At 34.5% G+C, this 72,089-nt stretch overlaps 5 protein-coding genes and 1 non-coding gene across 8 annotated transcripts in view; 4 read left to right on the top strand and 2 right to left on the bottom strand.

Moving 5' to 3' along the window:
• The window catches only part of LOC104892364 (uncharacterized), a 10,188-nt gene extending 4,117 nt beyond the window's left edge, over window positions 1-6,071 (top strand). For 2 of the 3 annotated variants that reach the window (XM_048645126.2, XM_010678277.4), the window contains 8 exons: window positions 294-1,311; window positions 1,425-1,479; window positions 1,571-1,652; window positions 1,790-1,870; window positions 3,132-3,236; window positions 3,612-3,661; window positions 3,785-3,932; window positions 5,613-6,071. In XM_048645126.2, the coding sequence (XP_048501083.1) occupies window positions 294-1,311; window positions 1,425-1,479; window positions 1,571-1,652; window positions 1,790-1,870; window positions 3,132-3,236; window positions 3,612-3,661; window positions 3,785-3,932; window positions 5,613-5,693 (1,620 nt within the window). In that variant the 3' untranslated portion in view covers window positions 5,694-6,071. The remainder of the gene's footprint in view (window positions 1-293; window positions 1,312-1,424; window positions 1,480-1,570; window positions 1,653-1,789; window positions 1,871-3,131; window positions 3,237-3,611; window positions 3,662-3,784; window positions 3,933-5,612) is intronic. The other variant, XM_010678278.4, reaches the window with a different exon arrangement.
• Window positions 6,072-15,521: 9,450 nt separating this feature from the next.
• Window positions 15,522-22,646, top strand: LOC104892363 (homeobox protein HD1). The gene is made up of 5 exons (XM_010678276.4): window positions 15,522-16,502; window positions 16,671-16,791; window positions 20,349-20,542; window positions 20,644-20,775; window positions 22,131-22,646. Exons 1-5 carry the CDS (start codon window positions 16,143-16,145, stop codon window positions 22,269-22,271), a joined length of 948 nt encoding a protein of 315 aa, XP_010676578.1. The 5' UTR covers window positions 15,522-16,142; the 3' UTR covers window positions 22,272-22,646.
• Window positions 22,647-37,111: 14,465 nt separating this feature from the next.
• On the top strand, window positions 37,112-42,500 carry LOC104892362 (phospholipase D beta 1). Its single transcript, XM_010678275.4, has 10 exons — window positions 37,112-38,773; window positions 39,060-39,176; window positions 39,356-39,550; window positions 39,804-40,052; window positions 40,143-40,211; window positions 40,305-40,452; window positions 40,618-40,766; window positions 41,297-41,473; window positions 41,584-41,781; window positions 41,974-42,500. Exons 1-10 carry the CDS (start codon window positions 37,829-37,831, stop codon window positions 42,265-42,267), a joined length of 2,541 nt encoding a protein of 846 aa, XP_010676577.2. The 5' UTR covers window positions 37,112-37,828; the 3' UTR covers window positions 42,268-42,500.
• Window positions 42,501-53,866: 11,366 nt separating this feature from the next.
• LOC104892361 (bifunctional dTDP-4-dehydrorhamnose 3,5-epimerase/dTDP-4-dehydrorhamnose reductase) lies at window positions 53,867-58,889 on the top strand. The gene is made up of 2 exons (XM_010678274.4): window positions 53,867-54,479; window positions 58,153-58,889. The coding sequence occupies exons 1-2, from the start codon at window positions 54,027-54,029 to the stop codon at window positions 58,609-58,611; spliced, it is 912 nt and encodes a 303-aa protein (XP_010676576.2). The 5' UTR covers window positions 53,867-54,026; the 3' UTR covers window positions 58,612-58,889.
• Window positions 58,890-60,757: 1,868 nt separating this feature from the next.
• Window positions 60,758-60,831, bottom strand: TRNAR-UCG (transfer RNA arginine (anticodon UCG)). Its single transcript has one exon. It is a non-coding gene; the product is annotated as a tRNA-Arg (tRNA).
• A 2,522-nt stretch (window positions 60,832-63,353) lies between these two features.
• On the bottom strand, window positions 63,354-68,544 carry LOC104892360 (hydroxymethylglutaryl-CoA synthase). The gene is made up of 12 exons (XM_010678273.4): window positions 68,249-68,544; window positions 67,234-67,340; window positions 66,724-66,856; window positions 65,976-66,119; window positions 65,652-65,810; window positions 65,430-65,503; window positions 65,256-65,331; window positions 65,114-65,169; window positions 64,914-65,001; window positions 64,342-64,482; window positions 64,100-64,249; window positions 63,354-63,872 (listed from the first exon to the last, which is right to left on the bottom strand). Exons 1-12 carry the CDS (start codon window positions 68,318-68,320, stop codon window positions 63,639-63,641), a joined length of 1,434 nt encoding a protein of 477 aa, XP_010676575.2. The 5' UTR covers window positions 68,321-68,544; the 3' UTR covers window positions 63,354-63,638.
• Window positions 68,545-72,089: the final 3,545 nt, after the last annotated feature.

The raw sequence follows: 72,089 nt of genomic DNA, 5'->3' as shown, positions 1-72,089 counted from the left end.
TGTATATTCTATTGTGTTTGTGTGTGCGGATGAGACCTTGTCGCAACATTTTGTCAAGTTTATCCTTTTCAATTGCTTGGAGATTTTTATTTAATTTATATTTATTTCAAAGACTCTGTTCTCACTCTACTGATTGTAACTTATGATCTTTGTTAAGATTGCTGAAGGGAATGTGTTTTAATTAAAGTTTGATTTTACAGAAGTTAGATGATGCTGTTTGAGGTTTATGAAGCTTTTATATACCTTCTTCACACGTTCACTTCGGCATAATATCTTTGTGCATATTTTGCTAGGATCGTGAGACTGCTGATGCAATTGATTCAAAATCTTACAACACTGTTATGGGTGATCTTGTTTCGTTGGAAACATGGAAGATGGAAAATGAAGGCAAGGATAAATCTGATGAAGATTGCATTGACTTTGCAGCGGCAACTACTGCAACCTTGGGGGTTCCTTCACCTAGTCTTTCCAGGGGTAAATCTTTCGAAGAGTCCCCACGTTCCATTTCTGATCAACATACACTAAAAAAAGGAGATGCTGAGGAAGAGGCTCAGCTTTTGGAGGTGTTAAAATTATCTGTGAATGATTTACCATCTAGAGAAGCAATCTCTGCAGGTGATGTGCTGATGCCTTCTGATGTGAATGTGCATGTGTTGAACTCGATTCCTGTTAATTCTGTACATGTATCAGAAGAACTTGGCAGTTCTGGGCCTCTAATTGTGGAGCCTTCTGTATCAGGCAGTCACAATGTGCATGGAAATTCTGACAGGAATATACCTTTATCTGAAGAGCAGGCTGCTTCTCCCACCTTGGCGGATGATACTCATGAGAGGGAAAATCACAGTGATCAGTTAATTAGTGTTCAACTTGGAGAAGTTCCCTTGTCAAACGATTTGGCAAAATGCACTAGTGACACACCAATTCTTAATGAAGCTACACCTTCCTCTCCAGCAAAAGATACAGTACATGATCAAGAAGTTGAAAACTTCTCTACTCCTGTCATGAATTCCACTGGAGGGTTGTATAAACAAAATGTAGAAGAAAATTCTGGTGTTGCTGCAGGTCATGCTGATTCTGAGTCTTCTAGTGGCGGAAAGCCCAGCATTGAAGCAGTTGAATCCTTTACGTCAAGTCTTGATGGTAGTGAACCTATATATGAAGGGGAGGAGTGTATACTGGATCCAGGGAAAACAGTTTGTGGAGATCGAGAACCTGTCTACGAAGGTGAGATGGTTTTGGCTGAACAGGCTGATAAAGGAATCAAAGATACTTATGATGCGAGCTCAAAGGAGGAAATCTCACCTAGACAGGGTACATTAGATTCCGTATTCCGCAAGTTTCCGATTTTTTCCCCTGATTTGTGCTATATGTGTGGTTTTTTTTATATCCTATTTCTTTTGAATATGTCCTTTTTCTATTTCAAGGGGAACTTATCAGCAACTTCCTGAAAAGCAATGCCAGTCAGTTGACCTTTTACGGGTATGACGCATTACTGTTATTTTGGTTTGTTGGGTTCTTTTAACTCTCCTGGTAGTAAATTTCTCTTCTTTTTTTTTTTCCCTTTATACAGCTTATTTTGCTTGCTAGAGGGTCTCAAGGAGCGAGAACTTTGTGTTTTCTTTCGAAATAATCACTTCAGCACGATGTTTAAGGTATGCATCTAATACCAAGAGTCTAAGACTGAGTTGTATATTTTTGCAATTCAGAACTGTCATTTGCTACCTGGTATGACTTTGCCTGGGCTTTCTTCTTCTATTTGATTAATGCACTTCGCTGTTGTTTGTTGCAGCTGGAAGGCGAGCTCTATCTTTTAGCTACTGATCAGGGATACATGAATCAGCCCGACCTAGTATGGGAAAAGTTGAATGAGGTAATATTATGCTATACATTCTGTTGATTGTCTTTGTTGTCATCGTTAAGTAAACTCTGTGCTCTATGCTCTTTCTTATTGATCAAACCTTAGAGAAATTGTAGATAGACCTGTTTTGCTTTTTTTCTGGTGGCAAGTTTTAAGTTGAACTTTGAAAGGGAGGATCTGCATTGGCTTTTAGGGAGGGAAAGGATAGGGATTCCTTTCCATCTTTTTAAGATTTGATTGCATACTATTAATCCAATGCTTATTATTCCTTCCGTTTTATAATCTATGCACTGTACTTTGCCTTTTTATATACTCCATTTTGACCTTCATTGGTGGTTTCTAGATAAGGATAAACATGGTCATGTAGGATTTTGTTAGATTCGTCTCAATATAAATCTTTAATAATGAACTATGCTATACTTTTTCCTTATTGATAATTAAAGATATTAATGGGAGAAGTTCTGGGTTTGCAAGTGTGAAAGTAGTCAAACCATGTAGAGTATAGGACAAGGCCATGAAAATAGTCAAATTCTGTAGAAAAAAGTACTCCTACATAGGTAGTAAAAGGCTGAGAGCTTATTCCGTTGTTATTGGTGCCATAAGTAGCCTGACATGCAATTACTACTGGCATATTTTCTTGCAAATAACTGTTCATTAGAATGTTAGATATTAAGGCTAACAACTGGCTCTACTTAACGAACAAGCAACAAGTAAGAAGCAGAGGATAACTGAAATCTTTGGGAAGTGTTTGCTGATTGATCTGCAAAAAAGGGAATCTTATGCGCTGCTAAATTTCTCTTCCTTCACAGTTTTAACGAAAAGGAACTCCCTTGATTACCACGGATCAGATTTTTTAATCAAGGCTCGAAAGATATTTTCTAATGCTGTAAACATCACATATGTGTGCAATGATGGATATGATATTTTGAAGAGATGAAACTTCAGGAATACCTGAGGATATTATATATGCTAAATGAAAGCTGAATGTATCTTTGACTACTGATTTGCTGAAGATGTTTTCTGTTAATGTACATAAGACAAGATTTAGAATTTAATGCTGGTTACAGGTAACTCCTGTTCTGGAGTAGGAAGTTAGGAACTGTTTACTTTTTCATGGTAAAAACATGAAAAAGGTAACTCCTGTTATGGAGTAAGAAGTTAGGAACTGTTTACTTTTACAAGTCACCTTATTTTTTCCTTTCTCCCAACTCTCATCCTCTCCCTTTTCTTTTACCTAAGTGTAACTCAAGCTCATGCCTACCAAACTCTGCAGGTCAACGGAGATACACTGTTTATGACTAGTAATTTCAAGGAATTCAGGCTGGAAAGCAGTTCCAATGGTACATGGGATCAGCAGAATGCTGTAGCTAATACTGCTGTATGTCCCTCTTTCTATTTCTTTTTTGCCTCATTATGTGCACACATGGTCGTGTTATGCATGTTTACGACTAAATGTTCTTTCGTGATCTCTATGTGCTTTTGTCTGTTGGCTGGCTTGCATGTTGATGTTCTTGTAGAAGCCTTTTGTATGAATTTAATTTGAATGGTGTTGACAATGATCATCTCAGTACTGGCAATGTTCTCGACTTCTCGGTCTAATATTCCGATTTTCTGATTTATAATAATGGTGCATAGGCGTTTCTTGAAAGTCTCGAAAATCCGAATAGCATAGTTCTCTCAGAAGAGTCTATCAGCTGAGTGATTCTGTTAAGTGTGTACTGGTTTCTTGTGTGCTAACTCATTGTTTTCTCAGGATTACCTGGCTAGCATTGATAGCTCTGCAGCGGATGGCTCAAACATGAAGTAATCTTTTTCAACTATATAATACCCTTTTGTTTCTCTTAAAGGCTTTTGTGCTGTAAGATTTCTTCCATCATCTGGACTGCTCTGGCTGGATTAATGATATATTGCTGTGCATTGTAACAGTTCTGATCTACAATTGGCGATAGCTCTGCAGCAGCAGGAGTTTGACCAACAACAGCAGCAGCAACAGCAGCAACAACAGCAGCAGCAGCGGAACCCCCCTCAGCAAGTCTCTGGTATTGGCAATTCAGGGCTTGTTACAGGTCCTCAGGTGAGATGGAACTTTCATGATCATCATGAAAACTAAGAAGCTGATTGTTCTTCTTTATCTTTTATATTGGTGCTTAGTGGAGTGGCAAACCATGTGCTTGTCTCTGCAATGTAATCATAGTCTATTTTTGGGACTCTTCTTATGGCTGAGTAACACTGCATTATTAGATGATTGTGTCTTCTTTTTAGACTCACAATGTGAAGCTTTCAGGTCTGATGTTGAAAACGTAAAGGTTTGGTCACCCCTCCCCCTTCTGTGTGCTGTTTTTATTTCTTCTTTCTTATATATCGGAAGGGAGAGGGGGGGGGGGGTGTGTTCCGGTTTGGCTTAGAATCTCTGGTTAAGACAAGGATGAATTCTAGATGAATGCAGTAGTTATAGATGTGTAACTAACGGTCAAAACTTGACTCATGAAACTACCAATTATTCTGGTAAATTCTAGATAAATTCAGTAGTTGTAAATGTGTAACTTACGGAGTAGTTATAAATGTGTAATTTACGGTTGAAACTGGACTCATATGAAACTATTAATTAATCTTGTAAAGTGTTCAGTTGTGTTGTTTCCCGAATGCATTTGATACTATTAATTATCTAGATATAGAGAAGATAAGAGATGGAAAAAGTACGTATAATTCTGCATTATTGAACATACCTAATATGGTTCTTTACCATGGTAATAGTGGGTTTATGTCCTACCATGATAGTATAATATTTCCAAAAAATTTTAAGTGATCATAATAAACATGAATCTTAATTAAGATAGTATGAAAAGTACTTGTAATAACTAAGCATATGTAATCTTTCACATAATATATAGTTTTCAATCAATAGACAATAGTTATAGTGATAAATAACTTACTTTCATTTTCTTACAACTGCTTTTTTTTTTCCAGCAAAGAAACTTTTCTTTTTATTATTTTACAAAATTCTGAACTCGTGTATAAATGGGCCACAGTTCTGGTTAGCATTTATTTTTGACTTTTTTTTTTAGTTGTGTACTGAATTCAGGTTGAAGTTGTATGATTATCTTCATAGTTGTGAGTTGATTTTAGTAGCTCTTGATCTTATCTGAACTTATTGGAAGTTGGAACCCGTGTGATTGTCTACACTTTTTAGAACTTACTTGAACTTGTATGTTTTGTGAATTGTAGCGTCATAAGCAATAACCTAAAGGTTTTGGATAAATTTTTCTTTTTGGCTATCGGTACACTATCACTAATACCAAAAGCAAAGTTACAACAACTTAAACAACAAAACAACCATACCAAAATCTAAGGGATGAGAATAGCACCATTACTTCCTAATTCCCACCTTTTAGGAAGGATTGCAAAAGGAAGCCCGTCATGTGCTACTCTTAGAACTACAAAACTTTATTGCATGAGCTAAGGACATGAGCTACAAAATAGGAACTGCAAAAGAAGTGTTGATATTGGGGTGAATTTAATGCATAGAGAATTAGTCGTGACGTGGATTTTGTTTTTTGAAGTATTTATTTTTTTGATTCAAAATTGTTGATTAATTTGTATGAGTGGTGATCAAACCTTTGACTTGTTTATTTCATCTTAGATTTTATTTTTGTGATTTAAGAAATTCTTTCACTTTGACTTGTGAGAACTGATACATGCAGATCCCATGATATTTCCACTGTGATTGAGTTATTTGACATTTGTGGTGATATAGGTTTCTAGAAGCAGCGCGAGAGCAACATCATCGACTCCAAGGCAAGATCAAAAATCGAAAGATAAGTGTAAAATCATGTGAAATTTTGTGGTGGGGAGTTTGTCAAATTACAATAAGTGTAAAGTTTGTGTTTGTAACTTGTTTATAGCATCTCATGCTCTAATACTACAAATTCCCCACCTGGATTGATTTTGGATCATGAATATCTGCTTTTGGATTGTAAATAATGATGGTATAATATCGCCAGTTCGCCATAGGTCTTGCAATGTGAATCATATACTTTTGTAATCTCTAGTTTCCATTTCTTGAGGTCTCATGTATGGGTCATTGGCTGCTTTTCAGCACGATTTTGGAGGTTTTTTTAGATTGGATTTTAGTTTCTGTAATCTAATTTCTTTTTGTCACGCTAGATTGTATATGAATGTTAAGCCAACACTTAATTGTTGAAGATTTCTTATCTGGGTTCGGATTGAAAATACAGGTTTTTTTGTCCCTTTCGGACAAAAGCTGAAGAAGTCATATTGCAATGTAAATTCCTGCTGAAATTTCCAGATAGCTAAGAATGCAATACTTCCCAAGTATGCAATAGCATACTGCATACATATTTGTTTTGTGTATTTGCTACATTTAACTATTGTTGTTGCATTGGATCTAGGAAACATAGAAAGAACTTGGCCCCTATAGTTGGCGGTATGGAATTATGGATTATGAAACTAGTTTAGTTGACAATTGAATACAACTTTCTGGTCATGTAGTGATTTTTATACTACCTTTTAACCCATAAAATCTATACAATATAAACTCCGGTTTTTTTTTTTATCTTTATTTTTTTTTTTGCTTATTGCTCATTTGCATCATTGCATGTACTGACCAAGTTAAGATTGGCCTATTGGTAAGAAAATGACCTTCCAACTTCAAGATTGGGGGTTTGATCCCCACTAGTATTTTGGGAGATGATTTTCCCTTACCATTCGCACTCTCAAAGTGTTTGCCCGCAAATTCGGGCCAGGTTAACCTGCGAGAGGTTACGATTTGTCAGGACCTTTCATCTTATCATAGGGTCTCCCGTGGGGGTGTTAAAAAAAAATTCATTACATGTACCATACACATAGGTGTATAATATATATTGTATTTATGTTGAGGGTTAAAAAACTAACAATAAAATAAGGAATCTTGATAATTACTTAATCGTAAATAGGTCTTGGAATGGGAACAATGCTTAGCTTGCTTAAGTGGCTAACTACTAACCAAAGGTGTACAAATTTCCACTCCTTTCTGGCGGTGTAAGTTATTCGGATAAAAATCGAAATTAAATCGAATCCAATCCGAATTATTAATTCAAATCAGATTCGAACTGTATTTGGATTGGATTCAGATTGAGATTTTTCAAAAAAGGATTTTTGGATCGAATTGAGGGTAAATAGATTCGAAAATTCAATATAATCGAATAGTAATATGCTTTGTATTTGATTGGACTTAAGTGCTTAACTGATTTATTTTTAAAAAATTACCCGGGGCTTAAGTGCTAATGCTGTATTCTGTCTTATTGGAACGTCATGTATTCTGTTACATGCTGTCGTAATAAATTATGATCTATGAGTTTGTTATTAGTTTATTAATGGACTATTGTGTTTGTAATGAATTATAATTGTAAATCTATTGGTTTGTCGTCAGCTTGTCGCGCCTAATTTATTTAACAAAATAACAACAATTTTAAAAATTCGTACTTTCAGATAAGATCCAATATAGAGTTTGAAAATTCAGATTGGATTGGATACGACTTAAAATCTAATTGGTTTGGATTCGAATTGGAAAATTGAAATCAGATTATGTTCGAATCGAATTAGCTTAGGCCCAAATCCAAACCTTACATAACTTTCACCCCTACTTTTACCTAAGTGGTCGAGGCGGAAACTTGAAAGGAAGTTATTTGTGATAAGAAGTGGGGTAGTAAAAGTTCTTAAATTTGTTGAATATGTATAGAAGAACCAAGGGAGGTGAGATAGAGATTAGGAAAGAGAAAAAAGAATAAATTGTCATAACTAGATGTCAAACTTGCAAGTAATAGAGAAGTTTCTAAATAAGCAAACATTGCTAATATATAAAAAAAAGTATATATGTGTGTTTGGTTGACATGATGAAATAATAGGAAATGAAAATTCATGTAAGGTAGAAAACTTCGAAGTTGTTTGATGACATATATATAGAAAGTAGCTTATCTAGTTCTCATAAAATGGGAGAATTAAGGGATGCAAATAAGAAGATAAAATGAAAATATTAAGCAATAAATAAACATTAATTACATTAATTGATGCGTGATTATGTAATGAATTCCTAAATTTATAGGACATCCGTACCATAATATAGTACTTCCTCCGTTTTTAAATAAGTGCAACATTTGCATAGTGTTTACTATTCACAGTTTAAACTTTAATTAGCTTTGGTGATTTACATTTTAGGAAAAACATAGTCATGTGGGATCTTGTTAGATTCGTCTGAATGTGAATTTTTTTAATATCAACTTTTTATAATTTTTACTTATTGATAATTGAAGATATTAATGGTTAAAATAATGCATTGGCAAACGTGCAAACAAAAAATGTTGCACTTATTTAGAAACGGAGGAAGTATTTGTTTTTTTATACGGTATTCAAGACGTAATTTTGACCTTTAATATCTTCAATTTCGTATTAATAGAAAATATAAAAAGTTGATATGATGAAAGTAAATGTTGAGACAAATCTAACAAAATTACACATGAGTAGGTTTTTTTTGTATATAATAATGAGAATATTTCGTCAAAAATCTTAAAGTTTGACCCGTAAAAGATGAAGTACCACTGTATTATAAAATGGAGAGAGTAGTATTTTAAAAAGTAAATTTAATGCTTATCTTCAACCCTAAAGACTGGATATATCGAAACAATAAATTTTATATTTTCAGGTTTAACACCCAATCAAACAACTGTTTATACTTCCCACCCATATAAAATTCTCTTGACATTGGAACTTCCTAGTAAACTACAGATTCTGTAATCTATAGTCTATACTGTAGCATACACTCGAAATAAAATTAGGACGGATATCGTATTTAACAAGGCGTTTTTCTTGGGGGGTCAGATTTAAAGCAATATGTACGTCGTTGTGGGCCTTGTGGCGACATCTACAAATCTACAATGACTTTATAATTTTGTCCACTTGCACAAGCACAATGCACAACCCCTCAAAATTTCCCCCTCTTATCATAAGAAGAGCTTCCAGGTGGTCCAGCAGAACTCCAGATTATCTGAATTTTCATAGGCCTCGACCTTTATCACATTAACAAATGAACCTTCGAAATTCGTATTCTTTCATCGCAAAAATCCTATTTTTTATATTTGGGTATTCATTTAAATAATTATAACACTTCTCAAATGCTTTTGGGTGAGAAAAAGAGGACAAAATCCAAGATACAACACTTTTCAATATCACCATGGTATTCATTAAATAATTACAACATTTCTCAATATGATCATGGTTTATAAATAGGATTTTTTTAACCATCTTTCCAAAACAATCCCACCTTTCATAAATTTAAGAATAATCTCACCCTTGGGGTGTGTTTATTAAAAATGGACCCTTACCTATTGGTAACCTGTAAAGGTAGGTTTCCTATTTTCCCTTTCCTCTGCTTCTTTTCCTCCATAACCACCACCACCTAGCCATCCCACCCCTGCATCCCCACCCCCACAACAGACTGCAGTCCCCCCAATCCCCCCACGCAGCCAACCCCCACCCCATCTTTCGACTCTGCCCACCCTATCGCCCCTCCCTCTTTTCCTGTTGCCCTTTCCCCCTCTCCTCTCCCTTCGTCTTTGCTCACCCTAGGGATGGAAATGGATCGGATTCGGGGCGGGTGGAACATCACCCGCATCCACCACCCGCAATTGTTTACTCCACCCGTATCCATCCATCCGTCATCCATCGGGTGAAACGGGTGGATCGGGTGCTAAACGGGTGATGATATTTAATATATTTTTAAAAGAAATTAGTGACATAATATAAAATAATTATATCAAAAACATAAAATATAAGTAATTTACATGTAAAATTTAATAATTGGGTAATGAGTTGGGTGTTAAACGGGTGATGGATCGGGTGACGGATGAAAAAATTCTCACCCACCACCCACTTTCCATCCATTTAAATTCGGATTTTCATCCATTTAAAATACCGGGTTAAGCGGGTGATGGATCATCCATCACCCATTTCCATCCTTAGCTCACCCCCTCTGCCTCCCACGTTGCCAAACCCAAGCGCCCCCCTTCGCATCTCCCCTTAACGCGCAGTCCATCCCCCGCAACCCCCCCCCCTCCACGGTAGACCTCCACCCCTCTTCTTCTTCCTCTTACTCCCTTCTTCCTCTTTCTTCCTACACTGAAAATTTTAAAAAAATATTGTTCTTTGGGAGGAGGGATGGTCCTAGTGACAGGTGTAGAGGAGGAGGAAGGGCGTGAAGCAAAGGGGGAAGGGGGAGGGGGTGGGCAAAGATGAAGTGAGAGGAGAAGAGGAAGGGACGACGAGGGTAGGGGCGAAGGGGGGGGGGGTGACGGGGACAGGGAAGAAGGGGGAAGGGGTGGTGGCGGTGGGCAGAGACGAAGGGTGGGGTGGTGGGGGTGGATGCATGCCTGCGGGGGTTGGGGGCTGGCATGAAAAAGTTAACAAGTCTTTTTTACCAGTCAAACAGGCCATAGGTTAAAATGGCCTATTTTGAGCATACACACCCCAAAGGTGGGATTATTCTCAAGTTTATGAAAATGGGTCTGTTTTGGGAGGATTGCTCAAAGTTGGGATTATTCGCATAAAAAAATCCTCATAAATATTATATTTGCTTACTTACCCACTATTAACTTTATGAGATGCTAGTTAAACAAAACAAATTTATAGGTTATTCAAGACAAAGGGCTTATTCGCCAAAAGTAGTTGTAACAGCAATGGTCAACTGTTGTACTAACTGTTAGCTATCATATATTGAGACTCTTCGATAGAAGTAGCTGCTGTGGTAGCTGTTAGCTATAGATGTAGCTGTCAACTTTCAAATATTAGTTGTTACAATAATTTGATTGTGAAAATAACTTTTATGATAATTAGTGTTTGGTAAAACTAGCTTTTAGTTTAAAAACTGAGCCAAAACATCCTGATTCAATATAAATTCATGAGGAAGCGGTATCTCGATTGCTGAAATCAAGAAATACCGATAAAGAGACCACTCCTCAATTGCTCATCGAGGTTGGCCCTCGCGCGTATGGATGAGGTGTTATGTCCACCCCATAGCTTCTCTTCATAGTAAATAAAACATTGAATTTAGAGTAGCCCGCTATGGCTGGGTAAGCATATTGGAGCAATATAACAAAAATAAATTATATTAAATCTTCAAAAGTTACTACAAAAGTTATCTCTACCACAAAGGTTAATATTTATAGTTTTACCAAAACACTAGTTTAAACACTAAAAGCTACTCCAAACACTACTTTTCACCATTTATTAGAGTATTGACTTAGTCCGTTCACTAATGATCTTGAATGAGAAAACTATTATGAGCGAAGGCGGGCACTATGGAATAGTTGTGCTTTGATATTTTTGTATTTGTTTTAGGGTTTTTCTTTGTTTATATCTTGTATTTTTTTTGAAATTTATGGAACTGTTAGTGTTAACGTGAGACCGCTGATGTCATGCTAACATCTCGCACATGCATCAAACCAAAGTAGAATTAGTTAAACGCTTGCACCTATTAGTTATGCTAGCCTTAAATTGCTTCTCGATGAATTAGTTAAGCGCTGGAGTATATTAGTTAGTCGCTGGAGTATATTAGTAAAGTGCTGGAGTATATTAGTTAGGGCCTGTTCTCTTCGGCATAAAACAGCCGAACTGAACTGAACTGAACTTATTGGAGCTGAACTGTACTGAACTGAATTGAATTAAATTAAAATAAAATAAATTGAATTAAATTGAATGTAATAAATATATAAATAATATTTTAAACAATAATAATATGAATATTAAATAATAAATATAATGATAAGTAATATTAATGAATAATAATAATAATACTCCCTCCGTTTTTTTAGATGTAACATATTGACTTTGGGCACTATTCATCCAATACACTTTGACCACTAATTGTTATTTATACATAAGAAAAAATATAGTCATGTGGGATCTTGTTTGATTCGTCACGGTATACACTTTCCAAATATTTTTTTTTTAATAATTTTCACTTTTATACAATTGGAGATATTATCGGTCAAAGTTGTGCCTCGACAAATGTGAAAAGTCGAATGTTACATCTAAAAAAAACCGGAGGGAGTAGTATTTTAGTTATTTTTAAATGATAGTTATAAATAAATAATATTAATAATCATAAATTAATAATAATAATAATTAATGATAATAATGATAATTAATAATAATTATTTTATATTATTTGTATTAATATATTAATACTTGATGATGATATATAACAACAATAATATCTAAGAAGTAAATTAACATTACTATTTTAATAATTAGATTTAATAATATAAAAATATTTAGTAATAATAATGATTGGGTTGGACCGCGAAAATTACATCATAAACCGTCTTGACGCGATTTGATTGGTTTATGGGCTAAAAAAAGTGGGTTTATTTGTGCTTTGACCTAAACCATGTTCCTCCTAATAATAATAGTAATAATAATGAGTAAAGCTATAATAAACAAAATAATATCTGGAAACAACAACAACAACAACAATAATAATAATAATAATAATAATAATAATAATAATAATAATAATAATAATAATAATAATAATAATAATAATAATAATAGTAATAATAATAATAATAATACTTAATAGTAATGATATATATTTAAATAATACTAATACTAATAATAATAATAATAATAATAATAATATATAATAATAATAATAATAATAATAATAATAATAATAATAATAATAATAATAATAATAATAATAATAATAATAATAATAATAATAATAATAATAATAAGAGTAATTAGTAAAATAAATTATACCAACATAATAATAATATTTAACAAAATGGTTATAAAAGAATGGAGTTGAACTGAACTGAAAATAAGCTGGGGAGAACAGACCCTTAGTTGCTGGAGTATATTAGTTAAACGCTGAAGTATATATTAGTTAAGCGCTAAAGTATATTAGTTATATCATAAAAATAAAATTATAATGCATCTTATTGGCCATAACTTCAATATCACGTATAAATAATTATGCCTTTCTCAAAAAAAAAAAAAACTGATGCACTAATTCTATCATAAACCCTCCAAAACAAACCCATCATGCTCTTCTTCAATAAGTCAGACAACAAAGAATTGCACCAAAACCAAATTATGGCAAAAATCAAATCACCATTTTTAACACACAAAAACACATTAGCAGCTTCAATCAAGAAACCCTTTTTCTTACAAACATTGATCATTATATCAAAAACTAAAGATTTCGTTTCACATCTATTATATTCCCTCACACAACTAGCCACAAAATCAAAAACCATGAAGGGAGGAGGTCGGTGGGATTCGAACATACGTTCAATGACCCCATTCACAAGAGGAAAACATATAGAATTACAAAGAAGAAGAACCAAAATTGAGAAAGAAAACAAATTTTGATTAATACCCAATTGAGAATGTGACCAGTTGAAGAAACCCATAAGTTTAGTTGGATCATAAAACTGATTATGATGAAGAACAGATTGAATAATATCCGGGTTTAACTTCTTAGTGATATTTGAAGAACCCATTAAAATTTTCCAGTTGTGTTTGAGAAGTGCTAAAATTTCTTCAACATTTTTGCTATTGGAAAGATTCAAGATGGTGAAATTGCAGAGAGATAATCTGAGTTTTGTGTGTTTTTTGTGTAAAAAAATAATAATAACTAAATACCCAAATATCATAACTATTTATCAGAAAACAATAACTAATAGCCAGAATCACAACTATCAACCATAAAACCATAATTAAAGACCGAGGTTGAGAATTGGAGGAAAAACAGACTCGTCTCCCGTAAGTGTGAACGTGAGACGGTCTTTTATAAGACTTTGCGTATAAATATATACTAGAGGTTGAGATGTGAAGTAGTAACATCATGTACCACCTCATATTTATGAGGTTTAGGGATCAAATCTCATGAGATTCATTTCACCGGCCATTTCATGTTTTCACGCTTGCCAATGCAATAATTCAAACAATATCTCTAATTATCAATAAGTAAAAATTATAAAAAGTTGATATTAAAAAAATATACATTGAGAGGAGTCTAACAATATCTTATATGACTATGTTTTTTCGAAAATATAAATCACCATAGACAATCAAAGTATATGATGTGAATAATAAACACTGTGCAAATGGTGCAACTATTTCTAAACGGATGAAGTATTAGACAATGGCACTATTCCTATGTTAAGAAGAGAACGGGCACCATTATGAATACAATGATTAGTTTAATTTATTTAAAGACCATTTTAATCTATTTAGTGAACAATTTAATTTATTCAATTTTTACAATCAATTTAGTGGCTAGTTTAATCCATTCGGTAAGACTATCGAGTTATTTTTAGAAATTGTATGTTGTAGTTTGAGATTCAAAGGGAAACGTATGGAGGAGAAGGAAAGGAACGACTAGGTTAGGACAAGATGTCTAGAAATAATGTTGGGTTAGAGTGAGATGGAATAAGCTTATTAGGAGAATGTATAAATTTAGATCGTCTAATATATAATTTGTAACGGAGTAGAAAACACGTAATTCATCTTTTTTAGTTGTATCATATTGATATTCTGATACCATTCACATATTCAACTTTGACCTTATTTCATTATTTATGCATGAGAGAAACAATTTCATGTGGAAACTTGTTAGATACGCCTCATCGTGTAATTTCATGATATTAATTATTTATAATTTGTACCCATATATAATTAGAGATATTAATGTTCAAAGTTGTCTGTTGTCAAATATGCCAATGACTTTTGGGAGCTTAGTTGGGTATCTCATTGTTGAAGTCTGTTTAGACTCCAACAAGCGCACCAAAGTAATTTCATAGTTTTGAGGTAACAAAGTAAAAGTAACCTAGTACCAGATAACTCTTACTTGATACAAAATTTACTTAATACCAATTTGACTACGCTTTGTTATCATCTTATATATTATTTTGATACCTTCAATTTATAAAATTACCAAAATATTCTTATTGAAATCTTTTTTTTATATATTAGGAAAGATAATTGGTACAAAGAAAAATCCCTGCTAGGTTACTAGTCTATAGGGCACACCAACGTAACTTGGGACTTGTCTCCCCAGCTTATTTTCAGTTCAGTTCGGTTCAATTCAGTTCAATTCAGTTTAGTTTAGTTCAGCTCTGGACAATACTTTTACTCTCACATATCACTATTCATTTCAGTTTAGTTCAGTTCAGTTCAATTCGGTTCAGTTGAATTCAGTTTAGTTCAGTTCAGCTGTTTTATGCCGAAGAGAACATGCCCTTAGAGGCTGGGAACAAAAGCTAAACATCCCAGAAGTAAATACCCCAACATATTGTTGGTATGAGAATTCAAATCCTGGACAATGCTCTAAAATTTGGGATGATACACCAATAAACTAGCACCTCTCTCTTTTATTGAAATCTTTTAACAATGAGTTACCAATACTTTCTCGCATTTTAGTACAACTATAAAAACAGAGGAGCTACACCTCATAGATATTTTAAAAGAAACATAGGGTAAGAAGGGTAGAAACAAAAAAGTAAAGCAGCCAAGATGTCAGGATCACATACACAGCCAAACAGCTTTTTATCTTTGGTTGATCTCTCCCTCCCTTCCCTTTCATAGTAATGATTCTCTCTCTCTTTCTTCCTTCACAGTTCACACATCCCTTTTTTTCTTCTTTTTCTAAAATCCTTCACTTCTTTCTCCATATTCAAACAAATTTTCATATTTCCACCCTCTTCCATTTCTCTCTCTATCTCTCTCTCTCCTCTGTTTCTCTGCTACATATATGATCAGTTTCTCAGCCCATGAAAACTCTCTTCTTTTTCTTTTGTACACATATTACCAGTTTCCTGCACAAATAAAAGAAAAAAGCTTACTGTTTCAGATCCCAACATATTTCCCCTTTCTTTCTCTCTCTTCAATTTCACCAATAACAAGAAAAAAAAGACACCAATCTTTCTCTCTCTAGGTTTATAATACAGTTCAGTGTTCACTGTCTGATTTTTCAGCAGTAAGTATAAAGCAAACTCTCACCTTCCTACTTCTCCAACCCCTATATAGTGGTCCTCTATCTATCTTATATTCACCTCTTTTTCTCTCTCCTCTTTTTTTCTTTCTCATTTTCTCAACATACCCATCTCCTAATTTCACCTCTTTCATATACCCATTTCAAAATTTCCATCATTTTTGCTGAAATTTCTAGAAAAAAAAAGTTTTTATTTTATTTTATTTTTCTGGGTTTTTTTTTTTGGGTAGCAAAATGCAAGAACAGGGGTTAGGAATGATGGGTGGCGGTAGCGGTGGCGGTGGTGGAGGAATTAGTGGTTTAATGGGAGGAGATATAGCGTTTTCAGATCATTATAGACAGTTAAAAGCTGAAATTGCAACACATCCATTGTATGAACAACTGTTATCAGCTCATGTTTCTTGTTTAAGGGTTGCAACACCTATTGATCAGTTACCTCTTATTGATGCTCAGCTTAATCAGTCTCAATCTTTACTTCGTTCCTATGTTACTCAACATAATTACTCTCATTCTCTCTCTCCTCATGAAAGACAAGAACATAATCACTCTCATTCTCTCTCTTCTCATCAAAGACAAGAACTTGATAACTTCTTGGTACGCTTTCTCCTACATGAAATATATATACTTTCGCCGTTCTGAAATAAATGAAACGTTTCTCTCTTTTATATATGAACATGTCATTTATTTCAAAAGGAAGTAAAAATTGTACATATATATAAGTTTTACTAAAGTTTTTGGTTTTCTTTATATTTTGTGTTTCAGGCACAATATTTGTTGGTGTTGTGTTCTTTCAAAGAACAGCTACAAAATCATGTCAGGGTCCATGCTGTTGAAGCAGTCATGGCATGCCGTGAAATTGAACAGAATTTGCAAAATCTCACTGGTATATGTATATACCTTTTCTATATTTCTGGTTAATTATTTACTATCTTAATTTGGATTTAGTCTTAATGTTCTACTAGTTTAAATTGAAGCTATCCCATTTGTATTTTTACCGACACATGAATGTATGACCATTGATAAAAATCTGTCATAATTCGTACGATAATTCCTTATACTTCTTCTGTTTTAAATGCAATAAATGAATATTTTATATCTCACGGAGAAAGTAATTAAAATAGAAATATGATCTAATAAGTTGATGAATTTTGACTTTAAACACTTAAAGGCGTGAACTTTTTTTAAAACAAAGCGAGTCTATTTCTCTCTATCTATGTATCAAATATTGCCACATGTCTTAGGTCTCATAGGATTAATTGTTGTGGTGAAAATAGATAATAAGGACAAAATGTGAATAAGATTTTAAGGAACAATACATATGATATTGTTTGTTGTATGTAAAACATATGATAAGTATTATATATTCTATCTGTTTATTTTGCCTATATGTTGAAGTTTGCATTAATTGAGTCTCCTATGTTTCACTGTTTTGGTGATATATATACAAGTTTGGTGGACAAAAAAGATAATGTATGACAAAATTAGGGGAAAGGGGGGAGAAGAGGTTCTTGTTGCAATTGCTTGTGTTGACAAACAAGGAGGGTGGGTGGTAGTGGGGCCTACTGAAAAGGAAATTTTAATTTATAGTTAGGAGAAGATATATAGTTAGTTGGTGTGGGAGAGAAGAGAAGAAGAAGGTAAGCAAGCTGGAAGCTCCAACCCCCACCAATCACCAAATCAACAATCACCAATAGAAAGCTACCAATCAAACAAATATTGTTTGTTTTCTAGAAAATATTGCATGATTGGTTGTTGATTAATGAAAATTACTATACCCTTTGGAAGATGATGTTGTCACTTCTCAATCAATATTTATTGTGAGGTTGCTGAGAGTAAGAGATAACCTAGTGGTTAGAGCTTCCCTTCTAGTTTCGAGGGTTTTGGGATCGATTATCATCCTTGGTAAGTTGGGATCCTCTTTATTCCCCCCAACTTATCAAGATTTCTCCTTACCTTATTAAAAAAAAGGTTGCTGCTATTAATAATTATATTGTAGTTTTAATAAAATAAAAGGATTTGAATTTTTATTTAAAGCACTATGCTCAAATCTCATTATGTCATGTCAATCTTGTTTAATAGTAAAAAAATGTTCTATTGTTTTTCCAAAGATATTGAAGTGGGGTTCTTTAAGCATATTAGCTCAATATTGATTGATAATTTGATATTAGCTTTTCTTAATAGAGAACGCTGTTTAAATATAGCTTTATTGTTAGTTGAATGTGAGCTATGTTCATTTGATTTGATTTATTTGAACTTATTCGAGCTTATTCAAACTTATTAAAACGTACATAGAGTTGAAGATTAACACTATTTAATGTATCCTATTCAGCGGATCGGAGTTGTAAGGTACACAACTAACTATCAGTAGTTCTATAATGGTTAAAATTTAATAAAGTAACCACAATCACAAATTTTCCAATTTAGGAAAATCCAGTAATTGTAGCTGTTTGGTTAAAATGATACCATAGTAAAAAAAAATTGTGTACTCTTATCTTCTCAATTGCATAGAAGCTAATGATTTCCTATAAGCTAGACTAAAAGTACATGCTTTATTTTAATACTACTCATATAGATAAGAAGAGTAACATGTAATTAAGTTTAACATGAATCTTGAACATTAAGTTTGCTTATATCATCTTTGTGTTGCACCTTAAAGATGTATGACTAAAAAAACATTTGAAGTTGTTTGGATAGGATAATCTTGAGATCTAAGTTAGCAGAGTTAGTGTGAAATATTAGCTAACTAGCCTAACTTGAAGCTTGAAGGAACAATGAAATCCTACTGAAGCTTCAAAAAGAATTGAGTTTGCTAGAAAACTTCAGGTTTTCTATTTTAATATAGAGTGCATATATATATACTTCATCTGTTTCAAAATATGAGGCGTTCACGTTTTACGAAAAATTGCTTTAATTACAAATATCTCTCATAATATGATAAACTAAAATTATAAAAACTATACCCTTGGATTCGTTTCGAAAAATACTATAATAACATTATTTTTAAAAAAAATTTCTCAAAACATAAAGTGAAAGTAATTAACGGTCAAAGTTCAACCTTGAACATTGTGTGTGCCTTATATTTCGAAACAGATGGAGTAGTTTTAACAGAAGAAATACGTTATTGTCAATGTTGATGTAAGAGATTGCGTGTTCATGAATTAATTAAAAATAGTCAACTATATACTAGATAAACTAGCTTAAGGATATTGGCTATTTCAATATCCATTGATTAATTATATGGTTTATAACTTGATGTGTATAATGATTCGCTAGGAGGAGCGTAAGCAGAATTAGTATATCTAGTAAAGTATTGCATGAAAAGGAGATAAATAATGGAGCTTTTGAAGAAGTTTACATCCCTATCAAATGTTGAAGAGATGATAGTATATGGTAGAATATGCCTTTTTCTTTTTTTGGGTTAGATAAGTTTAGACTTTAGACTATGTAAAATATCTTCGATGATTTAGCTTTCTGTCCTTTTTTTCTTTTCAGATGGAATTTTGTATCTCATATAATATATTTCATATATTTGATAAATAAGAGATCCGGTAGGCAAAACGTCTAGTTCAGGAAAGCGCGTTGAATCGCTATCGAAAAATCTATCTTATGGGCATATATCTAGTACTTTAGTTTACCACTAAAATAAGAATAGACATTATCATACATAAAATTGGAACATCTTTTTAATTTATTGGAAGATGTTGTGATCAATTATCACTTTTGTTTACATAAAAGATTTTAAGCACATGTCAATATATATTGTGCATCAAATTAACATGGACAATAATCAATATGTGAGTGCATTAAGTATATATGACAGGTTGACAGCTTATGGTTGCGCTTTAAGGCCAACTTGAATTTGATGTAATATGAGCATGCGAGTGGTATGACGGAAATAGAGCACCTACAATTTAGGTGATTTGCCTACAATTCGAAATGAAAAAGAAAGAGCACCAATCACTACCATTTCAATTTTATACTAGCTCACTTTATTTGTTTTACTTATTTCTTTATGGTCCGTCCTTTTAACTTGTTCTATATGTTACATGGTAAAGTTTTATCGTTGCTTTTTTGAGTTCACTCCTGGTACACTCGGATGTACTATGAACATGGTACATCCGGGGTATTTTTATAATAAATTAGAACTTCAGGTACTCATTTGACACCAAATTTGCTCATATGGGCATTTTGCTCATTTACTCATTTGCTCATTTTTTCTCATTTTGTAATAAAAGTATTTGCTCATTTTTTCTCATTTTGTAATAAAAGTATTTGCTCATTTTCTTAAATGAGTAGAAATGTTTGTTCATTTGCTCATTTGTTCATTTTGCTCATTTGGAGAAATACATGAACTTTAACTCCGAAAAAGAAAATAGTTTATACAAATAGAAACGGAGGGAGTATCAGTCTAAGACGAAGGTTTGTGTTGGACAATTTCAGGCGCAACTCTAGGAGAAGGAACAGGTGCAACAATGTCTGATGATGAAGATGAATTGCAGTTAGAATATTCTATGGATCAATCTTCAGGAGGAGAGGTGCATGACATGATGGGTTTTGGGCCATTACTTCCTACTGAATCTGAAAGGTCTCTCATGGAGAGAGTCCGCCATGAACTCAAAATTGAATTAAAGCAGGTAATAACTCTTACACTTTTTTTCCTTCATGAGAATATTTTTCATACTATTTTTTGATGATCAATGAAGAAGTTTTTTTTTTTTTTCGCGAAAATGTGCAGGGATTCAAGTCCAGAATCGAAGATGTGAGAGAGGAGATCCTCCGCAAAAGGCGAGCAGGGAAACTACCTGGTGATACCACTTCTGTTCTTAAGGCATGGTGGCAGCAACATTCTAAGTGGCCTTATCCTACTGTAAGATACTGCTCTATCTTTCATGATCCTTTTGCTATAGAAGTACCTATTGCTTAGCTTGTTAACTTATGTAGGCTTTGTTTTTTTTCACGTATAGAACATTATTTGAAGCTAATTTAGCCCTTAGCTTAACTTATTGACTACTATTATTACCATACTAGATGGACGCTAATATTGAAATGGCACTAATTGAGACGAACGAGCTGACTTAGCGCATGATTTGTTCGGTAAAATTAGTTGTTTTGGTAGCTGAGATGTACATTATATACAAGGTTTGAGGATAAAATATAAGTAGAGAATAGGCAAAATAATAAATTTTAGCTCCGTTTTTTAAGAAACCTACTCAAAGTCAACGCCTAGATGGTGCACACGCTTGTACATAGAGCATGGTGCGCACATGTATATGGCTAAGAAACCAAATGTACATGGATAACAAATTAAATGAATATATGCACATGGCTAACTAGCCAAATGAGCATATGTACATCTCCGTGAGTACATGTTCATTGACATTGATCTTTAATCTTTATGTTCATAATCTAGTGCTTGATGTCCATCATACGTATGATGCTCATCCTACAGACGTATGTATGTATTAATTTGGGCTCAAACTTATTTTCTCAATTCAAGTGAAGCTCCGCTCCTTAAAATAAGTACTATTCGATAATCTTTAAATTTTCAGCTCCAGATCTTTTATAGCCATTAGGTCAGTGTAAAAAGGAACATCAATAATTCAACGTTAATGACTTTTAGTATTGTTTCGTAACGAAATTTTCATAATAAAGTCTATGGTAATGTTTGTCCACCTTTAAAACATTTTTTTCTTCATAAAATTCGTTACTATTCGTTATCAATTTAAAACGTTGGATTGATAGTAATGCAAATTATGAAGGAAAAAAAACATATTTGTGATGAAGTTTCATTACTACAAACTATGACATGATATTTTCTTACAAATTATCCTAAAATTTATCACTATTATCCCCATTTATTACTGTCTACCAAACATACAATTAAAAGTGAGTGAAATGAGTTACTAACTATAGTCTAATTCATCAACTAACATTTGGTTATCTCAAGTCTCAACTAACCTGAACTAATTAACCTTTTATGAACTTATCCAACAAACTTATACTTCATGCTGAAACTTTCTTTTTAGGTGAGTAATATGAAGCCTTAATTATAACAATATATATCATAAAAAATGAGCCATCCATTCTTATTAATCTTAATCTCTAATCTAGGACAGACATACATCAGCATTATTATTTCTTCATAAATTCTCATCTACAATTTTAAAGATATTAATTCTAAATAGACATCAACCTAAGTTATGTCCCTCTACATTATGACAGGAAGATGATAAGGCAAAACTAGTTGAGGAGACAGGGTTGCAACTCAAGCAGATTAACAACTGGTTTATCAACCAGCGGAAGCGAAACTGGCATAACAACTCTCAGTCTGCTAATACCCTCAAGTCCAAGCGCAAGCGCTAAATCATCCATCCGTCCATCCATCCATCCGTTCATCCATCGATCCAATGCATTTATACAGCATGATGAACAGATCCAACAATAGATTTATATCCAAAGATACGTTATTGTGTCGCGAGCTCGAGTGCAGGTTGAAATCTAACCAAAAACTACTGTTACTTCTGTGAAATATATACTGAAAATTCAATGTTGGAATTATTAGGATATGCAACTTTAATAGTTTGGTGTAAAGGAAAAAAAAACTTGATATGCATAGTAAGGTTTAGGAACTGTTTGGATTATCTGGGATGTAATATACAACTATAGTAGCTACATAATTCTTCATGTCCTATTATCATCTGATCTTTTTCATTATTTCTAAATCTTCATTGTTGACAATTTGTGTCCATGATAATAGTACTTTTGTTTTAGTCTTGGCAATTGCACATGTCATGTTTTTTTTTTTTATCTAACTTGGTTTGAATTTTATCTTTTCATGGTGCCTCATCATGATTCATGGACTAGCAAATTATGTATCATGATTTATTCCTGTTTGTTACTGATATGACTTTGTGAGGGTAAATGGACAATATTACAAACTGTGTGTTTGTTTCTAGAAAAGGGCATACTAAACAAGTGAGCTAAAGTTGTCAAATATGGAAACTAATAATCATACATGTTCTTAAATCTTCACAAGAGTTTTATTACAATCATGGGTTTTCTTTTTCCTTTTAGTTTTCTCATTCAAATCCATCAAAGGGAATATACATGGTTGTGGAAATTTATGGTCTTGTGGATGTAGGTTTTAATTTTGTTACGAGGTGTTTGGTATGTTGGTACGTGAAAATGAGAGTTGAATGAGTGATCGGAAATTCATAGTTTTTTTTTTCTTACTGTTTGGAGTATAGTTGGAATTAGGGATGGACAAGGGTCGGGTCCAGCTGGACTCTAGACCCGGACCCTAATTTTTTTTTGCAGACTTAGACCCGGACCCTAAGGGTCTGAAAAAATTGGACCCTGACCCGGACTCTTAGGGTCTGGAGGGTCCAGGCCTAAATTCTTTATTTTTGCATAATTTTCAGCATTATTAATATCAATAATCATCTGAAATTCGCAGGAAACAAACATAAGAATTCGCATGAAACAAACACAAACAAATAAATTGAAAAAAACAAAACAAACACAAACTTATAAACTGAAAAAAAAAAAACCAAACTAACACAATTCACAAACATATAAACTGAAAAAACACGAAACAAAAACACAAACATACAAACTGAAAAAAAGAAACAAACACAACTTACATAAGAGTTGAGAATGGGTGTTTTGGTGTTTTACTTTAGGTTTTAGTCTTTTAGAAAATCAGTTTTTTTTTTTTTAAAAAAAGGTAAAATGTATATAGTAAATAAATTTAGGGTCTAAGGGTCGGGTCTAGGTCCAAAATTTTAAGACCCGGGTCCTAAAAAATTCACTTGGACCCAGACCCAGACTCGGACCCTTAGGGTCTGAAAAAGTTGGACCCAGACCCTTAAATTAAGGTCGGGTCCAACAGGGTCCGGGTAGGGTCCTGGACCCATGTCCATCCCTAGTTGGAATAAGTTGAAAATAAATAACAAAATTACCAAAACATCCTTACCAACCTTCGTTTTTTCTACTTTCATTAATAAAGTTAGTTATCTTTTTAGTTTTTATCTTAATATGTAATATTGTAATATCCATATGGAATTTTAAACTCCCATCTTTTAAGCCCAATCCCAAGCTCCAACTCCCTCCAAAACAAAAACTTCCTTAAGGAAGTGCTTCCTCATCTTGCATGCTTGTATGAATGGTAGAGCTATGCGTGGTATAGTGTTCGAGCCTCTTCAATTTTTCCTTGTAAACTAAGTATTTTTTTTCAAAGTCAAACAACTCCAACCACATTTTATATATTATCATTACATATCAGCTTGGGCACAATAGAAATGTGGAGACAAAAGTGAGAAAAGTAGTTTCCGACAACTTGTGAAAAAGTAGATGTGTGAGTAAAAAAAATACTAAAAAGTGAATAAATATTGATTAATACCAAAAAAATTTACAAATGGAAAATGTAGTGATTATGAAAGAACGGATGAAGTATGAAAGTAAATAATGTGTGTCATCTTATCAGATTCGCATCGATGTTTATTTTTACTAAAGTAGTGACACACCAGGTTTCCAGATAAAACAAACGATTTTTTCAGTAAATATCCCTGGCAATTTTTTCATTCACTAGATACCCCAATTTTTTTTTTCGATTTCACCATATACCCATGACTTTCTAAACAAATACATCAAAGTGCCCTTAATGACTAACAAAGTTAATCGTCGTTAGTCATTAACGTTAATTAATCCTGAAACCCTAATTAACTCTAAAAATCGTAAGTCAATCCAATTAACCCTAAATCAATCCAACTCTCTCTCTCCCTAACCCACCCCTAACCCCCCACTAGCCGCGCCTCCCCTTCGCCACCACCCCTAGCTCGAATTCCCCTCCTCCCTCCACCCCTTTGAATCCCTCCTCCCCTACCCCTTGAACTCAGTCTCCCCCCCTTCGCAAACTCGCAAATCCCGAGCCCCCCCACCCCTTCCCCGAACTAAGTCGCTAGATAACTCATATTTTCTTCGACAACAATGGCAGTGGGGTTGGGTTCACCGGTGAGAGTGAGGGAGGGGGAAGGTATGCGTGGGGGCTGCGGGGGAGGGGGTCTGCGTGGTAGCTGTCGAGGAGGGGGGTCTGCGTGGGGGCTGCGCGGGGGAGGAGGGGTGGTGGGATTGGGGGTGAGTTTAGGGAGAGAGTTGGGTTGATTCAGGGTTAATTGGGTTGACTTAGGATTTTTGTAGGATTAATTAGGTTTTATAGGATCACTTAACGTTAATGACTAATAGAGTTAACTGTTGTTAGTCACTAAGGTTGTGTTTGGGAATGATGAATTCATTTCAATTGCTCGATTTAAAATGCAGGAATTCAAATTCTTGAATCCAAATCCAAATACTCTTATTTGGGAAAAATTAATAAATTCATATTAGTAGGTGGAGGAGAGAGAAAAAGTGATACTGTAGGGGCTTTTTAAAGAGGGGAGGGAAAGAGATAGAGTGATATATGTTTTGAGAAGTAAGTTAAGTAATTTCAAATGACAAGAAAAATCACATCATTTCAATTTCCTCATTTAATGGGCTTTCCTCAATAAATCTTGAATTTGTGATAAATTCTGAATTTCAAATTCATACTCATCCAAACAATGGAATAGATCAATTCCAGAATTTGAAATTAAATTCACCTATCCAAACATACCATAAGGGAATTTGAATGTATTTTTTAGAAAGTTAGGAATGCATGGTGAATTCGAAAAAAAATTGAGCTATCTGATGAATACAAAAATTTGTTAGAAGTATTTGGTGAAAAAATTGTAAAACAAAAGCATGTTTTCTCGTATGCAAAAGCTTGTTAGGAGTATTTGATGAAAAAATTGTAAAACAAAAGCATGTTCTCTCGCATGCCGCGGCTTGCCACTACATTGCCTTTATTAGTTTTACTTTGTAGCCTATCTTGTTCCTTTTTGTGATGTAAAAAAAAAATGACACCTTTGTTACACGTATATATGGTGTCTTATACATATATCAAATATGTGGTTCTTTATCCATAACCCTAGTCGGCAATCGCTCCCTGAGAAACTCTTGGTAACAAACGGTTTGAGTCTCTTTGGGACTCAAACCCCCCAAAAAAAAATAGAAAAGTAAAAAAAGGTGGGGCCCACAAGATAAAAAGTGAGGAATGATGATGGACCAAGTGAGTGAAACTCACTTTCCAAAAAACATGAGAGTAGGGAAAAAAATGAGGAAAGGAAGAGAGAGAAATCATACCAAAACATTTTGTGTAAGGAGTGAGTAGAGAGAGAGAAAATACAACATTTCCCACCATTTTCACCATTTTTATTTCTCTAAGCTCTCAATTTGGCGGGAAAATTATTTCTCTAAGCTCTCTAACATTGTAAAAAAGTAAAAAATGAAGCAAATGGAAAAGGTATTAGATCTTAATTAACCAATCTCCATGGATGAGAGCTCGAACAACGTCTCTTTACTCGAAAAAAATCTGGTACGCAAATGGATGAATTTTTTTTGATTTTATCTTACTCAATTTGTTGTGTTTATGAAATTCAACCAATATATGAAAATAGGATTGTGGTTAGTTTAATGTCAATTTGTTGTGTTTATGAACTGGAGTGAAACACTTGAAGGACAATGGTTATGTGATATTTGCATGTTAAATTGAATATTTGCATGAATGTAGTATATAAACTTGAATGAAATGGTTATGTTAAATTGGGGTTTTATGAAATTTCAGCCAATATTTGCATGATTGTTAAAACATTTCAACTTTGTCAAATGATATATATAAAGTATTTAGTTAGTTTATTTGGAATGTTAAGTGCAATTGGTTTGTGAAATTGGCACCATTGTAATAGTATTTAGTTAGTTTATTTGGAATGTTAAGTGCAATTGGTTTGTGAAATTGGCACCATTATAATTGTTTCAATACGAACAAAGTATCTAAAAATATGGTTCCAATCGAAAGAACAACTTTGGTATCAATATTTTCACACAATGGTACCATTATAACCTAGCATTGATATCTAATTGTCATGCATATTATAGCAAGAATGGTACCAAGCAAACCTTACTTTGGTACCAATATTTCCGGACAATGATACCATTATAACCTAGCATTTGTATCAAATTGTCATGCATATTATAGCAGGAATGGTACCAAGCAAACCTTACCTTGGTATCGTATTTTATGGTTTTGTTGATGGTTTTGTGCCAAAATAAAAGACGTAACTTATGTATCCTATTATTAAGGAGAAAAATGTTGGGCCCTCTAAATTTGGAAAGGATAAGGATGTCGATGGCATGGAAGCTGTTGGACGCCACAAGTCTACTGGAGGAATAACATGTAATGAAGGATCTATTGGCTATTTCACACACATGCTACAAGGAGCTAACTCTGAGCAGCCCAACATCGTTTCGGCGACCAATGTCACGATATGCTCCGCCTCCGGTTAGGTTGAATTGAAAGAGCACGATATCTTGTAATTTGTATCTCTATTTATTAACATTTATCGTGGAAGATGTTTGTAAGGTTTATCGATCTTACTTTATGAAAATGATAAAGTTAAGTTTCCATAAATCAAACGTATTGTGAAAAGTTAAATCAAAATTTGTTAACGTATGTACAAGTGTTGGTATATATTGGTTCACACATTGGTACCATCTCCTTCATACATTGATTGCAATTTTTTGGGACCATGACATACATACAAGCAAGAGTGAAATCACTACTCATGTCAATGTAATTACTTGGGAGTTGGAAATAAATAAGCGTAAATGTAGTTTAGGAGAGTTTATGATACTTTTGTAGAGTTTAGGTCTTCATATGGGAGGAACGAGGGTTACGTACCATAGTACACAAACAAGAGTGAAATGACTAAGTATGTCAATGTAATTATTTGCTAAACATGCATAGTTTACAAAAGTTTTTGATAGTTTTGGATGGTTTTGGTTTTCATATGAGAGGAACAAGGGTTACCTTGGTACATATTAGTTCACACACTAGTACCCTCTCATCATACCTTAGTACCTTTTATTTCACATATTGGTACCGTCTCCTTCATACTTTGATTTCAAATATTTGGGACCATAATACACAAGCAAGAGTGAAATCACTAATCATGTCAATGTAATTACTTGGGGTTGGAACAAAATAATCATAAATGTAATTTGGGAGAGTTTATGATAGTTTAATGTCGTTTTGGAGACTTCTGGCCTCCATATGAAGGAACAAGGGTTATGGAAAATGTTACACAAGCAAGAGTGAGATGACTAATCATGTCAATGTAATTATTTAGTAAATATGATTAAATGTAATTTAGGAGAGTTTTTCATTGTTTTGGATGGTTTTGGTTCCCATATGGGAAGAACAAGGGTTACCTTGGTATCCTTTATTTCCCATATTGGTACCCTCTCCTTCTTACCTTGATTTCAAATGTTTGGAATCATGATACACAAACAAGAATGAAATCACTAATTATGTCAATGCAATGTAATTACTTGGGGTTGAAAATAAATAAGAATAAATGTAGTTTGGGAAAGTTTATGATAATTTAATGTCGTTTCGGATACTTCTGGCCTCCATATGAAGGAACAAGGGTTATGGAACATGTTACACAAGAAAGAGTGAGATGACTAATCATGTCAACGTAATTATTTAGTAAATATGATTAAATGTTGTGTAGGAGAGTTTTTCATTGTTTTGGATGGTTTTGGTTCCCATATGAGAAAAACAAGGATTACCTTGGTACCCTTTATTTCACATATTGGTACCATGTCCTTCTTACTTTGATTTCAAATGTTTGGGACCATGATACACAAGCAAGAGTGAAATCACTAATCATGTCAATGTAATTACTCGGGGTTAGAAATAAATAAGCATAAATGTAGTTTGGAAGAGTTTATGATAGTTTAATGTCGTTTCGGTGACTTCTGGCCTCCATATAAAGGAACAAATGTTCATGAACTGGTACCAATAAATTTTTCAATTGGTACCAATGTGATCTCGATTTGGTACCAAAGTGTTGTTGCATTGGTACCAATTTGATCTCACATTCGTACCAAAGTTACGAGAATCATTGCGACAAAATAGAGTGTTTATTAATATTCCAATACATGTTTATTTGAATACCAATAAAGAGATTAGATGATTATTTTATTTATCATCACATTATAATATCTATTTACAATGATGAAGTAAAACAAAGAAAACTATAAATATTTTTCTACAATAATGAAGTAAAACAAAAATTCTCATGCTAAACTCTCCTTTTTATTGGATTTGTTCAAGTAGTGGGAAACTATTGTGTGTGTTTCCCTCAATCTCATGCTAAAGCTCTCGACAGCATTCTACTTTGATTTTATTTTTTATTTCCTTCTTCGCCCTCTTACAAGGGCCAGCTTCATCACAGTTTTTTCTTTTGTTGCTCCCCAAAACAATTTCTTTCTTCCTCATAATCCTACATTCAAACACATAAATGTTATTCTCAAAGTAGTATACATTACTATTGTAACGCCCCGACAAAATTTACATGACCTTAATCGTCAGCGGAAGCATAACTTAATCATGTGGGTTATGTCCCACAAATAAAAATAGTAGCCTAAAATTAAAAATCCACTATACAAATACTCATCGTATAATAACACTTGTTTATCCATCATACAAAGTTACCAAAGTAAAAGATATGTGATGATGAACATGATAAAGAAGATAATGTAACCTACTATGATATATTTGTGAAATGTTTTACTCATTCTCTTCTCCCTGTTTATAAATAAAATGATGTGAAATGAATTTACGATGTTAGAGTAGTATGTTACTGAGCCTCGGCTCACGACGTTTTGTTTTATGTTTTAGGTATGGAAGAACAGTTGTGGATCACTGATAGATTGCATTATGGAGATTATATATGATTCTATGAGGTTTTAGGATATTTTGTATGATGGATAAACAAGTGTTATTATACGATGAGTATTTGTATAGTGGATTTTCAATTTTAGGCTACTATTTTTATTTGTGGGACATAACCCACATGATTAAGTTATGCTTCCGCTGACGATTAAGGTCATGTAAATTTTGTCGGGGCGTTACAACTATACCAACCATTGGTATCTAAATGTGATGAAATTAGTATGAAGTCACAAATTATACAATACTAAATCAAAGTAATACATATCAGTTAGCAGTAGCTTTTTCTTCATAAGAATCTATTATAGAGGGATATTTTTCATATGAAAGAAACCACACATTTGGGAAATTGAGTTCTCTTACCGTCAAAGTTGGGATAGCGTATCAACATTAGAATAGAACTTACTTCCTCAGTTCTAAAATAAGTGAAACATGTCTTTTAAAAAGCTCTCACATAAAAGACATAAATGTTTCACTTATTTCAGAACGGAGGGGGTATATACAAATTTATCACCATATTCCAATCACTAATGCCTATCAAACAAGTCGATAATTTACGACTCTAATGTATGATTATGTCTGCTTGCAACATCATACAATACTATCACAACCCCACACATCTCCCCCCCCCCCCCCCAACAAAAAAAGAGAAAGAAAATCTCTCTTATTGACTTACTTATGTCAACTAATCACACTACTTCTATGACAATCAATCTCTGTAACAGCATTAGAGCAATTTCTTCTAAGGTATTTATCCATATTAACCATACTAACAAATATTTAGAGGAAAACCCAACATACAAAACACTGTACAGTACTACCAAGAAATTCAATTATATTTATTCCCTAATACAATTGCAATTCAAAGAACAATAACTATATAACTATTCTATTTCAAGATGAAGAACAGAATATTCCATAAAAAATTTGACTACTATTACTTTCGACAAATACTATTAATTTCAAAATTTCGCACAGAATTTCCAGATTTTACAGAGATAATTTCAAAAATTCGCACAGAATTTTCAGATTTTACAGAGATAAATTTTCGAACTTACATTCATGCAAAATTACGAAATTCTACTAATTACCATTAAAAAGGCTAAAAGCGCACATAATTTGGACAAATAATTCACCACAAAATTTCAACAATCATACTTAATTTTGACGAAAAAAACGAAAAAAAAAAAGATTTTTAAGAGAGAATTACCGAAATTCGACGAGATGACACAATAATGTTGTTTTCCTCGGTTGCAAAACCCTAAAAACCTCTGAAAAAATGGAGTTTTGAGTAAGAGAGGGTTGAAGATGGAGGGAGAGAGAGTTGAAGTGAGAGAGAGAGAAACTGGCGTACTGAGGAAGGAGAGAGGACAGAGTGTTTGGTTTCTTTCTCACACGCGCGTGTACACACCCCTTTCCACCCTAATTTTTTTTTTTGAGGGGAAACAGGCAATAATATTATTAAGAAATATCAATGTCCGCTAAGGTTAAGACACCTTGCGGAAAATCATCCACAAACACCTGTTCTACACCTACCATTGGAACAAGTCTAGCAACAAAGTGAGCTACACAATTGCCTGCCCGTTTAACATGAAAAATATTAAAAGAGAGAAAACCATCACTTAACACACAAATATCCTCCATCATAAGCTCCAATGGAGATCTGCCAAACTTCCTGCGAACAACAGCCTTTGCCAGGTTGAGTGCATCTACCTCCAGCTCAATATTGGTGAACCCCATGCTACGAGCCCATTGCACACCGCATCGAGCAGCCATATCTTCAGCCATAGGAGGCTCCCACTTAGCCGCAAAACGCCGCACTGCGACCATTACCACATGACCATGTGAATCACGAATTACCGCCCCCACCCCAATAACATTGTCGCCCAACATCGCTGCATCAGTGTTGAGTCGAAAAACTCCCTCGCCAGGGGGTATCCAGCTCGATCGCGACACGCACGGGTCACCAATCCCTCCCCTTTTCAGTACAGCAGCAACATACTTCCCATAGTCAGACACCAATCGAAGGAAACCAACTGCACCCACTTCCACATTCGACCACGCTTCATTGAAAACAACCGAATTGCGATATGACCAAGCCGCCCAAGCTAATGCAACAAACGAGAGAAAATCATTGGGATCCAGCTGCGATTTCATCCATAACAACATCGCTATAACAGAATCTTTGGGGCTATCCTCAATATAACTTGCAAACGGGGAATTCTGCCAAATTTGGGACACTAACGAACATTCAAACATGGAGTGTATAATAGTCTCCCTTGCAATCCGACATTGCCCACAAATACCATCATCTAATATATGCTGGTCGTTTAATCACCCCCGAGTTGCCAGCGCACCTACACACGCCCTCCACAAAAAATGGCTAAGTTTCGGGGGACCGCCCAACCCCCATATCATCCTCCAGGCTTCCCCACCCACATTACCAAACCGCAATGCCCACCCGCGAAGATGCCCAAGTCGGCCCAGCCAGTAGGCCGACTTTGTGGTAAACTCCCCCTCCCTCGTTGGCCACCAATACTGCACATCACTTGGCTTTCTAACACTCAGGGGAATCTCTCTAATAAGATTAGCATCCTGTAACATAAAATGCGTATCAAGAGCATGGTCATCCCACCTTCCATCACCATCTATGAGGTCCGAAACATGAAGGTCTGCGGGGCTCTCCATATTTGGCGTGGGGACTTTGGATGCATCCTCTCCCGGAAGCCAAGCTTCGTCCCACACCCGTATCTTAGCACCATCACCCACTCGCCATTTCAAACCCTCTAACAAGAGAGCCTTAGCACCCCATATACTTCTCCAAATAAAACTCGGATCATACCCTCTCCTAGCCTCCAAAAAACTCGCATGCTTATAATATCTGGCACTCAACACTTGATGGACAAGAGAGTTAGTGTTACATAATAATCGCCATCCCTGTTTAGCTAATTAAATGAAGTTGAAATTACTAAAAAACCCCTGTTTGAGTCCACTAAAAGACTCAACCAGTTGGTTGCCTAGCCAAACTCGTCGCTCCCTCTCCCCCTCCCACCCTCCCTGGTCTACCTAAAAAAAACAACCTTTTATTTTTCAAAAGCCTAGTAGGCAGTAGCCTACCTTCCCAATTTATTCTATTCTTAGAAATACATAAAAGCCCATCAATATTGTTCCCATATATTTCCATAAATAGACCATAGTAGTGTATCAAAGCCTCAAAGGTTAAAGTACTACTCCACATACAGTTTTTATGTGCGACGTCTTACATTATTGATAATTCATATGGTTGAAAGGAAGGATTTAAAACAGGTTGATAGTTCATATGGTTTATTGATAACTAAGGTGGTAATGAAGCTATTGTTGGTAAATATGTGTTTTTTTCTACGAGTATAAATAAGTTTACTGATAATGCATATATGACATTATTCATAAACGATAATATCGTGCCAAAATTGAAAACGTGTTTGAATCCTCTAGAGTTGTAAAATAACTCTACAAGGTAGAGTTTGAACAATATCAACCATTGAATAAAAAATCAATGGCTTATATATCCTCTTTCCAAAACCCCTCCTATTTTATCTCATCATAATCTTTCCCTAAATCTTTCCCTTCCATCAATATGTGCCCTTGATTCTAATATGTATGGCTCAGATTCAACTCTACCTCGTAGAGTTTTCCTAAAACTCTAGAAGATCCGAACTCAATTGAAACATACGACATGTCACATAGTTTGATTCAAAAATTGAAAAGTAATAGTACATCGATAGTGTGGAATGAAATTAATTAGTTATCTCAAATAATTTAAAAAGCTTAGTAAATCTCACAAATGACCAAACTCTAAAATTAATTTGATAAATTCTCGAGCCTATCCATCTCCATATATTTCCTTTTAAGTTGACCCTATTTTTATATAGGCATTTCGATTTTTAGTTCAATTCATTTAGTTTTCTCTCACAATTTTAGTTTAGTTTAATTTAACTCAAAAAAATGATATCAATGTCGATATCAGAGCGAACCTTTTAAGGGGCAGGACTGGGTCTGGCCCCTAAAAGGTTTTTGGGAAAAAAAAATAAACAGCTTCGTATTTTGTAGCCAGCTGAAAAAAAAAGCCCAAAATATATAGTACCGCATACTCCCTCCGTTTCCTAAAGATCTTCCCTCTTTCCGTTTAAGTGCGTTTCCAAAAGATCTTCTCTCTTTTACTTTATTCCTTATTTGGAATTTTTTTTCTCCTTTTTACCCTCTCATGCGTCTATCATATGGTCCACCATTACATTATTAATTCAATTTTAATCTTTTTCTCTCTCCTACTTTAACCTTTTTTTATTTGTTTATTTATCTTAACCCTTTTCTCTCCCCTACTTTACCCACCCCACACCCCACACAAATTAATTCTCATTGGTATTTCGTAGTAACAGTAACAAGGAAGATCTTTAGAAAACGGAGGTAGTATATTGTACCCGTGTTAAAGAAGGGAAAGAGGAAATGAGACTCAAAGGAGACACGCGGTCATGTTATGACAAACTGCATTTGATGTTTTTATTTTTATTTTTTCAAAAGATGCTTTTGATGTTATGTATTTAGTCTTTATAATCACGTAAGTGCTGTAATGCAAATGCTGAGCTTTTTTTTTATTTTTAATTTAAGGTTTTTTTTTTGTATTTCATTCATTACTATTTTTTTTTTTTATCTTTATTCAATTTTTTTACATTTTCACTTTACACTATATAAAGTTTTGAATTTTTTTTTTATAAGGAGAACAAACTTAGGCTAACCCCCTAATATAGGGACCAACCTAAAACATCCTTTCGGATGATGAGGGAAAAAATCCAAACAGTACGGGGGGAACCAGTACAGTAAGGAGGGGTGGGCATATGCATGCACCTTAATTCCTAGCCATTAGGGATGGCAGATGGGTATAATTTGGCGGGTTTCGCACCGCATCCGCCCCAGTTGGGGCGGGTATGGATATGACTTTAATTTGGTGGGTAGTGGGTGGGTATGGATACGAAAAGTCAAATCCGCCATGGGTAGTGGATAGGTGGTGGATATGAGGTCACATCCGCCCCAAATCCGCCCGCCCCGTCCCATATCCGCCCGCCCCCATATCCATCCATCCCGTATAATATTTACTAATTTACCCTTTATATAAAATAAAGAATTATGTTCATAAATTTAAAAAATTGTAAAAAATAAAATTAAGAAATATGAATACTAAGTCCAATAGCCCAATAAGTCACATTAAGCATTTTAGCCTACGAAGGAATACTCATTTGATGGGTATAAGTGGGTAATGGATATCCACTTGGGTGGTGGAGCGGATGTGGGTATAACCTTATACCCACGTGGGCGGAAGTGGATATGGAAACTTGTACCCGCCATGGTTGGCGGGCAGGTGGTGGATATGGAAAATTTAGGTGGAGGTGGGTGTGGATTTAGGGTATCCGCATCCGCCCCGCCCATTTGCCATACCTACTAGCCATGAAGTCAACAACCTTGTTAACTTCGCGAAAGCAGTGACGGAACTGACAATCCTGAAACTACCTTGTAGCCACACCTGCATCTTTCACAATGTTAGAAATTTCCCACGGAATACGCCAACAATTCTTCATAGAATTAATGACAACTAAGTTGTCTCCTTCAATAATAATATTAGAAATATCAAGAGAAATAGGTCATTTAACTCCTTCTCTAAGAGCCCAAGCTTCAGCTTGCAAAATAGAAATATAGGACCCCCAAAGACTTGGCACCAGCTAGGAGAACCTCCCCAGAATTATTACGAAAAACAAAACCTAAGGAAGCATTCCCATTTCTAATTTTAGAGACATCAAAATTAAGCTTGCAATAATTAGGAGGACGGGGGACCAAATAAGATTTTGTCCCGATCTATCTAACTTGGTCATGGGCTTTTTGATGCTAGAGGTGGAAACGACATTACCATTTCCATCATCCAGATCAGTCTTCAACCATTGCTCAAAAAAGCTCTTAATTATAAAACTAACACGACGAGGAGAAAACCCCTCATCATTGAAGATAACTTTGTTTCTAGTGAACCAAATAAACCACCAAATAAAAGCAGACTTAGTTATGTGATCATCAGAATGAGTACAATGACAAACCTCAATCCAATAACGGAAAGAAAAGGAACTAGAGAAATTAATATCATCAGGGCGGGAAGGCCAAGAAGTACTATCGTGAAGGTAGGATAACACCTGTAAAGTAAACGAACACTCAAAACAGAGGTGAGTCATTGTCTCCTGAGAATTACAACAAATAACACATTGTTGAGGAACAAAAACTTTGCATTTTTCAAGTCTATCCTTAGTAGGAAGACCATCATGACAGGCTTTGCAAAGGAACATTGTAATTTTCGGAGGGACATGAAACTTCCAAATCTAAGCAAATTCTATCTTCTCAAAATTTGAATTAAGAGCTCCTTGGGCTAAAAGGGAACCAGACTTAACGAAGTATTCTCCATCAGCCGTCAACCCCCAAATAAGAGAGTCTGGCTGAGTAGACGACGACACAAAAATAGAAGAGATCCTGGTCACAATATGTGAAGGTACTACAGTTTCAAGCTTGGAACAATCCTACCCCCCGAACTCAACAATAAATTCACTAACTGCAGCACATTCTGAACCTGGAAGAGGACTAACCACCATACTAATGGGATATAGGAAAACCCAATTATCCTCCCAAAATCTAATGTCTTTACCATTCCCAATCTGCCATCTTAGACCCTTTTTAAACAAAGGCCTGAGGGACATAAGCTTTCTCCGTTGCCAAGAAGTTACTGGAGAAACATTATGAGAGAGGATATCACTAGATTTACTATACTTTTTTTTAACTAGACTAACCCAAAGATTATCTGTATGTTTGAGAATTTTCCAAAGCAACTTCATTTGAAGGGCTACATTGTAAAGTTTTGAACTTTTACCTTCCCTATTTCGTCTTACATAAACCTGATAATTATTGAAGAATTAAATATATATTGAAAATCTATAAACGAAAAGTCGTATACGTGTACCGATGTCCAACTTTAGGTCGGTGCCTCTACATCTTTAGATTTGTCTTATGAGATAGTCGAATTTGTACCTGTACCCGATACTTGCACCCTTATCCGTGTAGCATATATATCAACTAAAAATCTAAAGTAGGTAATTGGCCTCCAATACCAAAAGTTCCAAAATCCGTCACTGTCTGTCGATATAAACCATATCCACTCACTCTCATGAGTTTATAAACCTCATATACCTTGTATGATTTGAGATATCGGTTCTAAAACTTCTAATCTTCCTTATTAAACACTTAACATGGCCCATTCAAAACTCAATACTTGACAGTTGACACTTAAATCAGCTCACAAAAGTGCCCTAATTTCCAACTCAAAAAGAAGCAGGAGAGCACATTGGCAAGACCCAACTGTAAAAACAGACTTCTAAAAAGTGGAAACATGTGAATATCCGATCATAAATCCTTCCTTTCTACTAACTTTCTTATTTAGAAGTTTCCTCGTCCCCCTCTATATTGCTGCAATTTGCCAAAGAACTATCTTGTTTCATTCAATACCAATCACCAAAGAACAGTCTTCTCTTTCTTGTTGACTTTTTTTCAATGCAAGAACTCATTCAAATAAATGTTCCCACCAACTTGTTTCTTGCTTCCCACTCTCTTCCAATCATTCAAAGTCTCAATTTTTCACTTCAAAATTCAAACTTTTGTATCTATTCTGTTGTTTCTTCAACAACCCATTTCGATTTAGTTCATCTTTTTATCAAGGGATTCTCACCTGGGTAAACTTGGTGTTTATAATTTTCACAAAGAATCCAGATTTTATCTCATTGTTACTGCTTTAAAATCAGGTATTTTGATTGGTTGAGCAGTTTCTAGACTATTTTTGTAGATTATATTGTTCAAATTCTTTTCCATCATATATTACTTATAGTTAGAAAACAATAACAGAAGTGGAAAGTCACAAACATTCGGTTATTTGTATCATATTATTGGGTTTTACTTCTTTGAATAGATTCTTGATTAAGTTGTGTAGAATTATATGGCTCATTTTAGCCAAGTACATTCTTCTTCCTTTGATGGGTCTCAACATGGCCAAGGTATTGAGTATTTACCATTTCAGACCTCTCATGGGTCTCTAAAGGTTATGTTGTTACATGGGCATCTAGACATTTGGGTTAATGAGGCCAGAAACCTCCCTAATATGGACTTATTTCACAAAACCTTAACTGATTTATTCGGCGGTTTGTCGATTAAAGGAATGTCGAAAAGGTTAACAAGTGATCCATATGTGAATGTTTCTGTTGCTGGTGCTATTATAGCAAGAACTTTTGTGTTAAGAAACAATGACAACCCTGTATGGATGCAGCATTTTTTTGTACCTGTAGCACATACTGCTGCAGAACTGCACTTTGTAGTTAAAGATGATGATGTAGTAGGTGCTCAGATCATAGGAGCTGTTGGTATCCCAGCACAGCAGCTATACTCTGGTGCAAGAATTGAGGGAACCTTCCCAATTACTAAATGCAATGGTCAGAACTGGGAAACCGGGGCTACTTTGAAAGTTTCGATTCAATATATTCCGGTGGAGAGAATGAATCTTTACCATTTGGGTGTTGGTCCTGGTCCTAATTATCATGGGGTACCTGGGACATATTTCCCCCTTAGGCAAGGGAATAGAATTACTCTTTACCAGGATGCACATGTTGAAGATGGTACACTTCCTGATTTTAGGCTTGACTATGATATGCATTATGTGCACGGGCAATGCTGGCGTGATATCTTCAATGCTTTATCACATGCTCGTCGATTAGTGTACCTCACAGGGTGGTCTGTAACCCACCTTGTAAAGCTGGTTCGTGATGCTCAAGATGGCTCGGGTATTACATTAGGAGCTCTTCTTAAAGCTAAAGCGCAGGAGGGTGTACGAGTGTTGCTTCTTGTGTGGGATGATCCTACTTCTAGGAGCATTTTGAATTACACTACTGTGAGTGGAACCTATACACTATTCTCATTGTTATTGTTTTTTGAGATTTGCTTGTCAACGAGTTACTTTCGTTAAATGAGAGCAGCTATGTGGAGTTTCATATAAAAGTGCAAATTGTACTCTTAAAGTTGAGAGTGCAATATCTGCCTTCCCAATGAGATTGCATATAATTGCTATCCTAGTATATCTTTTATGTTCATTGCATAATGAGTTAAGTATGAGGCTAATCGTCTGCCCAAGGAAAAAAAAAAGGATCTTGGTATTGATTTATGTCTCATATGTGTAGCAAGGTATCTTAGCAACAGGTGACGAAGAGACTTCCAAATTCTTCAAGGGCTCGTCAGTGCAAGTGATACTTTGCCCACGATCTGGTGGAAAAGGCCATAGTTTTATCAGGCAGCAGGTATTATACATGTTATGTCCAGATCAGTTTAATGTGCTATAACTTTGTTTCATCTATGTGAAATTCTGTATCATTGGTAGTGTTATACCTCAACTGTTCTATTATGTATGTACATTACATACATTTAGCATCAGCAGACTTCTTGCTCTGATTTGTCTATTTGATTTTACTATGGCCAGGAAGCTGGAGCAATCTATACCCATCACCAGAAAACTGTAATTGTAGATGCTGATGCAGGTCATAACAGGAGAAAGATCATTGCTTTCGTTGGTGGACTTGACCTGTGCTCAGGGCGATATGATACCCCAGGGCATACTCTTTTCAGAACATTGCAGACAGTACACAAGGATGACTTTCATCAGCCAAACTTCACTGTAATCATCATTATGTTCAACACCTCTTTCACTGTATAGTATACTTGTTTCTCTGGATATTAGGAGATGCCTCTAAATTATAGTTATTCAGACATGTTGATGCAATATCATTCAACAATATATTTGTTGGAATGCCTCTAACAAATAGTTAGTGGATGATGTAAAATATCTGTGTATTTTTTTACTGTGGATTCTTTGAACTTTCTTGAATACATTATGACAATATTGATGATTTTGGGGCTCTAATCAACAGGGTCCAACTGATGGATGCCCTAGAGAACCATGGCATGATCTCCATTCTCAAATTGATGGTCCAGCTGCATATGATGTTCTGGCCAACTTTGAGGAGCGTTGGTTAAGGGCTTCGAAACCCAGTGGGCTTCAAAAAATGAAAAGATCTTATGATGATCATCTGCTTAAGGTTGATAAGGTTCCAGATATTATTGGACGAGAAGAAGCTATTAATCACAGTAATAATGATAGGGAGTCATGGCATGTGCAGGTAACTTGACTGTTTGGAGTTTCTCTTACATGTTAAAGTATTATCACAAGCTGTAATGATTAACTAACTAATTAACTAATGATATTCCAGATCTTTCGCTCAATAGACTCCAATTCTGTTAAAGGATTTCCGAAGGATCCAAGAGATGGAACGAAATGGGTGAGCAATTTTGGTTTTCGTCTAACTTCTGTGTATTACATCACAGCTTAGTATTGACTATTAATGATATTTTGGTTATTTATGTTGAGCCAGAATCTTTTGTGTGGAAAGAATGTACTCATAGATATGAGTATACAAGCAGCATATGTACATGCCATCCGATCTGTGCAACATTACATTTACATTGAGAATCAATACTTTCTTGGCTCCTCATATAATTGGGATTCTTACAGGGACTTGGGTGAGCTATTCAACATTGTACAATTTGATGTTCTGGAATTTTTTATAACAGCTTCTTGTACAAATCTAGTTTACTTCTGCATATATGTGTGGTATGTGTATTGTGTGCTCTGAGTGATGACGCGCATGCCACAGATTTTCATGTAATTCTTTTGATTCTGTTCAGGTGCAAACAATTTGATACCTGTTGAAATTGCTCTTAAGATTGCCAGTAAAATCAGAGCACATGAAAGATTTGCAGCATATATTGTTGTTCCTATGTGGCCAGAGGGTGATCCTAAAGGTCTCCCAACGCAACGGATTCTATTTTGGCAGGTGGATTTCATATTCTCTAGTCTTTGGCTCCTTTAGTAAGATACATCATTGATAATGAACTTGCTAGCAATTGCTTGTCCTTCTTCGTACCATATCTGACTCCGATTTTCCAAACATCATCAGATTTTCCCTTAATCCTCTTTTCTTTTGATATGGAGTGAGATTAAAACACAGCACTGATGTTACCAACCACTCATATAGAGTATTTGGTTGATAGAAAATATTTTAGGAGAAGTGTTTAACCATTTTCCTTCGTTCCAAGGATGAGGGACATTTTCCTTTATAAAGAAATGCCAAATTTCCCACCCTATTCCAAACATATATACTATTTCTCTTCTCCCATCATCTTCTTCCCTCCGTTTTGATCTTTCTTTTCTCTTCAACTTTTCGTAAAGAACCAAACAAAGGAATACTAATTCTAAAGCATGTTTACCATTAGGATACGTAAATCCATGGAAATTCATTTACCATCACAAATGCTTTCCATTCAACCAAACATAGCCTTACACACATTATCCATGATTTTGCAGTACAAGACAATGCAGATGATGTATGAAACAATCTACAAGGCTTTGGTAGAAACAGGAATGGACACAACATATGAGCCTCAAGACTTCTTGAATTTCTTCTGCCTAGGAAAGCGTGAAGTTTCCGATGAAATAAGTGCAGGAAATTCTGATACTGCTTTAAATGGGAATACTCCACAGGTATATATTTATCTCATTTTCTCTGCCTCCACTTTACTTGTGTATTTCCTTAGAGCTGTCTATTATTGTTAGCATGTTACACACTAATATGATCTTTTGCTTCATAAAAGGCGCTTTCAACCAAAAATCGGAGATTCATGATCTATGTTCACTCGAAAGGCATGATAGTAGATGATGAGTATGTGATCTTAGGTTCAGCAAACATCAACCAGCGATCCATGGAAGGCACTCGAGACACTGAAATTGCAATGGGCGCATATCAGCCTCATTATACTTGGGCTACAAAACATTCTAATCCACATGGGCAGGTATGCATATGGATCACTTCTACCTATAATAGAGCACCTCATTGGCTACTTGTACAATTTATCATCCTAGAGGCATGTATATGATGTAGACAAGCCACTTAACTAGTAAAACCTCTCAAGAAATATACATTGTGACATAGTATACTTCTATATAATTTAGCAATATGATCAACAGATGAATCCATGATGCAGGTATATGGATATCGGATGTCGTTGTGGGCAGAGCACCTAGCAAAGCTTGAGGAATGCTTTACACATCCGGAGAGTGTCGAGTGTGTGAGACGGGTACGATCTTTGGGTGAGCAGAACTGGATTCAATTTGCTGCTGATGAAGTGACTGAAATGAAAGGACACCTTCTTAAGTATCCTTTGCAAGTTGATGCATCAGGATTAGTTAGCCCTCTTCCTGGATATGAGACATTCCCTGATTTAGGTGGGAAAGTCATGGGAACTTTCTCTGGCATTCAAGAGAACCTTACTATATGATCAAACAAATTTCATGATTTATTTTATAGTTAGCTATTAACTGTTGTTAATTGTTATTGATTACATACCTTTGCTTGTCTTTCTACTTGATTAGTGTAATTAAGGAAAAAAGCTTGTAGGATGTGCTTAAGTTAAATGATGATTAACAGTTTGCTGTATATTATTTTCCCTTTGTAATCTGGTGTTGAAAATTTGTAAGTGTCATGTATACTACTTGGATTTGAGGGCTAAAATTTGCCTTGTACACACATAGTTCAAGCTTTATGGCTATGTAAGTATTTTTGGAAAATGGATTGCTTTATACTTCTATTGATAATTTCTCCATCGGCCCGTTTGGTAATTGGTCATATATGGTGGTAATGGGAATGAATTTGTGTGTAATTTTGTGAAAAATATCATTGTCCATTCCCATGGTAATGCTAATTTATCCTAAAATGTCCACTTTCCTTCTTGAATTTTCATTCCCATCCAATACCACCTTGTAGATAGTAATGAGTGGTAATGAAAATTACTTCCCCTTGGAGACAAAAACACAAGTTTAGGGGTGAGATAGCTTGCCCATGGAGAAAAAATACCTCCCCATAAAGATTTTAAGGGTGCTTCCCTAATAAAATTACACTTAAAATTCATTCCCATTACCGCATTTTATTAACGACTACCAAACGGGCCGCATAAGTATATATGGGAATGGGACTACCAACTAAAGATGGTTAATGCAACGTTGCTCCAAACGAACCGGGGAGGTTCAGAATTTTCATAAATTTTGCTTATTTGAAACTCTAATTTTTTGGTACATTTTGTTTATTTAGATGATTCAAATGAATGAGGATAAGAAAAAATAGTATCTGGTGTACCATGCTCGAGATACACCTGGTAACTCGGGTGTATGATATATATTTTGAGGTTCAATTATTAAGGAGACCTTATGTAATGATCTTAAACAAATATGCGTATTGTGAAACGATTATATATGGTTATCAGTATTAGCTAGAAATTTCAATTACTTTCTACATTATTGTAAATTGTTCTTTCTTATGTTTACATATAAAATTATGGAACAATTATATGTAATTAGTAGTATCAAATATTCTCCATTAGTACAATATTCTAGTTTCCTTAAATATATAGATATACTTGCCGTTTAAAAGAGGTGTCATATATCGATTCATGAGTTTGTCTTGTAAGAGACCACCTACTTTTAAATTAAAATAGGCAATGGTAAGTCCAATATTAGAAAGAGAAATAGACTAATAGTGACTAGGTTAATTTCTTTCAATGACTAGTTTAATCCATTTAGTGACTAAGTATACTTTTATATTAAAATTAGACCGTTTCTTTTAATATTTTTTGTACTTTATATATGTATATAATAAAGGTGATGAGAATTTACTTTAAAGAAGAAGGAGGAGGAAATCGAGTATATTTCTTGCGAGAGGCCGGTGAGAATTAAATCTCTGTTATCTCATAAGAATTGGAAGAAGGACTTCATAAGTCACAACCACTATAACAACCTTCATCCACACTTTATATATACTAGCATTATATGCAAGCGATGCTTGCGAAGCCGAGGGTGAGTAATTAACTATTTTGCAATTTGTTAGATTGATTTCCTCAGTTTGTTAAATTGATTTTCGTTTTTATTATTTATATTTTTAATTAATAGAGTGGTATGTGTTGCATTTTCCTTTATAATTAGGGGTATATTGGTCAAAAAGGATGAACATCAAAATCCTCAGACTTCCCATATATAATAGAGATCTACTAGCTCCATTCATTCCTATTTGTTGTTCTTATTTAGAATCTTTTTGTGAGAGGACGGAAGTCAAAGTGTACAAACAGAAATGGAGGGAATATAGTTTATTAGACACAAATTATTGGCTCAACTTCTATACATCGCCCCCACAATTATTTAAAATCGCCCAAAAAATAGTTGAAATGACCTCTATAACCTTCTCTTTTTTTTCTTAAATCACCACCACCCACCACCTACCAGGCTGCCACCACCACCACCAACCTCTGATCCTGCCACGACAACCCTTAACCCTTGAGTTCTCTCTCTCCTTCTCAAGCCCTTAACCCCTGATTTCTCTCTCTCCTTCTCACTCGCCGGCCACCTTCTGCTGTGGCGTTGTACTCGGACTTCCGGTGGCCTCGCTGGTCCACCACCCCCCGACGACCTGAGATCAAGACCACTAGTGGACGCTCTCCCTCGACCCTCAGTTGAATTGCGTGAAATTTTTTTAGGACGTTCGCCCCATGGCCCAAACGTCTGGCCTGGACGTTCCGGCCATGGGTGGAACGTCCACCACGGACGATCACCCCATAGCCGGAACGTCCAGGCCAGACATTCCGGCCATGGGGCGAACGTCCACCGCGGACGTTCGCCCAAGCCTAAAAAAATTTCACGACAATTGTAGGTGGGTGATGGTGGTGGCTGGGGGACGTAGGTGACGGCGGTGGAGGGTCGCAGGTGGCAGTGGGGAGGTAGGAGTGGTGGTGGGGGTGGTGGGTGGTGTGGAAAAGAGAAAAGGGTAAAATAGTTCGAAAAAATGGATTTGGGCGATTTTAAGTAATTTTGGGGCGATAATTAACAACCCCATAATTTATGGTGTAACAACTTACAAACTAACACTTTTTTTGTAAAAAAAAAAAAAGAAAAACTCAATTGACATGAGATAAATGACAAAATGACATGAAATTCATGTCATTATTTTTGTTGTCCATGTCATTTTATTTAAAGTATATGTCGTTACGCATTTTACACAATAAATTATAGTGTAATATGTTACACACTCTTTAATATATATTCGTTATAGGCTATACCTTCTTGTTGTATACAACAATGGAAGTATGTAGTATTATGCTATGTTAATTCTTTCATTTCATTATGATAAGGATTCCTTAGAAAAATTGTGATTAGGAAGAAAATAGGGAAAGAAACAAAAAGTGTTTACGTAACTTTTGATTTATGAACACTTACTAGCTACCAATCAGAAATTTAGTTAATAAATTATACCTTTGGATCTGAATCTCAAGTTCCTCACAGTCACACGACCAAAAATTTGTTGTCATGACAAATCACGTGGGCCAAATGAGCCAAGTTGGATCTTTACAAGTTACAAATCTTACAATTATTGATTTGTGACTCATATTTTTTTATTCTAAAACTTTGACTCGGATTTGTGATATTTATTATTAAAATAAGGCAAAAGTTAACATGCGTTCTTACGACGTTGGATAAGATAACTAAAAAGGACCTATTAAATGAATCTAAATATTAATATACACGATTGACGCGTGATTTTGAAATGTTTACAAGATTTATATTATTTCAGAAAATATATTTAGTGTTTATCCAACGCTTTATAATATCCGTTAGCAATATCCTTGAAACAATTATCTATTACCTCCATTCGATAGAGTTTCACCTATCTTTATTGTACCAAGAAAAACATGAGAGATTATGTAACTAGGTCATTAATTACTACATTTGTTACATAGGACATAGCTTGTATAAGTGGTTACCTTATTGTTTTTTAATAGCAAGGAGAATGTAGTTGTGAGATAGTGTAAAAAGTAGTTGGTCCTTAGTGGGGCAATACATAATAGAATAATAAATTTATTTGCCAAAAATGAAATAAAATAGAAATGCAAAAAAATTTATGGAACACTAAATAAAGTATTAAGCTTTCTGATTAAATGCAAAGAAAGTTTTTGTTTTGAGTTGAAACTCCCAAGTTTTCTCTTTTATATTAAACAAAGGTTGCGCCTCCCTTTTATGATTCTAAAATCTCATAACCCTCCTTACAACCCTGATATTTACAGCTATTTATATCAATCTACATAAGACCTAGAGAATAACAATTAACAGTTTACACTAAGCTTTACACTAGTAGACAAAAGTATTACAGTTGGCTACTGAACTTCTATACATCACCCTACTATTACTTAGAATCGCCCAAAAAAAATTGAAATTCCAATTATAACCTTTTTCTTTTTTATTCTTAAATCACCACCACCACCACTCACCTCCTGCTGGCTGCCACCACCACCACCACTCACCTCCTGCTGGCTGCCACTACCACCCACCCACCTACCTCACTCCACCACCCTCACCTCCATTGAAATCACCCTTCTCTCCCCTTCTTCAACACCATGTGTACCACCACCCACCTCACTCCACCACCCTCACCTCCACTTCCTTCGTCGCACACAACCACCACCACTTCCTACGTCGCGCGTCACCCTTCACGTAAACACCACCTCCACGCAAAAGCTAAAGAAAATTGATTTTTTTTTTAAAAACGCGAACGTCCTGGCTGGACGATCACCCCATGGCCAGAACGTCTTGGTCGGACGTTCGAACCATGGGGCGAACGTCCTAGCCCGACGTTCGCGTTTTTTTTAAAAAAAAATCAGTTTTCTTCAGCTTTTGCGTGGTGGGGGTGGAGGTGGTGGACGTCGCGTGAGGTGATGGCGGTGGAGAATGATGTCGCGGGAGGTAGGTGATGGCGGTGGAGGTGGCAGGTGGCGGTGGAGGTGACAGGTGGCAGTGGGAAAGTAGGTGGTGGTGGTGGGGGTACGGTGGTGGGTGTTGTGGAAAAAGGAGAGGGTGATAGGGCAGTGGTGGTGGTGGGGGTGGTGGGGGTGGTGGGGGTGGTGGGTGGTGTGGAAAAGAAGAGAGGGTGAAAGGGTATTGGTGGGATGGTGGGTGGTGGAAAAGAGAAAAGGGTAAAATTGTCTATAAAAATAAATTTTGGGCGATTTTAAGTAATTTCAAGGTGATGTTTAACAATCCTCATCTGGCTATGGTGAATCAGCATTACACATGATCTCAGGTGGATCCGTTTGTATATAATTGGAATGTGATGTAATTGGTTGAGGTGTGCGGCTGTCATAGGCTGCATATTTCTTTAAACACTTAAAATGAAAATGGAACTATTTTTATGAAAAGGGGAGAGTAAGAGATTTCCATACAATTATAGGAATACTTTTTTCTTTTGAGGGGAATTATAGGAATACTTAAATAGTTTGCTATGTATCTTGTTAATCTATTCTTCAATTAGCGCCAATTTAATAATTTTTTAATCTCCTGTTAAGAAAATTAAATAAATATTGAAGTGTTGCAATGGTATTAAAAAAGGGCAAATAATAGAGTACTAATATGTTAAATACGAAAAAAAAACCTTTTATCCTACTTATTTGCACCATTATTTGCGCTATTTAGTATTAAAAGTAATAAACAATAAGAATAATTGGTTAAATATATTTCATTATTTTTACTGTCAACAATACACTACTTTAAAATTTAATCATGATTAGGATTAGGAGTAACATGCAATAAGAATAGCTTGTTAAATATATAAATAAAGAGAGTATTTAATTATTTGATCCATAACTTATAATGCACCCCTTCTGCTTGCATTGGATGTCAATTGTCAATGTCATTTTTAATTCATCTTGGAAGAAGGGTGTCTAAATGCGAGATTACAACCTCCAATAATACATATTCATTAATGGGAAATAGTGTTTTAGGACCAGATGGGATCGAGATCCATATCCATTCCCCAGTTCATTCCCCATAACCGATATGTCGAGGTGCTATCTTCCCTTCTTTTTTAAATAATTTGTCATTATACTCCCAAGCGCTATTTTTGTACTCCCTTCGTTCTTTTTAATTTACTCATTTTACTTTGGGAGAAAACCAAGAAGAAAGTACGAAAATATGAAAGAAAAACTGAAAAGTGAGAGAAAACAAAAAAAGAGTTAAAATATTAAAAAGTGAATGATATGGGTGGAAAAAGATGAGAAAGTAGATGTGATATGTTATCAAAAATAGATAAAGCAACAATGTGTAGATTAAAAAGAAACGGACTAAAAAAGAAAGTGTATAGATTAAAAAGAAACGGATCAGAAAGAGTATTTCTAAAGCATAAATTTTGACTTCAAGTATTCTAAAATTTGGCTAAAAAAAGGGTTATTTCTTATAAAGTTTTGTAGTTAATTAAAGAACCCTTTAGAATATATTGTGTGAGAAAAAAATATTTTGCTCCATTTCAAAATAAGTAATTAGATTACTTTATTTGACATTAAATGTTATCTATTTCATTCTTGATCACATAGGTCTCTCTGTTTTTATTCTCTAAGTTTCACTCTTCTCCTCCAACTTGTACTTGTGTCTAACCTCATGGTAACACTTAAAAAAGAATGGAGGAAGTATGATAAATATTAATTTTTATCAAAATAATTCATTTGTTTCCAAATACAAGCAACTTTTGCACAACAACCACTATTCATTAACCAACATTATTTCATATTTTCTCACAAATATATGAGAAAAATTATATAAAGTGTAATCTTACTTGATTCGTCTTAATTCATACTTTCATAATAGAAAATTTTATCATAACAAACCTTTTATATGTCATTTTTTGTGAAATACAACCTTTTAAATTTCTTTTGCCAACTTAAGACCTTAACAAAGAATTTACATGTGAATTGTATAGGAAAATCATTTTCACGTGGAATCATGTTATATTTATCACAATATATAAGTTTTCAAATATCAATAGTCATAATTTTTACTAATATATAATTAAAAAAAAGTAATGGTCAAAGTATTGCATGGTTGATGGGTGTGAAAATGTAAATGTAGCAAAGATCATGGAAAGGAGAAAGCAGAACTTTGCTGGACAGATTTTGACTCACAAAGAGGGAGGGAAACAAAAGGTGAATGATTTAAAGTTTTACTTTTTTTTTTACCGAGTTTCATAACAAGGTGTGCAGTTTTGATTAAAGAAAATTGTCATACAAAGTGGCTTCTCATATTTTTTTTAAAAATAAATAAATTATAAGACGTCTTTTCACAATAAAATTAACAATATTTTCGATCAATTATTTTTTTTATAAGGTAAGGAAAAATATGACAAGTTGGGGGAATAAAGGAGATTTCAATTTGTCAAGGGTGATAATCAATCCCAAGACCTCTTAGAAATAGATGCAAACTATAACCATCAGGCTATCCCTCACTCTCGTATTCTTGGTCAAAATCATCGAAAGTTTATATTTCAATAAATCACATATATTCCTCAACTATTTTTATAATTGCACTATTTGTATAACAAATAAAGATAGATAGAAAGTGATACCCATATAATAAAATATGATAGAGAGAAAACATTATCAAAGAAATAAAAAAACTACAATTAATACTTTCCTAGTTCTAAAATAAATACGTCCTCCCTAACAAAAAAAATGCAACAATTGAATATTTTATACCTCACAAATAATACCTAAACTAGTTATTAGTCCCGGGCTATGCCCCGAGTAAGAAAATTTTCCATTTATTAATATTGTACTTTGATATGATAACATTAAATACAACTTGGTCTAGTGGTTAAAACTTTACATGAACCATGGGTCATGGATCAAAACCATACTATGCAATTTCTAATTTTTTATTGTACATGGATTACATGAACTAAAACTCCCTAGGGAGAGCGCCACGTGGCACCGTTCCTCGTTTACGCACGCCTTTTAATATATTAGTATAGATGTTGCGTTTTTTATATTACGGAGGAAGTAAAACCCTTATCATGTTAGCCCGTTTCAGAACAAATGAAATGTTAATTTATTTGGTAATTACTTTTTCCAATCTATGTCCTCATCATATGAGTCGCTCTTTTTCTTTCCCTTTCCCTCTATCTATCTCCTCTCCTAAATCCCCGTGTCAAGACGTACGTTTTATTTAAGACAGAATGGAAGACTTATAAAACTTCCACATAACAAAAGAGAATTGTATTATATACTCCCTTTATCAGTATTTACCTGTTACATTTTATTTTGCACAATTTTCAAGACAATTTTTAATCTTAAATATCTCTTATTCTGTTTGTTAAAATTTGATATTAAAAATCTAAATATCGAGATAAATATAACAAAACTACACATAGCTATCTTTCTTTTACTTTTTTTGAGGGGAAAAGCTCGTAAAATTATATTAAATCAAGTTCCGCCAAAGATACAATGCTCTGGGGAAAAGAGTCAAGCCAAACAAGTTCAGAATTACGAGCACAATCCCAACGAGCAGTATTGCCCGCTCGACTAACATGGGAAAAAGAGAAAATAGTAAAGTTCATACACAAACTAAGAATATCACCAAAAACTCGAAAAAAGGGGGGAACACCCCTCTTGTTTCCTTTTCAACGCATTAACCACCAGCAAAGACTCTCCTTCCACAATAATCCCATCATGCCCGAAACGCTGCACCAACTCAATAGCATAAGCTGCCATTACCTTAGCCATAGAAGCATCCCACATTACCTCCACTCGCTTCACACACAACATTATTATCCTCCCTGCAAACTCACGAACCACCACACCAAGACCTACTTCGCCATTCGTGCTCACACGCGCATCAAAGTTCACTTTCAATTGACCCATCGAAGGAGGGAACCACGAGGAAGGCGAGCCACATCCACTAGCAGGGCTACCGAATACACTTTTAGCATACAAGCAATAATCCTCCACCATGTTCGAGAAGTAGCACGTAATATTTGGGCCATCACAAGATAAATTTTCGAACATAAACTTATTTCTACAATACCATCCAGCTCACATAAGTGCACATGTAGGGCGAAAATCATCCCAAGTACACCTCTTCACAAGCCACTCGAACTTGTCGACGAAAGAGGAAGAAGGAGCCTCGAGGAGCAATTGAGTAAAGGGGCTAACCTGCCATATAGCCTGAGCAAAGGAGCACTCAAAAAGAGCATGTGAGATTGATTCATTCGGATAGCTACATATCGAACAAGTGGCCGTATCACTAATATGTCGAGCATGAAGCCTTTCCTTTACCGCCAAACTCCCTTTACATGCTCGCCAAAGAAAATGATCCAACTTCGGAGTCCCCTCAACACCTCACGCCACAACTCAGTCTCACGTGCCCCATATTGCAGCCGCCATGTTCGAAGATGACCCATCCGTCCTAGCCAGTAGCACGAACGTACGGTAAATATACCATTGCGGGAGGGCCACCAATATAAGTTGTCCGCCGGCCAAGATCGAGACAAAGGGATACCAAGTACCTGCTGCCACTCTTCTTCAATAAAGGTTTGTTGTACTTGCTCTACATCCCATCCACCCCTCTCAAAATCAATTAATTCACATACCCGCATCTCCATATTACTAGTCTCACTTGGCGTGGGGACACAATGAGTCCCATCCCCCATAATCCACGCATCATCCCACACACATATGCACATTCCCGAGCCCACACACCATTCCAGCCCTTCTAAAAGCAACGATTTAGAGCCCCATACACTCCGCCACATGAAGCTGGGGTTATACCCTCTTCTCGCATCTAGAAAAACACTATCCTTGAATACCGAGCTTGAAGCAGTTGATATAGAAGAGATGAATCCCCTTGACATAGTCGCCAAGCTTGTTTTGCAAGGAGGGCTTGATTAAAGCAATGTAGGTCTCGAAAACCCAACCCGTCCATAAAATAAAATAATCCGTCGAAATTAATAATTTACTACTTTCTCTTATTTTTAACATAAATAATTTACTTTCTCAAACCTTAAAATGTACTCCCTCCATTTATTTTAATCTACTCCCTTCACTTTGGGGGAGAACCAAGGAGGAAATACGAAAGTATAAAAGAGAAATCGAAAAGTGGAGAGAGAAACTGAAAAGTGTGAGAGAAACAAAACAATGGATTAACATATTAAAAAGTGAATGACATGGATGGAATAAGAGGAGAAAGTAGATATGATATGTTAATAAAAAAATAAAATAAAGATTAAGAAAAAAACAAACTAAAAAAAAGTGTATAGATTAAAAAGAAACGGAGAGAATAGCAAGTAAATACACACGGCGAAAATAATACTCTCTCCGTCCCATAGTATAATGCCAACTTTATTTTTGGTGGGTCAAACTTTAGAATCTTTGATCGAATATTCTCATTTGTATATATAAAAAAAATAGGAAAAATTGTCAAGAATAAGTCAACCTTTGCGTTGACCGCTTTTAACAAGTCAACCTTCATTTATTCCAGTAGCAAGTAAAGCTTGTACATGAATTAGATTTTAACGAGTTTTTTTACTTATGACCTGAACAACCTGTAAACTTTCATTTTACACTTACCATTCCCTTTGACTTATTGACTCTGGCAAAAAAAAATTCCTCCACATTTCGTTTCCCCTAACTATTCGTATAACATACTCTCTCTCTCTCTCTCCTGTTCTTCGTCCCCTGTCTCTCTCCTCCCAATTTCTTCTGCACTGTGCTTAGTCCCGATTTCATTGACACGATAAAGTTTCTGACTTTATGGGTTTCCGCCAGTAAGGTAAACCCTTCACGAATTTCATCTTTTTTTTTCTCGACATATTTGTTGAGCAAAGCAATCACTATTTCTATGTTTTCACCTTCCTTTTTCATCTTCATTGTTTCTATTATTGCTACTCTTTGATTTGATTCTTTCTCCTCTATTTTTCCATCTACACAATATTAGGCAAATTTCTGACCTGATTTCGGATATTTTGATGTTCAATTGAAAAGGGTATCCTGCAAATTTGAGGATTAAGTTGTGGGGAATAGGTAAGGAGGGGTGCCCAGATATGTTTTGGATCGTCCCTTCCTATGGCATATAAATTGGTCTTTTTAGGGTTTCTAAGATCCCTTATAATGTTCTTTATAGTTTTTGAATCTCTGCTGTATTTCTGATTCTTCTGATTCAAAATGTTTGAATGACACCTCTTTGGCAGGTTTAAAGTCTGAATTTGTAATGTTGCAACATCAATTGAGAGGTGTTTTTACAGTAGTTGACAATTGCTCTTTTAGGGTTAGTGAATTTGATATGCTACCTGGGTCTGAACATGTGCAATGGTGGGGAGTTGTAGGTGATAATTTTGTTAATTTAACAAATGAGTTTATCATTTTTGATGAAAATTTGAGTAGGGCTTATAAAAATGATAGCTTTTCCTATTAGATGCTCACCCTTAAATAATTATCGAAAAGATAGCTTTGTTGTTCATTTGAGGAGTAATGTCTGTTGGGATCAAATAACAGAAAAAGAAAAAACGAAAAGGAGGAAGAAGGGAACAGGAAGCAGAGTATCAAAGAGGGAGGAAGAAGCAGTTGGGTGGGTTTTATAACAGATGGGAAAAAATTTAAAGATTTATTGCAATAAACCTAACGGATCTTTAATTACCTGTTGGAACCTACTATTGTAGGTTACCATTTAAAAAAACTTGTTAAAAGCTAATTCATGTACAAGCTTTACTTGCTACTAGAATAAATGAAGGTTGACTTGTTAAAAGCGATTAACGCAAAGGTTGACTTATTCTTGACAATTTTTCCAAAAAAATATTCATATATGATCTTGTTGGATTCTTCTCAATGTATAGTTTCATAATATTAATTTTTTATATTTTTTATTAATACGAAATTGAAAATATTAAAGGTCAAAGTTTATCTTAAAGATCGTGTAAAAAAGAAACATGCACTATATTATGAGACAAGGGAGTAAAAAGAAAGCGCCACGAATCCCCAAGGTGGACAAAAATGTCAGGAAAATCTCACCTCCACAATCACATGGGTTTTAAAAAAAACAATCACTTCCTTATTACATCAACATTTCCTTCATCACTCACTTAAAAAGAGAGAGAGATTCAGATTTCAGAAACACAACACACCCATTCTTATTTCTTACCCAAGATCCACCCATCTCTCTCTCTCCTAAAAAAAATTTTCAAATCATGGGTGTTCAAGGTAACGGTACATCCGACACTAAACCCTTAAACTTCCTAATCTACGGTAGAACGGGCTGGATCGGTGGTCTATTGGGTAAACTTTGTGAATCTCAAGGCATCAAATACACTTATGGGTCGGGCCGTTTGGAGAATCGGGCTTCCTTAGAGTCCGACGTTGCTGCGGCCCAGCCCACCCATGTTTTTAACGCCGCCGGTGTAACGGGCCGGCCCAACGTTGACTGGTGTGAGTCTCATAAGGTTGAGACTATTCGTGCTAACGTTGTTGGGACACTCACTTTGGCTGATGTTTGTCGTGAAAACGCTATCGTTTTGATCAATTATGCTACTGGGTGTATTTTTGAGTATGATGATAATCATCCTATTGAATCTGGTGTTGGATTTAAGGAAGAAGATACTCCCAATTTTATTGGGTCTTTTTATTCTAAGACTAAAGCTATGGTACGTTTTTTTTTTTTGTTTTTTTTATATGATATTGTTTTGAAAATATATATAATATGCTTTGTTATTGATTATGATTTGAGATCTTGGTTGATCTTTGAAGTTATGTTATGTCGGTGTGTCCAATATACTTCCTCAAGTTTCGTTTTAAATGCAGCGAATGCGTATTATTTGTGAGATATAAAATATTCATTTATTGCATTTAAAATGAAACGGAGGAACCGAGGAAGTAGTAGTTTTAGAATAAGTTTGTGCTAATAATTTGAGGAGTTGGTCAATGTTTTTTTTGATCGAATTGTGTTGTTTTTGTTTATTCTTGATTTGGATTTTAGAATGTTTTTTAATGTTGATTCAAATTAAAGTGGGTAAGTTGTGATCTATGAAGAAGATGTCGGTGAAGGTTGAATGAGTATTTTGTGGATCTTGGGTAGTGTTCTTGTGTGAGTGATTTGAGTTACACGTTGAAGAATTGTGATTAAAGTCTTTTGTGGGCTATTGTTGCTATTGTCGATTGGTTTTAGTATGGAATATCGATTGCGATATATGGTTGTGATTGCTCTATTGTGTCAAATCTTGATGCTATATCAATGTGGTTTGTGGGGGCAAAATCACTATATGGTTAAGGAGATGGGAGAAATTTGATTTGATCTGTTGTTTAATCATTGTTGTGATGGATGCATAATGTGAGGATATTTGTGTGAGATTTAAGATAATTCAGAGCAAGAAGCTATAAGCACTATGAGCTTTGTGGTTGTAGCATTGTTGTTAAAATCCCGATCCAAATCTTACGATCCTACGATTTTACAATCCTAGAGGACCTCACCGATCTCGATTCTACATAGGATCTTAATTTTCGGATCTTTCCATCTTGTCCAATCACAAAAAATCACATGATAGGATCTTAACATGATTGTACGATCTTACTACTATACGATCCGATCATACCGTATAAAAATCATAAAGTAATTTGACACACTTCCTCCCCACCACCGCACCCGACCCAACCCCACTACACTCACTAGAAACCCCATCCACCCACCGAAAAACCCCACCCACCCGCCGAAAACCCCACCCCACCCGCCGAAACCCCCACCCCTACCATTGAAAACCCCACCCCTATCGTTGAAAACCCCACCCACCCCTCGAAAACCCCACCCGCCGACTGCAAAGGAAGGAGAAGGGGAGGGGGTTGCGCGTTCAGTAGGGGAAGAGGAGGGAGAGGTGTCGGTGGTCGCGGCGGTGGCGCACTGGTGTGACACTGGTGGTGGTGGGTCACTGGGTCACTGGTGTTCCCCACTCCTTTTAATTCCCATCCTTACTTTCTCTTAATCCCTCATTAAAATTTTGCCTAGGTAATCGAATTTTTCAAAAGTGTAACATCTAAAAAAAATGGAGGAAGTATTATATTTTCTCCTATTAAATTTTGATCGCATGTTACTTCAATCTTATAGTATTGAAAAACTATCACCATTTGCTAATTAAAAAAGTCATTATTAATATGTGTAAATTTTTAACATGAGGTTCTCACTATATTTTACTATAATTATTACTATTTCACCGAATTGTAGGATCCGATCCCACCGATTCGATTCTACCAACCCTTACGATCCAAAGTAGGATCGAGATAACATTGGTGGTAGCTTTCTTAATCAAGTATTTTGTGCTGTATGAGCTTAGATTTTAAAATGTAGAAGTCTTTTGTGGTTTTCACTTGCTGTATCCGGTATCCTAGAACTTAATCCCGCGAGATCCTTTTCCTGAAGCCATGAGAAGATTTTCCCGAAAAATTTGTATGATTTGGCCTTTCGGGTTTCCATATTCTCCATTCATCTTAGTGCTCAAAACTCTAAGAATGTCCATCATTTTCAATCAAAAAAGCCTGTAGTATGCTGTAACGAATTGAATTTGGATTGCTGTTATATATTTTGATTAAGTTGTTCATTGAGAGTCTGAGAGAAAATTAGGATATTAGCTGCGGTACGTAAGTGGTTTAGAAGTTATATAATGAATCCATGATGCTAAATAGATCTTCACTGGTTTACATACAGAAGTATAGAAACAACATTTCATAATTCTCATTCCAATAGCCAACAATAAGTGTCTAAAGTAAGCAAATGGATTTTAGTCAAGTGCAGAGTTATTACTTATTCTCTTTTTGTACTTGCTAGTTACTGCATCTTTCACTTTCACCCGTGATTTGTCGTTTTCAGTTTCTGAGGTCATAGTTTGACCATGAAATACCTTGAGTGAGGCTATGTTCAGTTCACCTTATTTTTGCTTATTTCAGATCTAATCAGATCAGATCAGATCAGATCAGATCAGATCAGAAAAAATAAGTTCAGATCAGATCAGATCAGAAAAAATAAGTTCAGATCAGATCAGATCAGATCAGATCAGACCAGATCAGATCAGATCAGATCAGTTCAGTTCAGATCATATCATGCTTATATTTAAAAACTTATTATTATTAAATATCTTTCACTACATATTAATAAAAATTATAATAATTGAATATTAATAAAGTACTCATTGAGACGAATCAAACAAGACCCCACATGACTATATTTTTTTCTTATATATTAGAAAAATCTAAAAGATTATCTCAATTGTGAATAGTGTCAAGATTCTAAGTGACAAAGATAAAAAAATACAAAGGGGTATTATTATTTACTAGTACATTTGTTCAAAAGAATTATTATTGTTGTTGTTGTTGTACTTATTAATTATTAATATTGGTAATTATTATTAATGTTGTTGTTACCATTATAAATGTCATTGCTATTATTATATTAAGTTATTTTGTTGTTATTAAATAATAGAAAATTAAAAGCCACATGTTAAGAACATAAGATTGACGCAAAAATAAGAAATATATAAAATATGATATCTCAAATTCATGACAACGAAACTACTAATTTCGGATTACATTTCAAAATAAGCTAAGTGTGACATACAAATTAAATTTAGATTCGGTATACCTCTTCTTACCGAATTCCAAATCTCTCTAGCTATTTGAAGTTGCACGATATTTATTTATTTTTTGCTCAATCATAGTTGTTTGTATATCTTGTTCTATTTTATATGGAAAAAAAAGAGTTCAGTTTGCCGACTTCTCAAGTGTGAAACTTTTTTTTAAGGGAAAGTGTGAAACATTGTATAAGGCTCTTATAAAATAATGACTTGAGTTATATAATTATTTTTAGTAATAATAATAATTATGATTGTTTCTTAATAATAATGATAATAATAATAATTATTATTAATAATAAAAGTTGTATAAAAGTTGTAATAGAAATAAAATGATAATAATAGTAACACTATAAAGAAGATCTTATAATGTATTGCATAATAATGATTTACAAAGTAATAATATAATAGTAATAATATATTTTATAAAAGATAAGATCTTGTTGAAAAATAAGTTCAGATCAGTTCAATCAGATCAGATCAGATCAGATCAGATCAGATCAGATCAGATCAGATCAGATCAGATCAGATCAGAAAAAATAAGTTCAGATCAGATCAGATCAGAAAAAATAAGTTCAGATCAGATCAGATCAGATCAGATAAGTTCAGATCAGAAAATTTCAGGTGAACTGAACATAGCCTGAGTCCTGAAGGTTACCAGCATCAATCTCTACTGACGCAATTGCAACTGTAATGGAATGTATAGGTTGAGGACTTGCTCAACAACTATGACAACGTGTGCACGTTGAGGGTGCGCATGCCAATCTCCTCTGATTTATCCAATCCCCGCAACTTCATCACCAAGATCGCCCGGTACGAGAAGGTAGTCAACATTCCAAACTCCATGACAATCTTGGATGAACTTCTTCCCATTTCAATTGAGATGGCAAAGAGGAACCTTACAGGAATTTACAACTTCACAAACCCTGGTGTCGTGAGCCACAACGAGATTCTAGAGATGTACCGCGAATATATTGACCCCAAATTCACATGGAAAAACTTTACCCTCGAGGAGCAGGCTAAGGTGATCGTTGCTCCAAGAAGCAACAATGAGCTTGAAACCACCAAACTGAAGCAAGAATTCCCTGAACTTCTACCAATCAAGGAGTCCCTCATAAAGTATGTGTTCGAGCCCAACAAGAAGACAGATAAAGTTGCAGCATGATGATAGTCTAGAACACAATTTTTAGTTCCAACTCTCTCATATTGCCTATTATTTGGACCGAGTTGAAGGTGATTTGCATAATTTCATCATTTTAGTCACTGAGTGATTGTTAACGTTTTGTACTATGTTTATTTGTATTTCTTTCTTCTCAATTTTATAAAGCAAATGAGTGATGTTTGTATTTGTAACAATTGGATTTTGAATAAGATACTTGAGGCTGAGATTTGTGGCCGTAATTGCATTTTTACAATTATTATCTGATTCATTATTATGTGTTATATACTTTGTGTATCTCTGAAATGTTCTAGGAGACCATCTAATTAAGTAGTATAGACAGGGTTATATACTTTGTGTGTCTCTTATATGTTCCAGGAGATCACCTTAGTAGCTAGTAGAATAGACAGGTCCGTGCAAAGTAGAAATCGGAGAACTTCTAAAAGAAAAAAGAGAAGGTATTGTGTCAGACCGTTCGATCATAATCTTTGGTCGGATGACTTTCAGTTGGTTTCAAAAAAAATTTCAGTTGGTTTCAAATTTTTTTCAGTTGGTTTCAATTTTTTTCAGTTGGTTTCATTTTTTTTTTTCAGTTGGTTTCAATTTTTGTTCAGTTGGTTTTAAATTTTTTTTTCAGTTGGATGTAAGTTACCTCGAAATGAAAGTAATTTACGTCGAAATGAAAGTAACTTACATCGAAATGAAAGTAACTTACCTCTAAATGAAAGTAAGTTACCTCTAAATGAAAGTAACTTACCATATCAAGTATCTTGGATTGGTATTGCAGGTTTTCTTCTTGTTGTTCGAATGTAGGCCCGACCCGAATTCTGGCCCATTGTTTATCCTCTGATTTCCATAATAAGACCTCATCACTTCTTTCATCTTCTGCAAGTTGCACCAAGGCAGTAAATTTCTCATCACCCGAGGTTCGATATCGAACCCGCCCGCCCACAACTTTCTTGGATATAGGTATGGTTGCATAATACAAGTTACGAACCAAACAGAACGATTTAGCAAGTTCAAGAACCCGAAAACCATCAAATAGGTTGCCCGAATTTTAGGGAAAAGTATCAAAATTGGGGTTTTTCAAATGCTTCGGTTTCTTTGCAATTTAGTAGGATTGATGAAGTGGGTTGTGATAAGGAGTTGAAATGAAGTGCGAGTACGGTATCTGCATCATCACCGCAGGTATTGAGTTCCAGTGGAAGTGATGAATAGAGAGAGAGGAGTGGTCGTCCGACCAAATGTATTGTGTCAGACGGTCTAACACAATACTTTCACAAGAAAAAAAGCAATTATAGTCGCCAATTTTCTGTGTCTTCCTCTCTTATTGTTTAAGTGACAGAAAGGACAAAAAATTAATGGTTTAGACTTTAGATTGAACAGTTGAACTCCATTCTTTGCTATAAACACTAAGGATTTAACCAACTAAACTAATGATACTTTGAAATGAATTAATAAGATTTCATAAGATAATGTTTAATCTTACTTTCTCCACTCCCATCAATTGAAACACTTTTAGTTGTGGCATTATTTATTAACAATCACTCATATAAGTAGCTTTTGTGTTATGTATGAAAAAATATAGTAGATTCGGATATTGTTCGGATTCGTCTCAAGGTGTACTTTGTTACTATCTGATTTTTACAAAAACATAACTAAAGATATTAATAGTGTAAATTGTGCATTGGTAAGCATGAAATTAAAAGCGTTGCAATTAAATGGGAGCAGAGGAAATATATATTAAAGTATTAGTGAAAACACAGAAGAAGAAGAAAAAAGGGGAGTAAAATAAATGTTTTTTTTGTTTGATATAAAAAGAAGTGGAAGGCAAAAGCATAGGGAAATTATACTTGCCGCACAATGGATTAGTTAAATTGAGCATCTCATAATCAATCAAACAATAATTTGCACTTTTTAGAAATGCTATTACATTTGAAAAATAACAATTTACAGAATCTGATTCGTAGCTCAACCAAACAACAATGTGATATACATGGATCAAAGTGTTTTCCTTTTTTTATTGGTTATGAACTGGATTTAGGTCCTACTGCCGCCACTCCACTTGTCCCTCAGGGTTCCTTCAAAGTTAAATAGACACCAGACACCACTTTAAAACCAAAAATATCAATCATAAATAGATTGATGTAAGCGACCACAGTGGGAGTCGAACCCACGACCTTTTGATCCGAAGTCAAACGCGCTAATCCACTGCGCTATGCGGTCTTGATTTTTTATTTACAGTTGATAAATAACATATCTTGTCTGAACATCGTTATCATACGTTATTGAATAAGTATGAGACACGTGGCTATGATTTAAATCTGAATTTTGAGTGATGGACCGTTTTAGTGTGTGTGCAATGGATGATCTATTATCATATCAGAATCATTAAAATATGAGAGAGAAATGGATGATTCGAGCTTTGTGAGAGCAATGTCATTGGTGATGAGTTTGTTCATTAAAATCTGAAATTTTAGATTGAACAAAAAAAGTTGGATCCTATTGGTGATAAAAAAGTGTTCACCAAATGACAAATTGATTCATTGTTCATCATGTGAACAATTTGTTTACGATCCATTGAGAGCAAAGGAGGAGTTTTTAAATTATTTTATGGCAAAAAGGTGGAAGCATGACACACAGCCAGCCAGTGGCACACTGCCACGTGGCTGCTGTGTATTTTTGGGAATTTCATGGAAATTTTTACGAAATTTTCCAGAAAATCCCTATTTCAAAAAGAAAAAAACCTAAATTCATATTTTTTCCCCTATATAAAATGATACCCATATTGACATATTTCGGTTCAGGTAGCTCAGCTGGTTAGAGCAAAGGACTGAAAGCGACCAAGTGAAAGTGAACAGCCCCAAGCAAATATTCTAGAGAGCATCAAAACAAAAAGAACACTTCTTCAATCTTTCTCTCTCAAAAATGTTTTTGGTAATTAGTAATTAATGGAGTTCAATATTCATAACTTTTTTTTTAGTATAAAGTAATTAAATTGATAATTTTACCCTTATTCGATAATAATTTTTCTGTAATTAATATGCGATAATAATAATTAATTTATCATAAGTAATTATTATTTTACCCATCATGCGATAATAATAATTAATTTTTCGTAATTAATTATTATTTTACTAATTGCCCATTAATGATAATTAATTTTTGGTAATTAATTATTATAATTTTTAAGTAATCATAAGATGATCCATTTTTATTTTTAATATGTAAATTATATAATTAATTGAAGTAGGAAAGAAATAGGAGAGAGAAAGTTGAGGTGGGGTGGTGAAAAGTATGAGAGATAAGTGGATTTTGATGGTTTTTTTTGTTCTTGAGTGGAGTGGAGGTGATACATTTGTTCATAAAATGAACAAAACATGAGTAAGGCTATGTTTAGTTCACCTGAAATTTTCTGATCTGAACTTATCTGATCTGATCTGAACTTATTTTTTCTGATCTGATCTGATCTGAACTTATTTTTTCTGAACTGATCTGATTACAAGATCTTATCTTTTAGATTTCTCTCAATATATAAGAAAAAATATAGTCACGTGGGGTCTTGTTTGATTCGTCTCAATGAGTACTTTATTAATATTCAATTATTATAATTTTTACTAATATGTAATGAAAGATATTTAATAGTAAAAGTGAGTTTTAAAACTGACTGATCTGATCTGATCTGATCTGATCTGATCTGAACTTATTTTTTCTGATCTGATCTGATCTGATCTGATCTGATTAGATCTGAAATAAGCAAAAATAAGGTGAACTGAACATAGCCTAAGTAGGAAAATTTGATGAACAAATTCATCACCAATGGCATTGCTCTGATATCTAAGAGCGCAACCAATAGTTGCCCTATAATTTATGGTCATTAATTATTTTATTACTTTCTCACTCTTTCACCTACCCCACCATTTTTTGATCTAGTAAAAAAAAGTATAAGCTTTTTTTTTTTTAAAACAACCTAATGGCATTACTCTCTTATTAATTTCCTATGTATATTTTTAAACAACCTAATGGCATTACTCTCTTATTAATTTCCACTCATCCTTTTTACCCATGTAAATTTTTTGATTGAACTTATATTTTTTATGAACTACATATAAAAAGCCTAATGATAAAAGAGTGTATAGAATCCCGTTATATTTGCCCCTCCCCCAATTACAATGAACGTTTAAAGGCATCAAATATCTTTGGTTTTGTCTCTTCTTAGATGTGTGCCAACTATCAATGTCTCCGCAGTGTTTGAGACTCAAATCAATTTTCAGAAGAAGAATAAAATTATAAATCTTGAAAGCAACAAGTAGATTAAGGTATTTTGGTTATTTTCAGCTTTGGATGAAGTTAATATACTAAATATAGAATTTGTATAGGATGACATATTAAAATCCAACGATTTAGATTTTATATTAGAGGTGATTAGCCGTGATCGACAGTCAATATAGACTCATTACCCACCCTAACTATAGACTCATTACCCACCCTAACTCTCCAAATAAATAAATGAGCAAGGAGGTAACCTTGCTCGGTATAATTCAACTTATTTTGTCTGATCTTATCTTATTTGATTTTATTTTATATTATTTTTTTCTAAAATGAGTGAAAATAAGTTAAACAAAACATCTTATTTTATCTTATCTTATCTTATAAAATCTTAAATACGCTAAAATAAATTGAACAGAACCGTAGCTAAGTGCAAGAGAAAACAAAATTTCCAAACTTGCACACGGCATCTAGTCATCTAACAAACGTACGCAACCTTTTTTTATTTATTTGAGAAACAACACTAACACTAAATAAATTAGTTTAAATAATGAAAAGCATTACAAGCTCACACTAGTAGGATGAACCATTAATAATTTCAGAAAATAACCACATTTATAATCACATTTGCATGACAAAACAATATCTATCCATCTCAACTAATATTATAACAGCACACTGTCATACACCCAAAGCTGCAAACATCTTTGAGACCTTCAATCTCACAGTTGCAGTAATTTTGGGCATGTAACTAATCCCCAGCATCAGTGACCGTTGGCAATTGAACCATTCTCCGCGGCAACTGAACCATTCGCTGTGGCAACTTTAGAATCATTCGCAGGTTTCTTGGCATAGAATCTCCGGTACATGGAGTCCACCTCGGTTAGGTAGTAAGTACCTGGAGCCAAAAGGCTGGTATCCTTACTCGTAACAAATTCTTTCGCCCCGTATCTGTGCTCCATCAGCTTCAAGGTTTCCACAAACTTCTCAGGTTCGAACTGTGGAGAAGTCAAAGAAATTTAGCTTGTGGACACAGATTGTTTGAAAGAAAGCGTATCCTTATCATGGTTGAGTTTCTTGAAAAAAGGGTATCCTTATGATTCTCTGTTATCTGCTCTTATTTGTGGAAAGTGAAAACTAGAAAGCTTGTCCTCGTTAGCTCACCACATAATACACACATATTAGCATTACTTAATACAAAAAACCAAAAAGAGAACAGATATACCTCATGCCTTGACTTCAACTTGTCGGCAACATTCATAACTGCTGCAATGTTAGACAAGCTGAAGGGTTGCTGCCCTTCATTAAGCCGGAATGAGAACATTGTAGCTGTCAAGCCACTTCCATAAGAAAACATTAATACCCTCTTGCCCGCCTGAAAATGAAAATTACGTGCATGATTACTACTAATCTAAGTTTATAACACCAGATGAAATATTGTAGTATAAATGTACCCAGAACACTCACCAATTCACTGTGTTTGTTGTGAATAAGGGAGGCCAATGCTGAATATAGAGATGCTGTGTAAGTATTTCCAATTTGCTTTGGTACCAAAGTGGTTGGTTGCACCTTTTTATCATATAAGGGCTTTGCAACTTGCTGAGCCACCTATAAAGTGACAAAAAACACTATATTTAAACGTTTCACCGCCTCTTATGTTTCTCAAGTAGGTAAAACCCGAGCCACGCTCAATTTTAATTAGTACTTAAATGCCAAATATTCAAAAGAAAAGACATTAATCATCAACGAATATAACTCTGTTTTCCAATGCAGTCATTCATCAAGAGATTTAACTTTATTCCCTTAACTATTCATATATTTAGTACTGATTATTATAATTTTTAAATGCAAATACCTAATTAATGTTCATTAAAAACTTCATCTAGAATTACAATACATCATCTATTATGTTTAGGAGAGAGTTTTTGAAGGGAAAGCCTCTTTTAGGGGATTTCTTCTTTAGTATATAGTATAGCTAAAGATTCAGATATGAAGTTTGCCTGTCTGTTAACTAATCGATTGCTTTAGCAGTAACGGACCTTTTCAAGATCTCTGCTTTGATAGCTTTCATCAATAGATAGATTGGAAAATGGGGACAGCTTCTCCTTGTCGTCTTCACTGATGGAACTGTCATTTTTGGAGCATTTATCAGTGAAAGATTACAATGAACCAGGCTTAAAAATCCTTTCAATCAACTTAAATCTGATGATGAAATTAAGAATGAAAAGGAGGGCAATACCTGGCATTCCTCAAGAAATCATTGTACATCAATCGGGCGAAACTCTTTTGTACAAGCTGTCAAAATAAGGATATGCAACTACATAAGGAGTTTTGCTCAATTATATTATTAATCAAGCATCTTAGTTCCATCAGAAAGATACCTTGTTGTATGGAGAATGGAATACAACATACTCGGCATCATTGATAGAGAATTGCTTGCCTTCAAACTTCTCGTACCTACAGATGGAAGAAGTGAAACCACAAGCTTAAATGTATAGTGATGGGCAGAATGTGTTCAACAAGAAAGTTCAATAATCTATGATGTAATGGCTTACTTCTTGCAAAGAAGGTTGTAGCAAGAATCGACAGCCACGAGGTAACATGTTTGCGACAACTTCCCATCGACCACCTATGACAAAACAAATCAATTCAATATCAATAATCTGATGGGTCTGAACACAACCACATAACCGAAAATTATATGCTGCAAGTCTCCAGAGAATACAGAGGAAGTACAAGTTCAAAGGTCTGTAAAAATTAAAAGGCTTGAGACTTACTGGATATTCACTAGCTAAATTAGGCTTGTAAAAATCATAGGCATGAGCCATATGGCTGCCCCTCAACTTGCTTTCAAAAGAAATGGGTGCATCTGGGCCCACAAGCATTGCAATGGTAGCTGCCCCTCCAGTGGGTCTAGCTGCTCCTTCCGCATAGACCTGGTAAACGAATATCAGAAATTAGAATCCATGAATCTTGAGAACGCATATTAGCTAATATTAAAAGCATCACGAGATATAAATTAATAACAAGGACATAGGGGGCACGAAATGTGCAACAGAGCTTGTAGGTTCCATGTGAATTAGGAAAGAATTTGAGCATACCGCACTGTCTGTGCATACAACAAGGCCATAACGTCCATCCCATGAGCTGCTCTCCACCCAGTTTACGCAATTAAATAATGCAGCAGTTCCACCATAGCATGCATTGGTTGAGTCAACACCTTCAATGTCTGTATTTCCATGTTCCTGCAAATTTTCGCACGGAAAAATACCAATTATGCTTTGACTAAAGGAATACAGTTTTCTTTTCCTAGTTCAATTATGGTAAATGGGGGTTTGACAAAATACTACAGGCAACCAAATGCTACAACAGTTTAATGAGCAGAGAACAGGTTAATCAGCAATTTGAATTTCAAAAGCATCCCCTCTTCTCCTTCCCACCTCTTGCGACCCCCTTCTCCCTTCTCCAAACCACTACCACATTAAATCACATAACACTTGCAATCAACTACACGTGGCTTCTGATTGAGAATCACATAGCATTTCTCATTTTGGTGTGCACAAACTCAAGCTCAATGATGAATAATGAGCGCTCTTAATTTCTTTTATATGTCCTAACACCCTTCTGCCAATATATACTTCATATAAAAGAAATAAAGCTTGAAAGTACTGAAAGCAAGAAGCCAAAATATTTCGGTGTTAACCAGACAGCTTATTCCTCAATCTTGTTGACGTCCGAAAATGCAAGATAACAAGCAGATAAAGATGAGGAGCTACATTCACAAATCACAAGGAACCAGATTACCAGATATAAGAAGAAAAATGACCATATGCAGATTTCAAACAGTACCTCAAATATTTGCATCAAGAATGTCTTGATAGATTTGCTCTTGTCCAAGACAGTCTCACTGCCTACTTCCAGCCTACCAATTTGTTTTGGATCAATATGATATTTCTCAAGGAGATTGTTCACAGCTGTCAAGCTGCCAGTACACAGAAGAATAGTGAGTTACGATTATACAATATGATACAACAAAGTCTGATAAATGCTCCACATTTTGGGAAATTGCAACGAAACAGTCAATGTTATTCCTCCACACACATTAGGCTTCTTTACTTTTTGTGATTATTCATCTCCATTTAGACCTTCGTACAGTCAATTTCTTCCTTACAACCTTAACAGCCAAGGGTGTACCATGACTAATCTTAAAACACGCATACTCGTTTATAAGTTGAAGTACAACACGAGAGGTCCGCTTAAATCTAAGTTATAACTATTATCTACCAAATATATTCCAGAGATAGTGATGCAACAATTGACCCTAAACCGTACAATCAATTTGAAAGGTATGTTTATAACCTCATTGAAATTATGTCTTCCACATCAGTACAGAATGCCATGCAATCTTGTCCGAGTCCGATGGTGTACTTTCCTTTGCTAGCCCCATCATGAACCTCCAATGCTTCCTGTATAGGACATACAACAACAACAACAACAACAACAGCAAAGAAACAAGATGAAATATCAAAGAAGGAATCCCCCAAAAAATGCATTATGAGTCATTATGACATTTGATTCACCAACTAAAAATCTTTAAAGTCATGATCCTTTTGCTTTAAAACAAGATAGAATTACTTCTAACTGGAAACTCCAAAAGTCAAGGAAAAGAAACCTATTATAGCTAGAGTTTATATACAAAGATTTGATTTCACAATAGTTACAAGATTAATCATCTTTGAGTTGGTTTAGCAAAAAGCTCATCTGGGATTTTAATATCCAACTTTAGGGACCCAATCATGATCTCATTCACCTACCAACAAAACATCACACTTTCTGAATTTTTTTAAAACCAATGTAGAGATTATGATAAACAATAAATATTACTAAGCTGATTTTCCATACATCTTAGAGATGAAAACCATGAAAAAAAATCAAAGATGTAAGGTCTGAAATGTCAACAAGAGAAATCTTCATTATCCATGAACTAAACCTTTGACCCACAATTTCTTCAATTACAAAACAGAAAGTTACACAAACATGATAGTAAAAAATAAATTATATACAATAAACTATACAGATTTTAATGGAAGATATTAATAGCTGGGTTTTACTTCTCTTTTTCTTCATCTTCTTTATTTCCATATTTATCTCCATTTTCCAGGCAAATTAGGACAAATCCCACATGGCAAGTTTAAATTTTTCCAGCACATACATACACATGTAAATTCACTTCTGAAGAAATATAACATAAATAAAACACAAAGTAACTGTAAAATCATAGAAAAATCAAGAACCCAATATTAAAACAAAAAATTGTAATGAAAAATAAATAAAATGGGCAATCTTTAAATTTTCATGGAAATGACAGATTTACCTGCTGAACACAGGTAGGAGGGAAGTAGATTTCCATGGCAAGAATTCCCACATTTTTAAGAGTGGAAGCCATTTTTGTTGCAGAAAATAGAAAAAAGATTAGTGTTTTATTGTTAAAAGAGATGAAAAAAGAGTTTGACAAGTAATTTGTGCAATTCTTTCCTCGTTTACAACGTCAGTTGAGAGAGAAGGAGAGAGAAGATCGGAGGGTCCGAGGGATTGGCAACAGAACAAAAGAGGAAGTTGGCAATGAGGTTTTCAGGAAGAGAATTAGGCTGGCATTTATATGATTTTTTGCCATATATATACACTCAAATACTCAATATATGCTTGTTTCTATGACACCTAACAAACCATGTTCCACATAGATTTATCAAGTTTTTCAATATTTTAGGGGGGTATATTCTTTCCTTTCAAATTACAACTATAGTGCTATACATATTATATCTATATGAGGCTATCTATAATGTAATTATTGTAATATCAACTCTTTGACAATCCATTAGATGTGATTAATATGGACCTGATCCGAAAATGAGTGGTTTTAGACACGATTTTTTTGGTATGCGGTTGAACTTGGTTCGGTATAATTTTTTAGGTAAAAAATCGGATCACGAGCGACTTGAATATGAAAATTAAGTTAAATTTTTACGCGACTCGAGGATGGTCCGAAAAGCCCGCATGGCCCGTCCTGAATTAGCTGGAATTTCAGGTCGAGTCTTAGCCAAATCCGAGGATTCACTTATTTTGGCCAAAATCCGACTCGACCTATGATCAAATCTTCCATTAATATGTGTAATTACGTATTGGTAAAAAATTGATATTAATAAGGTACACATTTAGAGGAATCAAATAAGGTCCTACATGACTGCTTTTTCCTATACATTGAAAAAAAAAAGAATATTCTATGATTGGTTTAATAGTGCCAAGATTTGAAGTACGAACACAAAGGATCAAAATGTCATATGACACATCAGGATATTTTTGGTAATTAAAGGGTGACACATAACTCCTTCCAAAACTTAAGAGAATGACTTGGTAACTAATCATGTCCAAAAGTTTAAAGGTACATAAATCTTGAAATATGACTCTATAAGTTCGATTCTCTCTTTAAATGGGCTGAATGTGAAATCTACTATTTTCTCCCATCACTATTTTCACAAGATGTAGCACAAATTGATGATATCATTAAATTTCATATACATGATTTACAAAAGATCTCAATTCTTCTGAGAAAACATAAGATCTTAGTATTATATTATTACTAGTGTTTTAAAGACGACTTCGTAATTTTGCTGGAAGAGGGCCTTTTCCGTTTTATTACTGTAGATCTTTATTTTATAGCTAAGGGAAATATCGATGTAGAGTTTAAATAGGTTGATCCTGTAACATCATCCATATCATTATCATTACTACTCCATTACTATTTGATGATCTTATGCAATCGTTGAGCTAAGGATACTGAATCTTTTTGACCGCAGAACAAAATATTTGTTCTTTTATCAATCCGTAGTAAGATGGATTTTCTCTGGCTGTCCTCGTACAATGTCACTCACCAAGAGGTCCAACAAGTCCCAAACCCCTACCCCCTACCCCCTACCCCTACCCCCTCCCCAACAATATTGAAATTTTGCTTCCACCAAAATTTGAACTTTGATCTCCCATGTGGGAAATAGGAAGTCATGCCATTAGACCCAAGAGTCCTTTATATATATATATATATATATATATATATATATATATATATATATATATGAAAGAACAATAGGTGTATATTGTAAAGGGTGATTATGTGAGAAAAATGATTACGATGCTATATAAAATGAAAATTACATCATGATGAACTAATATAAGAAGTGACCACTATATATCAAAAAAAAAAAAACTGTTACTATGTTATATAATGATAGATTAGTGTAATTTAAAATTTTAAAAGGTTACTACTTCATATGAAAAAAAAAATGATCACTATGTCATATGCATGGGTGACTTTGGTCTACAATAATCAGTACAGGTCAGGTCCACACAAGACTAGCTCATGTCCTTATATTTTGTGTAATTAATTCAATTTGTATCTTTAAGCTAAAATGAATCTACACGTGAAGAGTGTAGTTTCAATTTAGAGTTGTTAGTTAGTATCCCCGTCCTATACAATAGGATAATGTTTAGTCGAGTTTTTTTTTCTTAATAATCTAGTACAAATTGATTCATTAATAAAGAGGTCGATCTATATCATTATATATATCCCCTAAAAAAATTTATATCATTATATGATGTGGAAAAAATATTTTAATTCTTTGTCTAAAATCAGTTGAGCATGATCAAAATTATCTTTAGATATACAATTTATCAATAGAATTCCTCGTATAAAGTTATATGAAAAAAACAATATAAAAAATTGCATGAGTAATAATTAAATTCAATATATATATACAAAGATCGTAGTTTAGTTACAAGCAATCAAGTTTTATCTAATAATCTGAGTAATTAAATTACATTGATTATTAGATTTTGACTTCTATTATACATAATCACTATCAATTAATAGATTACTTAATTTCAATTTTTATAATATGTTTAGCACCTAATAGCTAGATTACGATACAAGAAAAAAGACAATAGAAAGGTTCCCATGTTCCTCGTGGTGCACGTGATGATAGGCTTCATTTAACCTGTTAGAATTATAACATAACGTATGAGATGCCACGATCCCCTCGAGGGGAGTACACTATACAAATTTTCCTCAATTGCATGTTTGGTGATGATACACTTGTTTTGCTACTCTCACCAACCCCTTCTTCACGTTTAGCCTGGTACATTAACATGTCACTTTCTGCATATTAAAAAATCACAACTTACTAGTATGGTTTAGGATTCGTGTGATATAGCGTTTACATTATTTTTTTAATATATTGAGTATGGGATCGAGGTTTTACTATAACAAATTAATGATTGTATACTGGGTTGGGTTGAATCTGGATCTTGTTTTGGAGATCCACCCCCTTGTCCCCCTGTACAAACCCGACTCGTGGAGCCATTTTAATGTTAGAAGAACTACGAGGATTATAAGGGTGACAAGATAGCAACACAATCGAACATTCTTTTAGACGTGAAATACCTTTTTAAAAATAGTATTTCAACCCTATTCGTGGAGCACGGATTACACGAAATTCATCTTCGAGATACAAAAAAAAAACAATCGTAGTCATGCTCAGTGTGAACACTGCAAATGAGAACAAGTTTTGAGAGATTTTTGATGAAGATGATACTAAATAACTTAAAATAACATAACATGAATCAAATGAATCCAATACTTTAAATCTTCAGCATCTAGAAATGTGGAGCATATAAAATTATATGATGTTAAAAGATAGTTTACTGTCCAGATGATAATTAAATTAGTTTCATTAATAATTTGTTGTACAAAAATTTAAATCCTTGAGATGGGATAAAAAATTCTTTTTACTACAATTGTTCATATTTACTTGATTGAATTGGGAAAAAAATCGGGTGGATCCAATTTTAGAATTATGGTCCTTTATCTCTCTAAATTTCAATACAAAGAATAAAACAAAAGAAAAATAATCTACAATTGATTTAGTTTTTGAAAAATATTCTTTTAATAAAAAAAAAATTCATTAATTATATTTTCTAACCAAATAGAAACATAGTCTAGACAACAAATCTTGAACAAAATACATAGTGCGTGTCACTAAAAACCACTAATACCCTATTTGATATACCTTATTTAAATCAAGGACAGTAAAAGTCAATATAGCACAACTCTTCATTCCCTTACAAGTTACAACTCCAAAAAGGAAGTCCTAAAGTGAAAACAATTC

The sequence above is a fragment of the Beta vulgaris genome, chromosome 5 (genome assembly GCF_026745355.1).
Source record: "Beta vulgaris subsp. vulgaris cultivar EL10 chromosome 5, EL10.2, whole genome shotgun sequence".
In the NCBI taxonomy this organism is placed as follows: domain Eukaryota; kingdom Viridiplantae; phylum Streptophyta; class Magnoliopsida; order Caryophyllales; family Amaranthaceae; genus Beta; species Beta vulgaris.
This window is presented reverse-complemented; position numbering and strand designations above follow the sequence as displayed.

Excerpts from the sequence above, each read along its gene's own strand:
- LOC104892363 (XM_010678276.4), top strand. The coding sequence starts at position 16,143 with ATGCAAGAACAGGGGTTAGGAATGATGGGTGGCGGTAGCGGTGGCGGT. Across the intron at positions 16,792-20,348 it reads GAATTTGCAAAATCTCACTG|GCGCAACTCTAGGAGAAGGA; the intron begins GTATATGTATAT and ends GGACAATTTCAG. Across the intron at positions 20,776-22,130 it reads CTAAGTGGCCTTATCCTACT|GAAGATGATAAGGCAAAACT; the intron begins GTAAGATACTGC and ends ACATTATGACAG.
- LOC104892362 (XM_010678275.4), top strand. The coding sequence starts at position 37,829 with ATGGCTCATTTTAGCCAAGTACATTCTTCTTCCTTTGATGGGTCTCAA. Across the intron at positions 40,053-40,142 it reads GGGAGTCATGGCATGTGCAG|ATCTTTCGCTCAATAGACTC; the intron begins GTAACTTGACTG and ends ATGATATTCCAG. Across the intron at positions 40,453-40,617 it reads GGATTCTTACAGGGACTTGG|GTGCAAACAATTTGATACCT; the intron begins GTGAGCTATTCA and ends GATTCTGTTCAG.
- LOC104892361 (XM_010678274.4), top strand. The coding sequence starts at position 54,027 with ATGGGTGTTCAAGGTAACGGTACATCCGACACTAAACCCTTAAACTTC. Across the intron at positions 54,480-58,152 it reads ATTCTAAGACTAAAGCTATG|GTTGAGGACTTGCTCAACAA; the intron begins GTACGTTTTTTT and ends TGGAATGTATAG.
- LOC104892360 (XM_010678273.4), bottom strand. The coding sequence starts at position 68,320 with ATGGCTTCCACTCTTAAAAATGTGGGAATTCTTGCCATGGAAATCTAC. Across the intron at positions 67,341-68,248 it reads CTCCTACCTGTGTTCAGCAG|GAAGCATTGGAGGTTCATGA; the intron begins GTAAATCTGTCA and ends TGTCCTATACAG. Across the intron at positions 65,332-65,429 it reads TACAACCTTCTTTGCAAGAA|GTACGAGAAGTTTGAAGGCA; the intron begins GTAAGCCATTAC and ends TTCCATCTGTAG.